Source organism: Cibotium barometz, chromosome 19 (genome assembly GCF_041138505.1).
Source record: "Cibotium barometz isolate CiBa-2024 chromosome 19, ASM4113850v1, whole genome shotgun sequence".
NCBI lineage: Eukaryota > Viridiplantae > Streptophyta > Polypodiopsida > Cyatheales > Cibotiaceae > Cibotium > Cibotium barometz.
In genome coordinates, this window is record NC_141064.1 from 15,790,269 (window position 1) to 15,862,357 (window position 72,089).

The following is a 72,089-nucleotide window of genomic DNA, read 5'->3' on the forward strand; positions in this document are numbered from 1 at the left end:
CAATCACTGAGACCACGACGTCATCAAGAAACCTTGTCGGACAGTCTTTCAACTGTTGAGCTTGCTATCTATAGATGAAGTTATGCATCATGAAGCTCTTGATTTTGTCTTTGAAAAAGGATTTGAAATCCAGACACCATTGTGAGATCTTTCCTCTTTTTCTTTACACCATTCTCGTTGACTCATTCTATGTCTTAAAACACCTTAATAGGTAGTATGAATGATGTATTGCTTGTCTCAATTGGACACAAAGCCATCTTTTTTCTGCCACAATGAGAACACGCTTCAAAAATACATTTTCTGTCATGAAACATAGAATCACCAGCTTTTTTGCAAAGCAAAGACTCCCAAATAGATGTGATGGCACTGTTCAGAGAATGAGCTGTTGCACAGGTAAAATTATCCACACTCTTGACACAAAGAGAGCAATTACACATGCATTTTCTATCATGAAGCCTTTGACACATATAATTGGAAGCATCCTTGAGAAACATTATTTGCACGTGAGCTATGCAGCAACAAGTATATCTATCTTTCAATTGTCGTATGAAATAGGACTTCAGTCCCTCAAAGCATCTCAACAAGAATCTGGACATGGAGATAGGTTTACTTATTTCTCTTGAATAGCTCCACCTACATGAAAGAGAAATTTTCAGTCATGAGAGAGCTTAAAGCATGAAACAACCATTACAATATGGAAAAACAAAACAAATGGCATTTGAGAAACAAATAGCTGATAACAACATAGAACACTTTTTTTCTCTTGAAAATCACATTTCAAATCTCAAATAGCTTACATCTTCTCACAAGCACTTTTCAAACACCGATACAAACACCAAATCAAAGCACTAGTCCACTTAGCTGATGTCTCCTAATCCTCTGCTGACAAGTGGATACCTGAGCACTCTTCAACCTTTTCAAACTATCCCAGCTGACTGCTCTAATGGTCCTCCCAGGTTAGCTCTGACCTCCCACTCCCCTTTAAACCCCTCAGCTAATCTTAGCTGACTACTAGAAGCTGACTACTAGGTGACCTGAAACCCTCCCACCTGACACACAATTGACTGGAATCCGAATCAGAATGCTGATGCTACCTTCCGTCCGAAAGGAGTTCTCAAGGTCCTTCTATAATCCTCCAGCATTAGCTAACCTCAAATCCACAATCCCAGGGCCTCATTGAACGCTTAACTGACACCCATTTGATTGAATTCGATGAAAACCGACTCAATAGTTGGAAACACAGTTGGCTGACTCAACTGCATCAATTGAATCAAAAACTTCCTCACACGTGTCCTCTGACACTTCCCAAACCTCAGGCTACACTAATCTCGTAGAGACATCACATTAAAAACTCTCTGTTGACAATAGCTAACCCCAAACTGGCTGAAACTGACCAAAAACTGACTTAGCTGATACCGATAGGCTGATCGCTGACTCAATTGGATCAGGTTAGAAAAGCCTCCAATAAAGTATTTTCGGAGTGCTTCTAGCACTTTTAACAGACAACAATAGCACAAAACACTTATGGGCTTCTCAAAAGTGCTTGATTTAAGATGAAAAGTGGTTCTCAAAAGTGCTTGATTTAAGATGAAAAGTGATTTTTGTAAGATGAAAACTGCTTCTCAAAAGTGCTTGTTTTTAGATGAAATATGTTTTTTTTTAAAAACCACTTATGTCTTCTAAAAAGCGCTTTGCAAATCTCAAAAAGTACTTGTGAACTGCTTTAACACTCATGTGCTTCTCAAAAGTGCTTTTCTCTGCAAGATAAAAATAGTAAAAACCACTTCTGACTTTTGAAAAGCACTTTTTCAATCTCAAAACCATTTATGACTTCTGAAAAGCATTTTTTAAATCTCAAAACCACTTCTAACTTTTGAAAACTACTTATGACTTTTGAAAAGCACTTTTATAATCTCAAAAAGTGTTTTTGGACTGCTTTTAGTAGATAACAATAACAAAAAACACTTGTGTGCTCCTCAAATGAACTTTTCTTTAACAGTTTTTCAATCTCAAAAGTACTTTTGGACTGCTATAAGTACATAACAATAGCAAAAAACACTTATGTGCTCCTCGAAAACTATTTGTTTTTTCATTGCTTTAAGTAGATAAACACACTAAAAAGACACTAACGTGCTTCTCAAAAGTTCTTGTGGATAGTCTAGATTGTAAGAACAACTACTATGTAAGTAATTTTGAGTAGTCTAGATTGTAATAAGAACAAGAGGTGCAGGGAGCACTAGAGCATTTTCCAAGCTCATAATAACACAGGTTTCAACAAGAAAAGGTTACATAACTTCTCTATGATGAAGCAACGTATAGGCATCATTCACAAGCCAACACATGTCGCAAAATGTTGGTGACAAATTAGCCATATTCCTATCAACTAATGGATCAAGTACTCCAAAGTACTTTTCCCATGGAAGCAACTGTGAGCACCTCTCTCTGCGCTCGTGTGTGATGCACACAATGATTGATTGTGCTGAAAGCAGCTGAAAGCAAAAAATATAAAAACAAAACACGGTAGAAAATAAAACATGGAGAAGAAACTAGATGAGGTTGAGGAAGGCAACAATTGTCATTCAACTGAGGGGTTATTCTATATTAAAAATGCGTCCTTGAATACCTCCAAATGAACACATTGGCAAGCATGTTGGCATGCATCAAGAACTGCTCTGCATCTTTCCTCACGTAGTACCACTTATCCTCGTCTCTAACTTGAGCGATATCATGAAGATTGAATTCCGATACAGGTTGACTGCTATCGTTGACATCAAATCCATACATCAAGGTATTATTCATGTCTATAATTGAAGTCTTATCTCCCTTGGTCATGCCTCCCTAAATCTCAACGGCGTCTCATGCTTTGGTGGTTGCCTATCAATCACTTCAACTTCAGCCTCTTTCACTTTTGGAACCTTTTCCCCTATACAAATATAAAGTATTGCAAATCATTAAGGACAAAAGCAACATAATTTTTTATGGTGCAGGTGAATGGCTGCATAGAGACACAATGAGACCATATTGAAATGACAAGTAAGAGTCCTATTGAATAGGGCCATGCAAGACACATTAAGCAAGAAACAAAATATTTCATTACATGATCTAGAAAGAGGCATATACAAAGGCTGGCAGCTTGATACAAAGAAGACAACCATGAGAGTAGGGATAGTGCAAACACAACAGAGCTTTTTACATGCCTGTGACTTCGGCAGGACGAGAATGAGATGCCATAAAATGAGTGGCATAGTACTTTTTTTTTATCGTGGAGTAAAAACTCCTGGTTGAGCAGCAGCATCGCATTTGCTGGAGTTGCGCACACTAGTATCTTCTTGGCCTTTCACATTGCCTTCTTTGTTGGTACACCCGGATCACTGCTATCATACACTCGCTTCTGACTCATTTTGAAATCCATGTGTCTCAGTTTGCAGTACAGCTCATCTGAATTTGTGGGAGATCCAAAACCTTTTCTGTGTTTTCCCCCTCTTTATCTACACCCTGTTTCGTGCCAGTGTCCTCCTACCCTTCACCTACCGCTTGCGTCATTTAAGCAAGATCCTTATGTGTAGCATCATCCTCTACCTGATGTAGAACGACATCCGCCACTTTAGCACCTTGTTGTGCATGTCCCATCTCCTCATTCTCCATTATATTACTCCCACCATCTAACTTAAACGTAGAACCCGGACCTCGTTTTGGAGTTGGTTGTCCCCGTAAATTCAAAGTGACACACTACTAACTTCTCTTCAATCAAGGCCTTTTCGTATCTTACCTACAAGAAGAACATCATTTACTAAAATCAATATTTTCAAAAACATCATCATTATCATGAAAAGACTAAGTACCAAGTAATACAAGACCACAAAGTAACCACTTGCTAAGCAGTTTAATACAACTTTTTAAAGATCTTAAGTGCTTTGGCCACTACAAAAGTGCTTTAGTTTCTACAAAACTGTTATGTGCTCGGCAAAAGTGCTTTCCAAGATCTTAAATAGTGAGAAACTTATAATTTTGTTACCTGTAATTCTTGAAAGTATCTTTGTTGCTAGATAATGTACGTGGATTCACACCACAGAAGGATAACCCTTTCTCGCATGCTTCAATCTACCCTTGCACGTGCCCTATTTGCACACTGTCCGGAGAAGGCGTTGCTCTTATTTCCTCAAGCTATCCAGCTCAACCATGAACATTTGTGCCGCAATCGAGGCTCCTTCTAGGCGCAATATGTTCTCTCTTGCTCTCATAATCAGCTTTTCGAAGGCGCTTTCTCCAGCGTAGTTGCTGTTGCTCTCTGGTGGATCATGTTTGCCTACTGAATTATCTCGGAAGTAGCCAATGCTTGAAGCGGTTCAATGCCCACACTATTATATGTTCATCTGGAGTTTCCCAAGCTGCAGGACATCGCTCATACACAAAGCACCTCCCAAACTTTGTTGGTAGCTCACCATTGTTGGGGGATGCCTGGTACACCTTCTGGTACAACCACCGACATTCTTCGACAAATTCTAAGGGCAGTATGTTCAGAAACAACTTTGTGTTCTTTTTGTGACCGACATTGAAGACTGTTAGCCAATCTTTGTCTTCAATATTGGGAAGCTATTGGGGGAGCTTGCCTAACAAGGTCGACCCGTATTCTAAATGCAGCTCCTCAACTGTGTAGCAAAATTTGGCCAAACGAGGATATTCATAATCCTTTCACGTCCTCTTACCAGTCCCTAAAGGAAAAACCAGAAGACATCAATCTAGAAGCCAAAAAAATTAAGACCTTTAACATGCATAAGTCAAAAAACATCAAAACTATAAACATGCATCACCATGACCTTGACGATTCAATGTTAACAAAGGAAATACCTGGTTTCGGGATCTATACAATAGAGGATTCAGGAATGTTCTTCTTGGTTGGAGTCCTCATATGGCGGTGCTATTGTGGGGGAACTGAGTTGAAGAAGCAATGCCGAAGATGAAGAAGGCGATTAAGGGTCTGAGAAAATTGAGGGAAGGAGTCGCTCCCACATGCAAATTCAAAGGTATCATGAAAAAGTGGCACAAAGTGAAACTTGGTATGGTTCCATGATTACATGAAACAACCAAAACGTGCGTAGTTATTAGCTTCTTTTTGGGTTTTTTGGTTTTCGATTTGGGGTTTTCAAGGATCCTAAAACACTTTTCTAGAACTACTAAAGTAGTGGAATTTTGGTACCACCCAACTATGCTTTCACCCCTATGTTCTAGGTGAGAAAAGAGAGAGAAGAGATAGCAGTGGAATCAAAGTTCAAACACAGCACACACTATAGCCCTAAAACTACTGATTTGTATTATTTACAAAAAAGAACTATTACAACTGAATTTCAAATACGAGAGATGGCTGAGAATGTAGACGACAGTTCACAGCTCAATGCTCTGATGACCAATTTCCCACTTCTGTATTTATATGCATTACCAGTGCTGGTCGGCCTATTTATGTTGCTGTCAACCTGCTGAGAGGACTGCCCATGGCCTGCATGACCTTGCCAGCTTTTAATAGCCGATTGCCATGTGGCACTTGCGCCCACCAAAAGCTTACCTAGCTGCGCAACTCCTGCAAACTGATGCCCAGCTTTGGGAGATGCGTCCTGAATACCCATAGGTGTGTCACACTGTAATACAAAGGTCCATACAGAAATATGGGGGAGTCCCTGTGTTGCAGCTTCATCTATAATCTTATGGACTCTCTCTCTCTATGTCCACTATCTGTGGAGGGCTCTCTGTGCTTGAAGAATCTTTCGGATCTAGAGTTGTCGCATGGAGGGTAGAAATGCCCAACATTTCAGCTCTCCAAGCCTTGAGGCTGTATAAACATTCTTCGGCACTTTTGTACAAGGGCCAATGCCAAAGCCCTTCATTCACGAAAAATGAGCCTTCAATCTCTGAGCAACTCCACGGTACTTCTCGGAACAAAACTTGCAAGTCCATTTTGTTGTGCCGCTCCCACCATATCTTGCATTCACAGCATCGAAGGTCACGTTGTCCCACAGAGGAGAGCTCTTCCTTGGCATGATGAGATTCGAGATAGAGAATAGGCTGCAGACAAGAACGAGAAGAGAGTGGGTGAAGGCCCAAGGGTGACAGCCTACAGGGTCACCTTCGCTTGGTCCCACGAGTGCAGATGCCAGAGGTCCACGTTCTCCAGAGTCAAGGCGGCGGGTTCTGAGCGCGGGTGTACTTTCAGATTCGCTTGTGGAAAACGATGCAGCCCGTACCATACGTTTTTTGTTTTTAGGTTTAAAAAAAACTTTGTTTGAAACCACGTTTCCTACGTATGAAACGTGTAGAAGTTTTTCACACGTTTCCTAAACGTTGGAAACGTGTTTCATTGCTACAGTGCTCCTTAAGAGTCTATCACAACTCTCGTATCGCCCATGTGTACTGCTTGGTCCGTCTGGTAATAGGTGATTGTAAAGTACCTGCCATCCAAGCCTTGGCCTGTAGGCTGTGTCTAAAGAGTAGTAACTCTCTATGTTTGCCTAGCTCCAGCATGTAGAGACCTAGGCAATGTTGATTTTGGAAATCCACGAGTCATCTAGATAACTCCACTACAATCCTAGGGAGTCTGCGTCTACCCAGGGTATAGATAAGGTATAGAAATGTCACTATCTGGAAAAGTGCATCCATTATCAGGGCGCTGCACCAAACTTTGCTAATATAATGGGGTGTGGTACGAAGGTTTTACTTTCAATCATGAGGAGACCATCATCACCTGTAGTCCCTCAATCCTCGTCAAGATCCTGCCCCCGAAAGGAAGCCCCATATATCACCAAGCATTTCTTCGCTTGCAGCAAAGGCCGGTTTGTTTGCGACCTCGATGTAAACCATGGCAGACGAAATCCAAAGCAGCCTGCATTTTTCAACGAAGCAGTTTTTCAGACTATGACATTGTCTTTTGACGCTAGTAAATTAAGCTTACCATTTTTTGCATTGATGACCTACTAAGGTTTAAATTTACCTCACTCATATTTGACAAAATAAAGCCATCACCTGATCTCCGCAAGCACCCAACGCTACTGCGCACGCGTTTTCCGGATCAATACTCGGAATTGCAGCTCTGGCTGCTTCACAAGCACCATCTCCTCAACCTTCTCTGCTACAAAGCTGCAACCAGACATCAGCAGCGCTCTATGCCTAAGCTCGGCCCACAACTGCATTCAGCTGCTCAGCGGCCTACTCACAGATCGCACTTTAATGCTTCTCCTGCAGAATGTTAGTGACCAGGGCCCACAAAATGGTGACCGCCACACACTGGGAACTCTCTTCTCAGCTGCACGTGACTAGCTCTCTACAGGCAGCTTGTCGGTGGTGAGAAGGTCGAAATTGCAACACATCCAGCTCCTTCCTGCAGAGCAACAGCAAGGCAGCATCCTGCAACAACGAACAGCAAAAAGGTTTTCAAACCTCAAAGGTTTTTATTTGTGTGGTGTAGAACACGGATGCCACAACAAGAACGTCACTGAGATTTGCTTCATAAACAAATTCATCGGCATAGGCATCATCGACATCCAGATTTTACTTTGCAAAAAGTGTAGCCGTAAACTTTGTAAGCAGCCAAGATGAGTTGCATATGGACCAAATTTTTAACTAAGTGTGATGCAAAAGAAAAGATGGAAATGCAAATGCAGGAAAGTTAGTTCTCCATCCAGGAGACAATGGACACCCATGTTGAGGTGTGATGCTGTTAAGTATCCCTAACCTCTTAGGTCCATTCCACCAACACTGTGGATGGTAGAACCTATAACCCCTGTACTCCACAACGTGCATGGGATGTTCTTGAAACTATGTATCAAGCAAAGAATGAGGCCAAAGTTGCACACATCAAAAAAGAACTTCAAAACCTGGAGATGCATGAAGGTGACAATATGGCCGATCATCTTATGAAGATCCAGGATCTTCGGGAGCAGTTGCCTAATACTGATGAAGTCAATCCTGAAAAGAAACTTGTATCAAGGACATTACAGTCACTCCCAGAGTCCTACTTAATGTCCACACTTCTCTTACTTTGTCTTTGAGGGGTAACCTAGAGCCTCTACAGTTTAAGGAGTTGGTGGGTTTGTTATTATACAAGGAGCAGACTAGGAAGAATTAATCTTCCATGGCCACTATCAATCTAAGGTTGATTTTGGACAACCATCAAGAAGAGTAAAGAGTAATGCAGATTAGCCCAAGAAGAAGGGCAGTGTCATTATTGCAAAAAACCAAGGCACTACATCAGTAGTGAGTGCAGTAAGAGATGGGCCAAGGAGAAGAAGAAAGAATCTGGTTTGGCACTGGACTCTTCTAATGCTCTTGCAGGCAAAGCTAATGATTCAACTAACTTTGTGCATGAAAATTGGGCTTTTTGGTTTGCAGCTATGAGATGCATCACAAGAGGATTTGTCTCTCAATGTTAACGGGAAACAGCTTATATGGTATTTTGATAGTGGAGCCTCCAGACATCACCTCCAAGAGGGATTTGTTTAATTCATTGAGGATTTCCCCAGAAGGCAAGAAGGTCACATGTGCAAATAGCTTCTTATCCTGTCAAAGACATTGGTGAGATCATACTCGCAGCTATAGATGGTTCAGACCTATGCATTTCAAATGTACTTTATGTGCCAAGGATAAAGAAGAATCGGCTGTCAGTCTGATCTTTTTCCAAAAGAGGTTATTGACAATTGATCTTTTTCCAAAAGAGGTTATGTGGTTAACTTTGAGGATGACAAATGCACAATGAGAGATAGAGAGAAAGACTATGTGATAGTCACTTCTCGGACTTTGTACCAAGGTCTGCATCACTTGACTCATTTGAGAAGAGAGCCCAAGATGCATGTTTGGCCACTACTTCTACTTCTGCCATGTAAGAGGCAAAGTTATGGCATACCAGATTTGGGCATGTGCATCATGGGAGTTTGTTGTTGCTACAAAGCCATAAAATGGTGCAAGATATGCCTCATGTGGAGCTGCCACATAGACATGTATGTGAAGGGTGCATTTTACGCATACTGCCAAGGAATGCCTTCCCAAAGGATGATCTATAAGGGCTGTCCGAAAATTACAGCTCATACACAGCAGTGTGTGTGGTCCCATGGGGACACCATCACTTGGAAAGCATCTTTATTTTGTGACCTTCATTGATGATTACTCCAAAGCAAAATCCGAGGTGTTTATGTGTTTTCAGCATTATGTAGCAAGAGCTGAAAATGAAACACGTTGCAGAGTGCAAACCCTCCAGTCAGATCGACAGGGGGAATACAAGTCATATGCATTCAAAGCATATTTGACAAAGAAAAGCATTAAACATCGATGCACAATGCCAGCATTATGTGTTTTCAACAATATGTAGCAAGAGCTGAAAATGAAACAGGTCGAAGAGTGCAAACCCTCCACTCAGATTGAGGGGGGGAATACATGTCAAATCAAAAGGGGAATACATAACACATGCATTCAAGCATATCTGCCAGAGAAAGGCATTAACCATCAATGCACAATGCCATATACACCACAGTAGAATGGTGTGGCATAGAAAAAGAAGAAGTCATTAATGGAGATGGCTAGATGTATAGTCAATGGTAAGGGTCTGCCTCTATTATGTGTGCACCACATGTTTTGAACAAGTGCCCTACCAAAGCTTTAAAGACCATTACTCCATTTGAGGCCTGGTATGACAGAAAGCCTAAGATTGACTACCTCAGGACTTTTGGTTGCCTTGCATATGCTCATAAGCCTCCATAGCTAAGAGGCAGGCAATTAAATGCATATTTGTGGGCTACAGCAGTGGTAGCAAGGGATACCGTCTCTACAATCCCTGCAGTCAAAGGACCTTTTGTAAGCCCAACGGGGCGTGCTGTGACAGATTCACAGAGAGAAGATAGAGTAGGGTTTAGAGAACTTTGCACAGGACACGCACTGAGCGGGGAACAGGCCCCGCCCCCTTTCAGGAATTTATTCAAGAACAATCCATAGGGTCGCAAGCCAGGATCGTCAGTTGGACGGGTCCAATTACGGCATCTGGAAGGTCATGATGGAGTCGGTGCTGGAGTCATATGACCTTGCCATCATCATCAGGGTTCCACGGCCGGAAGCAGAGGAAGGGCAGTTACTGTCGACGAGGAAGGACCGAGAGGCACAGGCACACATGTGGGATCGTGTCAACGCCAGGGTCCGGTCATTTATTTTCCTCAATTGCACACCACAAGTGATCAATCATGTGAAGCACATGACGCTGGCGAGAGGCATATGGGAGCACTTGGCTTCTTTGTATAACAGGGTATCACCTATGAAATGGATCTCCTTGGAAGTGCAGATGCGGATTATGAACCCTGCAAAGTCCTCGACGATGCGGTAACACATTAACAAGCTGCAGGCCCTTCAGCAGGAAGTCCTACAAGCTGGGAAAGAGATATCATCTGAAGACATGGCCATCACTTTGCTGTCCCACTTGCCTGCTCAGTATTCTGCTTTCTATTCCTCGTTGATTACGAGTGGCAGGCTCAGCACCATTACCTGGGAGGAGCTTGTGCCAATGGTCTTGGGTTCGGAGGCCTTAACTGGCCAACGGTCGAAAGGCCGGAATAACAACAAGGGCAAATGGAGGGCTTCACCGGAGAAGTCTTCTGGGAAGAAGCCTGATTTAGAATGAGAGAAGCTGAAGGCCGAAAGATCCTTTAATGATTGTGGTGAGAAAGGTCACTATTGGAGGAAGTGCCCTAAGCGGACAGAGAAGAGTGCTGATTCCTCAGCCTCAGCTGCAAAGACTCCGGCATTTGTGCACTTAGAGATGGTGGACTCCGACGATTCATCATCTTCGAGCGAGGAGGCAGTTGGGTTCACCGCAAAGGATACCCGGGAATGGATTCTTGACAGTGGTGCTTCCAGGCACATGACTTCTTTCTAGATCTGAAACGGCAATCAGGTCACATATTTATTGGCCACAACTCCACTATTCCGATACATAGTGAGGGCCGGATGGAGATTATTCCCGACGGCAAGGGGGGCAAGCATGCTTCCCGTGTTCTTTATGTCCCTGCTCTGGGTTTTCATCTTCTGTCAGTGCATGAAGTATGCAAGAATGGCTTTCGGGTGGAATTTGAGGAGCATTCAGTTGCTCTACGGGACCGTGAGACTGGCCAGGTTGTTTGGGAAGGCGGTGTGGAGAATGGTATCTACAAGCTCTCTGACAGGTTCTCAGGTCGGAGATTTGTGGCACTTTCGTGTTGGCCACTTAAATGTGGATGCATTGAGGCGAGCTTTTCGAGACCAGATAGTGGTTGGCTTGCCAGATGTTGGTAGTAGGCAAGGGCGTTGCAGTTCTTGCATACGTGGTAAGCAGCACAGGGAATCCTTTCCGAAGAAGGCATCCAGGAGGGCTTCGAAACCATTGGAGTTGATTCATACTGACTTGTGTGGACCTCAGCAAACACCATCTTTGGGAGGATCTCTCTACTTTATGCTGCTTGTTGATGATTGTACCAGATTCACGTGGGTCTACTTTCTTTCCCAGAAGGACCAGGCTTTTGCTCGGTTCAAGGATTGGCACGTGATGGTGGAGAAAGAGTCTGGATTTCAGGTCAAGACTCTCCGGGCTGATAAAGGAGGTGAATTCTCCTCGACTGTATTTCTCAGATTTTGTGCAGATCATGGCATCAAAAGGGAACTGGCCAATACTGGATCGCCTTCGGAGAATGGAGTTGTCGAACGCAAGAACAAAACTGTGGTGGAGATGGCGAGGACCATGCTGGAGCATCGTGATCTTCCTCGTCCACTTTGGGGAGAGGCTGTGGCAACGGCTGTCCATACCCTCAACCGATCTCCGACGACTTCAGTACCCCATATGACTCCATTTGAGGCATACTTTCAGGAAACCTGATGTGTCGCACTTCCGTGTCTTCAGTTGAACTATTGGAACTTGATGCCATCGAGAAGAACAACACTTAAGAGTTTGTACCGAGGCCGTCGAAGCGGTCAATCATTGGTGTCAAATGGGTCTTTAAGATCAAATATGCGTCTGATGGGTCGGTGGACAAACACAAAGCCAGACTTGTGGCTAAAGGTTATGCTCAGCGGCCATGCATCGACTACGAGGATACCTTTGCACCGACAGCGCGATTCGGACCGTTCTTGCCCTTGCTTCTTCTCAGAAGTGGCCCGTGTATCAAATGGATGTAAAATCTGCGTTCCTTAATGGTGACCTGCAGGAGGAGGTGTATGTTGAACAGCCTCCAGGCTTTATTGTTCCAGGATCTGAAGGGATGGTTTACAGGTTACGTAAGGCCTTGTATTGTCTTAAGCAGGTTCCCAGGGCTTGTGTCGTGCACAGTGTGTAACTACCGTGTGCTACACGCACGCAAGACTAGTTTCGAGGCTTGGGGAAGCTTGGAACTAGGCACGCTGATTGACGAGCTGAGTTAGGGAAATACTAACGGGCGGGCACCCAAGTATGGACGGGCGGGCGCCCAAGTGTGGACGCCCGATGACCGGCCAAGAGCCTATAAAAGGGTGGCCAAGGTTAGTTATTGTGATATAGAGAGTCTCGCGAGTTTGTGAGAGCTCTATGGTCTTGGAGCCTGGATCTAGTGCAGACGTGCACCTGCTTTATGCAGCCGAGGCCGGCAGTCTCGAGGCCCACGAGGGCAGCTTCGTGGCGGTATGGGACGTCGCAAGGAGGAGATTGGTCGGTACGTCAACCTAGTTAGCTCAGCTCGTGGTTCAGTGGGGACAGCCAAGACTGTGGGCTTGCCCACGGCTATCATGGTTGGGAGGTGAGTCAGGCCTGCACCCCCTTGCTTGTTTGTTTGTTCGTTTGTTTGCAAGATTCGAGTCTCGACGATCACGAGGGGATCCGTGGGGATTTGATAGTGGTATCAGAGCATACCTCGTGAACGAGCAAGTCGGTAGGTAGAGAAGAAGAGGTCGAAGAAAGGTATGTGTTGAAAAGCTTGCTATTTTTTCTGTGCATACTACAGTTTTCAGATTTAGTATGTGTTTTTTCTTCATCAAAGAGACCCATGTTGATGGGAGATGGTAGTTTAGTAAGGGTCATTGCTTTGCAAAGAAGAGAAGAGTTTGTTGGTGCAGTCGCATGAACTGCAGGGAGAGAATAAAAAAAAAGCACGTTTGCTTTTCGTTGAACGAGAGAGAGAGCGAGAGAAAGCGAGCGAGGCGCATGGTCGTGAAGAATTGCTGGTCGTGAGCATCTGTACGTTGGGCAAGTGTTGGCTTTTGGTGTCTATGCTAGCGGCCAGGCTTGCAGTCGGCCAAGTATGCGCAGGCGCCCAAGGCTGTGTAGCTAGGCGGCCTTGGCTTGCGTAGCTAGGCGGCCTTGGCTTGCGTAGCCAGGCGGCCAGGCTTGCGTGGCCAGCCCAGGCAACGCCTACGCTAGGCGGGCATGTACCCCGGCCAGGCCCGCAAGCCGGCGCCCAGTCCACGCACGGCAGGCGCCCAAGGCTACGCTGCCGTGCTGCCCAAGCCCACGTCGACTGGCGCAGGCGCACGCGCAGGCTGGTGCAAAGGTATTGGCGACGGCAGCAGTGACGACAGCAGCGACGGCCGGAAAGCAGGGTTGACGGCAGCACTCGACGTCAGCAGACAACGCCGGCTAATCCAGGAGGGATGAGAAAAAAAAAAGAAAAAACAAGGAAAGCACTCGTTTTTGGGCTTTCGTTTTTTTTACTTTTTTTAAAGGTAAAAAAAAAACCCCCATCCAAGGTTAAAGGTGTTTTTTTTTTTTAAAGAACCTAAATATATATATATATATATATATATGAAAAAAAAAACACAAAAGCAAAGCCTAGCTTTTGGAGATTTTTTGGCTTTCGGGGCTATCTTTAAAAACCCCTTAAATGGGCTTCTTGCCACACATCTCTCAAGTTTTCAAGCTCTCAAGCTCTCGAGTTCACTCGCACTCTTGTTGTGCAAAGATCGAATTTTCTCTCCACGTACCCTCTTCACGATGTCGACCCAAGAATCAGAGTTGGAGCCCCTTGTGGAACGCGAAGGCTTGCCGGCTATGGAAGGTACTGATTTTTGACGATTTTGTGTCAAAATCAGATTTCCAAGCGTTCAAAGTAGCTCTCGAAGCTACTTCGACGGAACGTCAGGCACAAATCGCAGCCCAGATGCAAGCTTTGTAGAACTATATTGCTCTATTGACCACTACCCTCTCTACTTTCTCGGGTATGGATACCTTGGCTTCAGCTTTAGGCCCCAACATTACTCTGGAACCGTTCGGGGGCGAGCAAAAGCAGCGCACCAAGGAGATCGTGGACACGTGGCTACACAAGTGGCAAGTTCACTTTCAGTTTCATCCATATGATGACGGAAAGAAGATACAGTTAGCAACAGGTTTCCTGTCCGGCAAAGCTTTGCTTTGGTGGAAGGAACTCAACCCTAAGCCAACGACTTGGGGCACAATTCGAAGACGTCTTCAAGAAAGAATTCCTCAAGAAAGAGGATGATTATGATGTTGTCTGGTTTTCAGCTTTGACCATGACCTCACAGCACCTCACTTATGAGGTCTACCTCCAGAAGTTTCGTGACTTGCAGATGAAAGCTACAAAGATGGATCCCACTACTCTTTTGGGGTTTTTCGTAACTGGTTTACTAGACTCGTACCGATTACAGGTTAAAAATAACAAATGTAAAACTTTGGACGAGGCCATTTGGCAGTTCACATAACTTTGTTAACTACAAACTTGTGCAAAAATTGAGTCTTGATACGACACTCAGCGACAATACCTATGAGGTACGCATACCTGCGGGAAGGTAAGTTTGGGATCGCAAGGTGGAGATGCTTCCAATCCAGATTCAGGACTACAAAGATACTCTGGAATGCTATGTTATGCATCTAGAAAATGTAGACTTGTTATTAGGGATTGAGTGGTTTAAGACTCTTGAAGTCCAGATAGATTGGTCTAGTCATATTTTTTCTTTTTAACATAGGGACACCAAGTATAGTATATTAGGTGATTGTATTCATCCCTCTCAAGGACCTCTTGTAAATACAATTGATTTTGGAAATATAATGGATTCTTCTTTGTATACCGCTTTCCATTGTGTATTGATTCCACTTTCTTCTTTTCTCATCCGTTCCATGGATGTGAATGAATTAAGTGTGTTTGAAAGCAAAGAATTACAGAAGATACTTGATTCATTTCAAGATGTATTTCCTAAGGAACTGCCATCGGGTTTACCACCTGAACGGGCAGTAGATCATCGTATTGACATGATCCCTGGTGCTCATCCTGTCAGTATTCCACCTTACAGGATGAGCCAAGCCGAGGAAGATCAGTTGGCTAAACAACTCGAAGATTATTTCAGGATGGGCCAGATCCATCCAAGTAAATCACCTTGGGGTGCACCTGTGTTGCTTAGGAGAAAGAAGGACAACACCTGGAGAATGTGTATAGATTATAAGAGATTGAACAAGCTGACCATTAAGAACCGTTATCATCTCCCTAGATTAGATGACCTGATTGACCGGTTCGCAGGAGCGAAATATTTCACGAAGATAGATTTACGTACTGGCTACCACCAGATACGTATTCATGAAAGGCATGTCGAACGAACCGCCTTTCGGACTAGGTATGGCCATTACGAGTTTCTCATATTACCTTTTGGGTTAACCAATGCTCTAGTCACTTTCCAGCAAATGATGAACGATCTTTTTCGTGAACATTTGGGGAAATTTATGGTGGTGTTCCTGGATGATATTTTGATATATAGTCGTACTCTTGAGGATCATGTCAGACACCTCACGATTGTCTTATCTATTTTAAGACACAATCGACTATATGCTAAATTAAGTAAATGTGAGTTCTTTATGACCGACATCATTTACTTGGGACACAAGATCACTAGAGATGGATTGAGCATTGACTATGACCGAGTTCAGAAGGTTCTGGACTGGCCTATACCACGAACAGTGAAACACTTCGTTCTTTTCTCGGTTTTGTAGTTTTTCTTTGGAAATCTGTGCGGGAGTACTCTCAGCTCACACTACCGATGACCGACTTATTGAAAGGTCGTGGACGCAAGTCAAATCAGCTTATCACTTGGAATAACGATTTGGATATGGCCTTCACACTTTTGAAAGATAAAGTCAAGGAAGCACCTATCTTAGCATTGCCTGATCCTAGTCGGCCTTATGTTTTTGAGATGCCAGTGACTATGCTATAGGGGCTACTTTATTTCAAGATGGTAGACCGGTTGCTTTTGAAAGTAAAAAGCTAGACAACTCTCAATCTCGTTGGCCAACCCTTGAGAAGGAACTTTATGCTGTGATTCATGCTCTCAAGGTTTGGAGACATTATTTATATGGCTCCAAGTTTGTGGTATTGACTAATGATTGGTATTGACTGATCATCAGTCAATCAAGTATGTGTGTGATGCGGATGATTTGAGAGGCAGGAAAGCTCATTGGGCAGAGTTAATGGAAGATTTTGATTTTGAGATCCAGATTTCTACTGACTTATTTCAGTCATTGAGAGGGCTTTGCGGGACTGATAGTTATTTTGGTCCATTTTGGCAGAAGATCCAGGACGGGAGTTCATTGATTGACCAAGACTCGATGACTGAGCAATCTACCATTCAGGCTGCAGGAGGCCAGTGGATGATTCGGAATGGTTTACTATTCCGTAATGACAAAATTTGTGTACCACAGATCCCGGACATTAGGTCCAAGATTCTTAAGGAGTGTCACGATGCCCCTTCTGCTGGACACCGTGGGGTACACAAGGCACTATCGTTAGTGAAACGCACTTTTTATTGGCCAAAGATGAAAGGGTATGTAGAAGATTATGTTCTCAAGTGTGAGATTTGTCAGGCAAATAAAGCTGCACGCTTTAGACAGGCTGGATTGTTGCATCCTTTGCAAATCCCAGGTAATAAATGGGAAAGTATTTCCATGGATTTTATTACCGGATTGCTAAGAACACATCAAGGCCACGATTCTATTTGGGTTGTGGTAGATCGGTTGACAAAAATGGCTAGATGTTTATCGACCCGGAAGACTATTACAGCTACGCAATTAGCACAGCAGTTTATCGAGCAATTGTTTAGACTGTACGGGTTGCAGGGCATAGTCAGTGATAGGGACTCTAAGTTTACGAGTGATTTTTGGAAACTTGTTTTTGAGAAGTTGGAAACAACTTTGAATTTGAGTTCCTCTGATCATCCTCAATCTGATGGCCAGACTGAAAGAGTGAATCAGATTTTGGAGGATATGCTTCGAGCATATGTATCCAAAAGACAGAGTTCATGGGAGGATTATCTTTCTATGTTAGAATTTGCATACAACACTACTAAGCATACGAGTACAGGGTTTAGTCCTTTCATGCTTATGTATGGTTTTCGACCTAGATCACCTGTTACAGTAGGATTCTCAGGACTTCAGCATGATCCAGCACGTAATTTTTTGCAAGATATGCAGGAAATGTTACAAGTTGCAAAGTAATCTATTAGAAGTGCTCAAGACTAAGACAGGTTTTATTCTAATAGACATCGTTCACCCAGAGAGTTCTCTGAAGGAACGATGGTGTATTTGAGAGTTCCGAAAGATTCCGAGACTTTACGGACAGGTCGATCTCCGAAATTATCCCCTAGATATTGTGGACCATTTCGTGTTACACGACGGATTGGTTCAGTTGCATACGAATTGGATTTGCCTTCTCATGTGAAAGTTCATTCTGTATTTCATGTCAGTAGACTTAAGGAAGTACTGGGTGGAGCACATCAGTTAGTTACTCCTCAAGAAATTATAGATGTCGAGGACATGACATTTGTTCCGCACGAACCTGGAAAGATTCTTGGATTTCGTGAAAGAAGATTGCGTAATACGTTTATCACGGAATACAAGATCAAGTGGAAGGATCGTGTTGAGGAGGACGCTACATGGGAGACATTGACTACTCTTCAGAGAGATTACCCTGGCTTTTTAGTGAGCTCAGGAGTGAGCTCTTAGAGGAAGGGGAGTATGTCATGTGCACAGTGTGTATCTACCGTGTGCTACATACACGCAAGACTAGTTTCGAGGCTTGGGGAAGCTTGGAACTAGGTAGGCTGATTGACAAGCTGAGTTAGGGAAATACTAACGGGCGGGCACCCAAGTATGGAGGGACGGGCGTCCAAGTGTGGACGTCCGATGACCGGCCAAGAGCCTATAAAAGGGTGGCCAAGGTTAGTTATTGTGATATAGAGAGTCTCGCGAGTTTGTGAGAGCTCTATGGTCTTGGAGCCTGGATCTAGTGCAGACGTGCACCTGCTTTATGCAGCCGAGGCCGGCAGCAGTCTCGAGGCCCGCGAGGGCAGCTTCGTGGCGGTATGGGACGTCGCGAGGAGGAGATTGGTCGGTACGTCAACCTAGTTAGCTCAGCTTGTGGCTCTGTGGGGACAGCCAAGACTGTGGGCTTGCCCACGGCTGTCATGGTTGGGAGGTGAGTCAGGCCTGCACCCCCTTGCTTGTTTGTTTGTTCGTTTGTTTGCAGGATTCGAGTCTCGACTCAAGATCGATCACGAGGGGATCCGTGGGGATTTGACAGCTTGGAATCAGAAGATTGATTCCTTCTTTATTCGGACTGGATTTCAGAGATCGGTTGCAGATCCGAACCTGTATCTCTTTCGGGAACGAGGCATGGTCACGCTTATCATCCTTTATGTGGATGATCTCATTCTCACTGGCGGTCATGTGGAGCACATTAGAGTGACGAAGGTTGCCTTGTCAAAGGAGTTTGAGATGATCGACTTAGGCTTACTCCACTTCTTGTTGGGATTGGAGATCTGGCAGACCCAGAGGGGGTTTTTTGTCTCTTAGCAGCGGTATGTTCATGAGTTGCTTGAGGCCTTTGGGATGGAGAACTGCAAGCCTATTACTTCGCCGATGGACCCGAACACAAAGTTAACTGTGAGCCAGTTGATGCCTCGCAGTACCGGAAGTTGGTTGGTTCATTGATCTGGTTGCTGAACACCAGATTGGACTTGAGCTCTCCGTGGGGCTGTTGAGGTCTTTTATGTAGACACCATTGAAGACTCATTGAGACGCAGGATTGCGGATCTTGCGGTATCTGCAGAGTATGAAGGATCTGGGACTCTTTTACACAGGAGGGGATGGAGTCAGGCTCCAAGGTTGGAGTGACTCAGATTGGGGAGGAGATCCAGACACGAGGAGATCTACTTCAGGATACAGTTTTACCCTCGGCTCAGGAGCAGTTTCTTGGAGCAGCAAGAGGCAGCCAACTATTGCCCTTTCTTTGACACAGGCAGAGTACCGGGCTGCTTGTGGTGCTGCTTGTGAGGTTGTATGGCTGCGGAGGCTGCTAGGCGAGATTGGGTTTCCACAGAAGGAGCCCACAGTCATCCAGTGCGATAACCAGAGTTGTATAGCTATTGCTCAGAACCCGATCTTCCATGCCTGGACCAAGCATATAGAGATACAGTATCACTTTGTACGTGAGAAGATCTTGGCTGGTGACATCTTGCTACTTCATTGTTCAACGGAGGACAATGTGGCGGACCTCTTCACGAAGTCTCTACCTCAGGCTACGCTCAGGCGGCACTCCAGCTCCCTTGGGTTGGTTTCACAGCCAGGAGCTGAGAGGGGGTGTTAGAAGTCATCTCCTGTCTACTTTTATACACCAGGGCCTTTGTTGTGGGTGTGCCCGCCCTTATGAGGTGTTTTATCATTTTTCCTCACTCCCCGTATTTTTTCCCAATTTTTTCCCATTTTTCAGTGGTGTGGAGGGATGCCAGAAGTTGGCAGAAGACTCTGGTGGCTGGCCGACTGCCCATTCTGCAGTCTTGTGGCTGGCCGACTGCCCAGACATCAGTCGTGGAGTATTTTACTGCTGGCCGACTGGATGTATGCAGTCGTGGACTTCTGTATTGCTGGCCGACTTGCTGTATGCAGTCATGGGCTTCTCCAGTGCTGGCCGACTGCTCACATGGGGCATATAAATAGGCCCCATGCCCCCACCACTTCATTCATTCAGTTTTTAGCGGGATCTTGTGTATAGAGAAGAGTTTACACACCTATCTCTCTGTGTTTCTTGTGCTGTCTATTTTCTGCATTCTACTTGCTCTTGTATACCCAAGTTTGGTTATCATTCCCGCTGCATATTCTGACACAAGCAGCATAAAATACAAAGAACCTCCCAGGGATGGGGTTTGCATAGGTCCACACAAGTCAGTGTGTACCAACTCCAAAGGTTTCAAAGTTCGCCTCGAAGCCTACTTCGGAAAATATTCCCTGTGTTGCTTACCATGAATGCAAGAACTACAACGTTCCTGCCTGCTGCCAACATCTCGCAAGCCAACCACCATCTGGTCCCGAAAAGCTCACCGCAACGCATCCACATTCAAGTGGCCAAACCGAAAGTGCCACAAGTCACCGATCTGAGTGCCTGTAAGAGAGGAGAGTGTTGAGAGTTCATAGATACCGTTCACTCCGCCTTCCCAAACAACCTGGCCTATTTCTTTGTCTCGTAGAGCAACAGAATGCTCCTCAAACTCCACCCGGAAGCTAGTCTTGCAAACCTCATGCACTAGATGAGAACCAAGTGCTGGGACGTAAAGAACACGAGAGGAATGCTTCTCCCCTTTGCCATCGGAAATGATCTCCATCTTGCCCCCAGACCATGTTAGGCTCCACAAGCCATACATGTTGTCATGTCAGGCTCCATATGCCACACAGAAGCAATGAGAAATTTTATGACACTTGACCTTTGAATTTTATGTCAAGCTCCATATGAACAGCAGAAAACAGAAGCAATGAGAAATTTTATGACACTTGACCTTTGAATTATTGGCCATCTTCACACTGAAAATAGATTTCTTTGTCACCTCCAGCCCAAGATCATACATGGCCTCTTCAGTTATAACACACACGTGGGCTCCTCCATCAATGTAAACTTTTTTGACTTTCCTGCCATGAACCCAAACATCCACAACAAGCAGTATATTAGAAACCTTACTCAACTAAACCACATTAGCCTCATGTGTTTGATCAGTTTTTCATGATTGATAAGATTTCCATGTTACAACAGTCCATCTGTTACATCAAGTGTCTTGGTGTGGTCAAAAACATGGAGCTGAATGTGCTTGGGCAGAAAGTGATGATTGATATGCATGTGATGCCAGCAGGGGTTGGGGCATATCCCATCATTTTGGGAAGACCATGGCTGATTGCCATGAAGTCTAGAAAAGATTGGTAGAGAGGTTTAATGGAAATAACCCCAAAACTACAAGCACTCCATAAGCACATTAAGCAACAAGATAACTCAAGAAGACACAAGATGTAGTACACAAGAGTTAAACAATGGTTACATGGAGCTAAGTGTGGCCTTCCAATTTATAGGGAGAGGTGGAAGAAGGCGCCTACTTCCATGACATCATCCATGATGTCTAGTGCCCCTTGATTGAGAGCATCTAAGGCCACCTCCAAGACCTCTTCAAATGGGGTGCCCACTTGACCCATGCCACCTAGACTCCTGTTTCTGACTAGCTTATCTAGTCTCTTTTACTCCTTGTAAAAGCACCTACCACAAAGGTTAAAGATAATCCTAAAGCTAAACCATTTATTCCAATACTCCCTCTTGGTTTAGCTCACCATGCAAGGTAAGCTCTCACCGAGTTCAAGCTCTTTGAAAACACAAAAAAACATAAAAATGTCCACTAGCTAAAATTATTTACAATGTTTATTTAGCCCTTTGCTAAAAAGCATAGTCTGAATCAATAATGACCGTGTTGGCCTCTTCCTTGCCCTTGTACTTAATCTCCTTCAGCTTTTCTTTATCAGCCTTTTTTTGAAAGCAGTTTTTGATCATATGACCTTTCTTCTTGCAGTAGAAGCGATGTTTCTTCTCTTCGTTGGACATCATGGCAGATTGTGTAACTGGTACCTTCACACTCGAGGACTCAATGCCATCAGTTGAAACTCCAAGTCGAGCTTCTTCCATGACCAAATGAGATGCTGCACTAACAAGGGTTAAATTTGGTTGGTTGGCAATAACACCAACCACATTATCAAACTTTGGGTGCATTGAAGAAAACAGCACAAAGACAGCCTCTTCCTCGGTAATGATTACCCCTGCCCCTTAAAGTTGATTCATAAGACTTCTTGTATTGCTTAGATGGGTTGCAACATTATCCTTGTCTCCCATGTCACGTCTATACAGTCTCTTTCTTAACCACAATCTTGAAGCAGCATAAGTTTGACTGAAGATACCTTTAAGCCTAGTCCATGCTTCATTAGCTGAAGCAGCACTTGCTACCTGTGGTATTTAAGTGTCATCTAATCCTTTGACAAGGAAAGCCAGAGCCTTCATGTCAAGTGCTTCCCAGAACTTTTGTGCCTGTGCATCCCTGGTTGGTTTCTTGTAATCACTCTTTGTTATGGTCCAATAGTACTTCTCTATCATGGCCATTTGCATTTTTATGGACCATGTGTGATACTTTGTACCATCAAATCTATCACTCTTTTCAAAGAAGTCCTTCCCTATCACAAAGATTTTGAAGAGCAAGATTAAGCAGAATCAAACAACTTTGGCTATTTAGAAACAACTGAAAGATTAATACAAGTCAAATGATAAAACCAATGTTTTAGAGTCCGTCACCACAGCCATTTGAGCTCCATATTAGAAGCTAAGAAATCTCCAAGTCCTTGAGCTAGGGCAGCCTCGTAGTACCAGGGCTTTCCTTTTGCTGCTTCCTTGTCTGATTCTCCCTTCTTAGTTGATTGCTCCCTTTTTGAATTTTGATTTTTAGGTTGTCTAACCCAAAGTGTATCAAATTGCCTTGTCCTTTTTCTGGCAGTTTGTTTTACTCTAGAAGTCTGCTCCCTTTTTCTGGATGTGACCTCCTCTGTGCTTTGAGCTGCAAAGTACTCTCTCTCGACCCGTGCTTGAGTACTTTGAAACTCAACTGACGAGTGTGAAGAAACTTCTACCACCCCTTGTACTCTTGATTCCTTGGTATCTGAAGAAATTTCTAGTAAGAACCTTTTACAAGTGATTTTCTCCTCTCACAATAATGAGTGTACACAAAACTTGCCCCAAATAGGACCCTCACAACAATATACTATGGTTGACCCACCCACCAAAAAATTCTTTTTGAATGGTGCACTAAGGCGTTTTTCCATTTAGTGGTTTAAAAAGGCATCACATGGATCTTTTCCATATTTGGACTTTCCTTTTGAGGGTTAGTCCAACTCACCCACTATTCAATTGCCCTCCTTCACGCTCCAGTTATGCCCACCGCCTTTATCAGTCGGCCCACACTCAGCGACTTGCAGATGGCTCCTTCACGCTCCAGTTATGCCCACCGCCTTTATCAGTCGGCCCACACCCGGCGACTTGCAGATGGTCACTTGATGCTACCTTAACAGTCGGATCACGCTCCAGTTATGCCCACCGCCTTCTCAGCTTCCTTTACAGCCGGTTTGATACAGCACAGCCACCTTTTCAACTGCCTTTACAGCCAGTTTGATGCAGCACAGCCACCTTGCTTACCCTTGCTTCCTCTAGGCAAAGTGGTTTAGCGTTTTGTTGGCCATGGGGAAGCGCTGCTCCTTGATAGTTGAGGTAGCGAACCAAAGCTGCCCCTCTCCCAACTAAAGCACCAGTTGGCCACCATGCTTAGCAGTGTTGGGCCACCGAGAAGGTAAGAACAGCACGACCAGAACACACCGTCAGCACACACATGCAGTCAGTTCGTGGAGCACCATTCAGCAGCAGCATTGCAGTGCTTACCAACACCTTTGTAGAACTGATTCATGGAACAGCACTCAGTACCAGCATCATGGAGCAGTAGACCTCCAGTGAACATTGTTGAATCAGTCTTTCTCTACTCTCTCTGCACGTCCAATTAGCATTGTAGAATCATTCTTCTCTACTCTCTCTCTCTCTTGAATGTAGAGAGTTTATCAGAATGATGCAGCAGTCCAGTAGAAGTGAATTTCTCTCTTTCCCTCTTGAATGCCTCACACAAAAACACTCAAAACAGGATGTCAAACACTTTCTCTCTCTCTCTCTCTCTCTCTCTCTCTCTCTCTCTCTCTCTCTAGAAGTTAGAGAATCTCTAATGCTTCACATAGAAACCTTATCCAACATGATGTTGACTCTTGCAAAAGAGATTATATGTAATATAATATTAGCACTATTCCCACTTTCTCTCAACAAGATATAGAGAATGCTTAATAGAAGATTACCAATAATGCTTCTAATTATACAAACCTCATAGGATTTAGAAAAGCATGATTAGAGAGACAAGAATCTTGATGAGGACTTGATCATTTTAATAGATCCACTATTCTCACTAAGATAAATCCTACTGAAAACATAAATTAGGAACTTAACAGAGTTAATTCCTACCCAAACATGCGTCACAAAGAGCTCAACCACAAGCTAGATATGCTCCACAAAGTACTTGACCAAGAGCTAGAACAAAACCTCACATAGAGAGAGTTCCCATGAAAGATGGCTTTGATACCATGATGGAAATAACCCCAAAACTACAAGCACTCCATAAGCACATTAAGCAACAAGATAACTCAAGAAGACACAAGATGTAGTCCACAAAGAACTAGGCACATAGCCCTTTTATTCAAGTGCTAATACAAGAGTTAAACAATGGTTACATGGAGCTAAGTGTGGCCTCCCAATTTATAGGGAGAGGTGGAAGAAGGCGCTTACTTCCATGACATCATCCATGATGTCTAGTGCCCCTTGAGAGCATCTAAGGCCACCTCCAAGACCTCTTCAAATAGGGTGCCCACTTGACCCATGCCACCTGGACTCCTATTTCTGACTAGCTTATCTAGTCCCTTTTACTCCTTGTAAAAGCACCCACCACAAAGGTTAAAGATAATCCTAAAGGTAAACCATTTATTCCAATAAGGTTGTATTGATTTGTTTGTTGACAGGCGTATAATAGGTATGATATGAAGACGGGCAAGATTTCAGAGAGACTCTTGTGGGTCATTTCTTGTGGTGTGCTCGGCATCAGAAATCTCGTGCCTCGACACTGACTCCGACTTGGATTTTTACATCGGCTTATTAGTTTGATTTTGTGTAAAACCTGCAAGTGGCTGTCCAGCACCTTTAGCCCGCCTTTCTCTTGCACCTTCTCTTCCCAAACAGTCCAAAACAGTCCACCAATCAGCAACCTAACGATCCCCCTCTTGCTCAGAAAAAACCTCCCAAGATCTATCACGAGCCTAGGGCTCTGATACCATGTCAGAATATGCAGCGGAAATGATAACTAAACTTGGGTATACAAGAGCAAGTAGAATGCAGAAAATAGACAGCATAAGAAACACATAGAGATAGGTGTGTAAACTCTTCTCTATACACAAGATCCCGCAGAAAACTGAATGAATGAAGTGGTGGGGGCATGGGGCCTATTTATATGCCCCATGTGAGCAGTCGGCCACCGACCCATCAGACGCATATTTGGTCTTAAAGACCCATTTGACACCAATGACCGACCGCTTTGACGGCCTCGACACCAACTCCCAAGTGTTGTTCTTCTCGATGGCATCAAGTTCCACCTGCATGGCTTTCCTCCAAGTATCCTTTACGGAAGTGGGCTCTTTATCCCGCATGATACGAGACATCAAAGCATAGTTCACCTGAAGAAGCTCCGCTGTATTGCTTTTATCTTGGACTCTATGTGATCTTCGAGGGCCGTCCTCTGTGGTCCACTCGGAGGGTAGCTTCGTGACACCCGACTCCCGAAGGGTGTCTAACAACCACCTAGGTACTCGAACAGATCGTGGAGCCTCCTGTGGTCACGGGGGCTCTACTCCAGCTGGGGACTCTACTCCAGCTGGGGGCTCAACCTCCTCTGCTGATGACTGAGGTTGATCAACTCGAATGATGGTCTGGGAATCATCATCAGACTCCTCGGGATCTCCAAGAAGTGGCGGCTCCTCGACAGTGGATACTGGAACATGCTCGTCAAAGACCACATCCCGGCTGACAACAATCTCGTTCCTGTCTGGATCATACAATTTGTATCCCTTGGAAAGAGAGTTATACCCCACAATTACAAGCTTGCGGGACTTGGAGTCAAGCTTCCCCCTCTGCTTCTTCGGAATATGTACATACGCGTCACTCCCAAAGACATGGAAGTGTGAGACATTAGGTTTCCTGCCAAAGTATGCCTCAAATGGAGTCATATGGGGTACTGAAGTCGTCGGAGATCGGTTGAGGGTATGGACAGCCGTTGCCACAGCCTCTCCCCAAAGTGGACGAGGAAGATCACGATGCTCCAGCATGGTCCTCGCCATCTCCACCACAGTTCTGTTCTTGCGTTCAACAACTCCATTCTCCGAAGGCGATCCTGTATTGGCCAGTTCCCTTTTGATGCCATGATCTGCACAAAATCTGAGAAATACAATCGAGGAGAATTCACCTCCTTTATCAGCCCTGAGAGTCTTGACCTGAGATCCAGACTCTTTCTCCACCATCACGTGCCAATCCTTGAACCGAGCAAAAGCTTGGTCCTTTTGGGAAAGAAAGTAGACCCACGTGAATCTGGTACAATCATCAACAAGCAGCATAAAGTAGAGAGATCCTCCCAAAGATGGTGTCTGCTGAGGTCCACACAAGTCGGTGTGAATCAACTCCAATGGTTTCGAAGCCCGCCTGGAAGCCTGCTTCGGAAAGGATTCCCTGTGCTGCTTACCACGTATGCAAGAACTGCAACGCTCTTGCCTACTACCAACATCTGGCAAGCCAACCACCATCTGGTCTCCAAAAGCTTGCCTCAATGCATCCACATTTAAGTGGCCAAAATGAAAGTGCCACAAATCTCCAACCTGAGAACCTGTCAATGAGGAGCGTGCAGAGAGCTTGTAGATACCATTCTCCACACCGCCTTCCCAAACAACCTGGCCAATCTCACGGTCCCTTAGAGCAACTGAATGCTCCTCAAATTCCACCCGAAACATGCACTGACAGAAGATGAAAACCCAGAGCAGGGACATAAAGAACACAGGAAGCATGCTTGCCCCCCTTGCCGTCGGGAATAATCTCCATCCGGTCCCCACTATATATCGGAATAGTGGAATTATCACCAATAAAGATGCGACCTAACTGCCGTTTCAGATCCCGGAAGAAGTCACGAGATGGAGTCATGTGCCTGGAAGCACCACTGTCAAGAATCCATTCCCGGGTATCCTTCGCGGTGAACCCAACTACCTCCTCGCTCGAAGATGATGAAGCATCGGAGTCCACCATCTCTAAGTGCACAAATGCCGGAGTCTTTGCAACTGAGGCTGAGCAATCAGCACTCTTCCCTGTCCGCTTAGGGCACTTCCTCCAATAGTGGCCTTTCTCGCCACAATCATTACAGGATCTTTCGGCCTTCAGCTTCTCTCGTTCTGAATCAGGCTTCTTCTCAGAAGACTTCTCTGGTGAAGTCTTCCCTTTGCCCTTGTTGTTATTCCGGCCTTTCGACCGTTGGCCAGTTAAGGCCTCCGAACCTCCGTTGTGAGGAGGGTTCGTGAAACGTTCCTCCTGGTCCAAGACCATTGGCACAAGCTCCTCCCAGGTAATGGTGCTGAGCCTGCCACTCGTAATCAACGAGGAATAGAAAGTAGAATACTGAGCAGGCAAGTGGGACAGCAAAGTGATGGCCATGTCTTCAGATGATATCTCTTTCCCAGCTTGTAGGACTTCCTGCCCTGCTGAAGGGCCTGCAACTTGTTAATGTGTTCCCGCATCGTCGAAGACTTTGCAGGGTTCATAACCCGCATCTGCACTTCCAAGGAGATCCGTTTCATGGGTGATACCCTGTTATACAAAGAAGCCAAGTGCTCCCATATGCCTCTCGCCAGCGTCATGTGCTTCACATGATTGATCACTTGTGGTGTGCAGTTGAGGAAAATAAATGACCGGACCCTGGCGTTGACACGATCCCACATGTGTGCCTGTGCCTCTCGGTCCTTCCTCGTCGACAGTAACTCCCCTTCCTCTGCTTCCGGCCGTGGAACCCCGATGATGATAAAATCAGCAAGGTCATATGACTCCAGCACCGACTCCATCATGACCTTCCAGATGCCATAATTGGACCCGTCCAACTGCCGATCCACTGGGAACGTGGGGAGAGTCGGAATCTTCACGTGCTTCTCAGCCATCTCTAGTAAATCTGCCATCGCGGGGAGTAACCTGAAAGGGTGGGTGCGTGGGAAAAAATCTGTAAAACCTGCAAGTGGCTGTCCAGCCCCTTTGGCCCGCCTTTCTCTTGCACCTTCTCTTCCCGTACAGTCCAAAACAGTCCACCAATCAGCAACCTAACGCTCCCCCTCTTGCTCAGAAAAACTCCCAAGATCTATCTCGAGCCTAGGGCTCTGATACCATGTCAGAATATGCAGCGAAAATGATAACCAAACTTGGGTAGACAAGAGCAAGTAGAATGCAGAAAATAGACAGCACAAGAAACACAGAGAGATAGGTGTGTAAACTCTTCTCTATACACAAGATCCCGCAAAAGATTGAATAAGGAAGTGGTGGGGGCATGGGGCCTATTTATATGCCCCTATGAGAGGGGTCGGCTAGCACTGAAGGGCCTCCACGACTGCATGAGCAGTCGGCCAGCAATGAAAAGCTCCATGACTGCATACATCCAGTCGGCCATCAGTCTAGAAGCCCACGAATGATGTGTGGGCAGTCGGCCAGCCACAGGACTGCAAGTGGAACAGTCGGCCAGCCCTCAAGTGCTCCTGCCAACCTCTGGCATCCCTCCCCACCACTGGAAAAAATAGGGAAAAATACAGGGAGTGAGGAAAAATGATAAAACACCTTATACAGGGTAGGCACACCCACAATAGAGGCCCTGGTGTATAAATATAGATAGGAGATGACTTCTAACAATATCAGATGGATGTGAAATCTGCGTTCCTTAATGGTGACTTGTAGGAGGAGGTGTATGTTGAGCAACCTCCAGGCTTTGAGGTTCCAGGATCAAAGGGGATGGTTTACAGGTTGCGAAAGGCCTTGTATGATCTTAAGCAGGCTCCCAGGGCTTGGAATCAGAAGATTGATTCCTTCTTTCTACGGACTGGATTTCAGAGATCAGTGTTGCAGATCCCAAATTGTATCTCTTTTGGGAACGCGGCATGGTCACGTTGATCATCCTTTATGTGGATGACCTCATTCTCACTGGCAGTCATGTGGAACACATTGCAGTGACGAAGGCTACCTTGTCAAAGGAGTTTGAGATGACCGACTTAGGCTTACTCCACTTCTTCTTGGGATTGGAGATCTGGCAGACCCAGATGGAGTTCTTTGTCCCTCAGCAGCGGTATGTCCATGAGTTGCTTGAGGCCTTTGGGATGGAGAATTGCAAGCCTATCACGTCACCGATGGACCTGAACACGAAGCTTACAGTGAATGATTCTTGTGAGCCGGTTAATGCCTCTCTATACCAGAAGCTGGTTGGTTCATTGATCTGGTTGCTGAACACCAGATTGAACTTGAGCTTTTCCTATGGGGCTGCTGAGCTCGTTCATGCAGACGCCTTTGAAGTCTCATTGGGACTTGCGATATCTGCAGGGTACAAAGGATCTTGGACTCTTCTACGACACTAGAGGTGAAACGAAGGACCGAATCCGACTCCAAGGCTGGAGTGACTCAAATTGGGGAGGAGATCCAGACACAAGGAGATCTACATCAAGCTACAGTTTTACCCTCGGCTCAGGAGCTGTTTCACGGAGCAGCAAGAGGCAGCCAACTATTGCCTTGCCGTCTACAGAGGCAAAGTATCGGGCTGCTTGTGGTGTTGCTTGCGAGGTTGTGTGGTTGCGGAAGTTGTTTGGCGAGATTGGGTTTCCACAGAACGAGACCATGGTCATCCAATACGATAACCAGAGCTGTATCGCTATTGCTCGGAACCCGGTCTTCCATGCCCAGACCAAGCACATAGAGATACAATATCACTTTGTTCGTGAGAAGATCTTGGCTGGTGACATCTTGCTTCTTTATTGTTCGACGGAGGACAATGAGGCGGACCTCTTCGCGAAGTCTCTACCTCAGGCTATGCTCCAGTAGCTCCAGCTCACTGGGGTTGGTTCCACATCCAGGAGCTGAGAGGAGGTGTTAGCAGTCATCTCCTATCTGTACAATACACTACAGCCTCTGTTGTGGGTGTGCCCGCCCGTTTTTGGTGTTTCCCCATATTTCCTCACTCTCCATGTATTTTCCCCATTTTTCTGAGATGTGGCTGGGCTGTCGACTGTCTCCTTTTGCTGGCCGACTGAGTGTTGCTACCCAACTTGTCTTCAGCAGACCTGGCCGACTGCAAGCACCTGGCCGACCAGGATTTTGCAAGTCGTGAGCATTATAGGTGCTAGTCGTGAGCATGTGCTGCTATCGGCCTGTTTTAGACTGGCCGACCGGCAGCCTGGGGCCATATAAAATGGCCCCTTGCCCCCCACACTCTCAGTCGTAGCTCCGGGATTTTCTTATGTGTATAGAGGAGAGTTACACAGCTTCTCTCTCTCTTTTTCATCTGCGTTTTGCTCTCTACAACAGTTGTCTTCATTTCTGCTGTGCATTCTGACAGTTGTAAGATAAAATCAAGTGAAGGGAGCATAATATTAAAATGGGCAACACATATTCATCACCATAGACTAGATGGTAGGGAGGGAACCCTATTGCATTCTTTTCTGACACTCTGTATGCCCACAAAAGCATGGAGTAGGCATAGGTGTAGATCACCATCCTAAGGCAATGGCTACACAGGGCATGGAGTAGACATGGGTGTAGGTCACCATCCCAAGGCAATAGCCAAGAAGGCCATGAAAGCTCCAAGAAAGGTGTATCATATGATGAAATGTAAAGGTGATAAAAGGTACAATAGCCTAGACCAAGGTCACTTATATAGTGCCTGACCATTTCACACTCACTAATCAATATGCCCATGGCCCAAATCTATGCTCAAGGGACCCAAGGTCCATGTGCCTAGGCCTATACCCATACATGTGCATGTGCATATATAATTGCTTCATTACAGCCACCACCCTCCGTCCAATCAAAGAGAGAAAGTTGATAGCATGGTGTAACTAGACAGTGGATTGTGTACATGCACAGAAAGTGTATGCCACCTCTCTAAAGACAACGAATGCTACTTAGATGGATATGTTTCACACCAAGGGGGCCTCTTGTAATCCAATTCAAGTGGTGCTAGCATTGCCCCAAGCCATCCTTCAAGCACACACTCACTACTCCCCTTACAAGCTCATCTTTTCAATAAGTAGAGAGGGAAAAGGGAAAAGATTAAAGAATGAAGAAACTAGCAATGTGGAGAAAACATTGTTTCTAAGGAGGAGAAAGAGAGTTGTGTTCCTTACAGCATTGTTGGCTTACACATTGCAGTCAAGAAACGAGGTAGGACAAGCCCTAGGGCCTAGTAGTATTTTAGTGGCGTAGATAGAAATAACCATTACAAGCTAGAAAGTAGATCAACCGCCTCACATCAGTTTTGGCATCATGTCTCTGGCCTCAGAATACGCTAGCAAGTCACAGGGTTTCCTTTTTGTGAATGGAGAGAATGGCTTGGACTGAAACATACAAGTCATCAGGTAAGCCCTAGGCACTGAACAGGCAAGACAATCAGAGGAAAAAAAGTTAGCATGTGTGGAAACATGACACTTCTGCATAAATCTCAAGCTAAAAAAGTGGTTGGGTGGTTAAAATGTAGAAGAGGTTGAGAATAGTGGGCAAGACAACAGTGTTAAAGGAATACAAGAGTACCATAGACATGCCATGAAGACCATCACAATAGAAGCAATGTAAGAGCTACAACGCAATGTCTGTATTACCTCTTTATTTTGCAAGCCCTGCTTTAGCTCTCTCTCATGTTTAACAGTAAATTTGGAGTCGGCCAATGCTCTATCTGCAGGAATGCAAAATTGGAACGTTAGGTTTGTTTTAAAAAACTTTTAGACCATTTCGTTGTGTTTGAATTAAAATGCTTCAAAAGCAATTTACTTCTCATTATGTTTCTAGTTCTTCAAAAAATACAAAAAAAAACAAACTCAACCTTGTAATAGCAATGTAATAGGTCATGCAACTTTAAAATAGATCTTACAAGTGTACTTTTCCTTGTAAAGAATGCATGCTGACCGTACCCTTTGATACGGTCTCCCTCTCTTTTTACCTCTTTTCTTGGGTGCAATCTTTACCGTGACAATCTCCATGAGAGATGATTGTCCATAACCATAAAACCATACTTTCAAGGTACACGTCCTCTCTCACTATGCCGATGTGGTATATTTCTTGCGACCATCTCGAAGCATCACAGCTGCACATGGTACATGTCCTCCCACCATCACATGAAAATTCAGACTGTTTAGCTTTGAATAAATGCCATTCCTTTGAGGGTGGCTTTTGTCTCCCACAACAAATGTATGCATCTTTTTGTCGATCTCAATAGAGGCCTGCCCTGGCTTTTTCCATGCCTGTGTGCAGTTTCTCATTTTGCATATCTTTTCTGCAGCATCCCACATCCCTGCATCAGCATAGATATCCCACATGAGCACATAGGCAGAAGCATGTCCACAATTTAGTGCCACAATGCGATCAAAACACCTTCTTCCCATAGCAACACGACCATGTGCTCTGCATTGAGAGAGCAATGTCATCCACCCCACAAAAGAGGATTCAGCAGGTGAAAGCTCCATCAAGGATTCTGCCTCACCAAGGCGTCCAACCCGGCCAAGTAGATCAACCAAACAATTGTAGTGCTCACCTGTTGGTACGAGGCCAAACTCTTTCGTTATTGCTTCAAAAAGCTGCTTGCCCTCTTTGACTAGGCCCATTTGAGCACATGTAGAGAGAAGAGAGACAAACACTACATCATCCGGCTTCAAGCCTTGATGTTGCATATTTTCAAAAAACTGCAGAGCTGCTTTATAATTGCCATGCAGAGAGTATCCTCCAATCATGGCACTCCATGTCACAAGATTTTGTTTTGGCAAGTGATCAAATACATTGGTTGCATCATTGAGGCTCCCACACTTGGCGTAAAAATCAATCAACGTGCTTCCAAGGCAAGCATCTGACTCAAGCCCATTTTCAACTATCAGGCCATGGATTAACTGGCCCTGATCTAAAGCTACTATGCCAGTGCATGCTTTCAAGATAAAAACATATGTGAACAGATCTGATTTCACACCCTCTAGTTGCATCTTCTGGAAGAGATGAAGAGCCTCCTCACTACAACCATGCTGAGCATACCCAGTTACCATTGCACTCCATGTAATCTCATCACGTTTAATAACCCTGTCAAACACCCTCCGTGCATCATCCAAGCTTCCCAATGCAGTATACATGTCAATAAGAGAGCTCCCAATATAAGAATTCTGCTCTAGACCACTGTCAATGATAAGAGTATGAATCTGCTTGCCGCTATCAAAAGCTGCCATGCCAGTGCATGCCTTCAAGATGCAGACAAACGTGACTTCATTTGGCTTAAAGCCATCATGTCTCATTTTTTGAAAAAGTTGGAGTGCTTTCTCTCCATCCCCATGTTGAGCATACCCTGTAACCAATGCATTCCATATTCCTATGTGTCGACTTGGTTGTTTGTCTAACACGCAGCATGCATCCGTGAGTCTCCCACACTTAGCATACATATTGGTAAGAGCACTTCCAATGATTATACCGGACTCAAACCCCTCCTCAATTACTTGGGCATGGATCAGTTTTCCTTGATCCAAAAATTCTATGCTAGCGCAGGCTTTCAGGATGCTGACAAAGGTTACATGGCTTGGTTTTAATCTCTCTTGTTGCATGCTATGGAAGAAACAAAGGGCCATCTCACTAAGCCCGTGTTGTGTATACCCTGTAATCATTGCATTCCAGCTCACCAGATCCCGCTTCTGTAAGCCATGGAACACTTTAAGAGCCCCTTTAAGATCCCCACACTTAGCATACATATCAATGAGGGCATTACCCACAAACACATCCGACTCCGCGCCGGTTCCATGAATCTGAACATGAATCAGCTTGCCTTGTGTCGAGGATGCAGTCATGGCACACGCATGAAGGATAGCAACAAAGACATACTCATCTGGCTGCACGTTTGCCTGTTGCATTTGATAGAGCATTTTGATAGCCCTCTCACTTTTTCCATGCTGATTAAGTGTCGAAATGATGGCCGTCCAGTTGAAAACATTGGGCTCTATCAGCTTGCTGAAAACAAGATCGGATTCTGAAAGGCTTTCCGAAAAAGCAAACAATCGGATGAAATAGCTGCCGAGAAAGGTATTCGACTGCAACCCTGCCTCCGTGATGAGTGCATACAGTTTCCTGCCTGCTACCAGATCTTTAGTATCGATATATCTCTTTAGGAAGCCATGGGCTGTTTGGATGGAGAGAGGAGCTCCGTGCTGATTCATAATACCAAAAGCCTTAAGTAATTCTTTGATATGCCAATGCTGCTCATGCTGCTCCCTGCATGGCGTCGGTGAAAGCCCAACAGTGAACCCATCAAATCGTGTACGAAGGTGGCAACAGTTTTTTGCCTATCATTCCATCCTCTCCACAGCTGGTTCAACAAGCTGTTTTTCCCAACTATCCTGCATAATCCAGCATCATGGTTTGTATCACGGGAATGATTTACCAAGTTTATGGTGTTAAATTTACCTAGCAAAAAGTGCCCAGTAGGAAGATTTTTTAAACCACTTTTCCTTAATGAAAGGATGGTTAGGAGAACAAGGAGGTGCACACGCAATGCCCGAGTATTTTTGAAGAAGATGACTCTCCTCTGTACTCGAAGTTATCGAACACACTCAAATCTTGGTAAGCAACCCATTCTTGTGACTATGTGACACACCATGTTTCAGGAGGGATCTATGGTTGGAAAGAGGCGTCGCAATCGCAGCAATTTTGGACCATTTATTTGATGTCGGAAGTGAACTAGGGGAAGCAACCTTAGGGGTGAACTAGGGGGGAGGGGGAATGAAATTTTTCCTCTAGTTCACTCTTAGTTCATTTTTTTGTCGGATAATTTTCATCTTAGTTTACCCTTAGTTGACTTAACCCTAGTTCACCCTGAGTTCACCTTAGTTGACTTAACTCTAGTTCACCCTGAGTTCACCTTAGAATCCGATGATGCAGATTCAATACCGATCACGACACCTCTATCTAACCATAGATCCCTCTTGAAACATGGTGTGTCACATAGTCATGAGGCCAACCCATGCCTCGCCGCCTCCCCACAATAAAATCTCACAATAACAACAAAACCACCAAAAAACAAAAACACCAAAACCAAACAACAAAACCACCTTGGAAAACCCCATAAAAATAGGGGAGAAAATTGATTAGGGCAGTGCTAATAAATGAGGGTGCAATTTACCCTCATGAAATTTGAATAAGGGTGAAATTTTACCTATACAAGAATCTAAATGAGGGGGAAATTTACATATATAAAATTTAAATGAAGGTGAAATGTTGCAAAGGTATATATTATATTATGTGCTCACAAAATTATTATGAGAGTGAAATGTACCTCTACAAAATTTGTATAGTGGATAATAAAAACGAGGTCGAAATTTTTCAAACATAAATACAAGACAACTTTATGATTCCCATGTGTTGCACCTTGATGAGGATCCCTAGAGGCTTCTATATTGCTTGATTTCACTGGGTTTTTTGACTAATTCTTATGACATAGGATGGTGGCTATCATGTCTATAATTCTCCAACATTAAGTTTTTTGGCATAAAGAGTTTGGCATCAAGTTTTTGGCTTGGAGAGTTTGGCATGCAAATTTATGGAGCTAAGATTATTTAACATGAACTTGTTTTACATCCCAAAACCCTTTCAGTGGTATAAAGGGTCCCTAGAGTCTTTGGCATGAAGATTTTTTCCGTCTAAAGTCATGGTGGTGGTCAGGTTGACGATAGGCAAAATGATGATGATGCACTTTGTCTTACCTCTTTTGCAACCTTTACCAAGGCCATTAGTTACAATTTTTCCATCAAAGGAGCATGCACGAAGCTATGAGCCCACCTATTGCAAAAACACTAGCCACATCATGTAGGCTTCTCTTGGGACCCTTTCGTTAGGTCTCTATGTGTGGTGTCTTAGGTAACTAGACCACTATCTCCAATGCCTCCAAGCATTGCATCTCCATTGTAAGGACCATCACAATCAATATTAACAGTTGCTCGCCAGTGTAACGTCCACACTCCCACTCATTCTAACAATGACTGCAGCAGCAGAAAGCTAATGACCTTACCTTCTTGATGCAGTCCCATGGTAGCTAGCAATCCCTTGAAAGTGCATGCCACCCATTGTTCTAGTGCATTGAAAGCCCTAAATTTTTTCATTAGCATGAGGTAACTTAAATAAAAAGATGTGGTTATCAAATAAGGAAGGCAACATACTCGTTACATGTGATTATATGTACAACCTATGTGACTCAATGGTAAGAGATGAGGAGGTCCCCCAACGTCGACATCAAAGGAGGAGAAATTGACCACCCTCACCACCCCTACTCTAGAACCTAATCATAGAGATGCCTCTATGATTAGAAATCGACCACCCTCACCACCCCTAGAGATGCCTCTATTGTGCATACTAGAGAGAGAAAGAAGATTAGGTAGACCAGTTTGTAAGAGAGAATGCTCTTTAGTCCACGACAAAAGCACGGCTCTTGTGTGTTCACGAACCAGCGCAAGAAGTTGTGCACGAAGCTCTACGCTCAACCCCGTCCCTACAGACCTACGGCCTCTGCCCCTCCTCTTCGCGTCACAACGCCTCCCCCCCATCTTCCTCTGGCCCCGCGTCCCCCCCCCCCAGTTTTCGCCACCCTCCTCCCCCCCTTCCCTGCGCAGTTGTGCTTCTCTCCCATGCCCGCATGTTTGCCCCCTTATGCGCCTTTGTCTGTCCCCCATTTGTGCCCCTTCTGCGCCCTCTATCCGCTCCCCTCCTTCGTCATCCATCTGCCCCCCTTCTGTGCCCCTCCCCCCCAGCCCTTGCTCCCGCTTGCCAGCCCCCCACCCTTTTTGTTCTCCCCCCCCCCCTTCTTTAAGGGGTTTCTGCCCCTTTGAGCTTGGCCCTCCCCTTCCTCTCTGTCTTTTTCCCATACCCTCTTTTTCTCCTGTTCCTTGCAAGTTTGTTTCAGGTCTTCAGGTGTTTTATTCAACAAGTCTCGGCTTTTTCTGGTCTTTTCCTCATCATGAGACCGTCATTTCTTGCTTGTCTTTTTTCGATATATGGACCTTCAGATCCTCTCGCCACATGACTATTGCAACACTAGCGGCCTCCACCCTGGTTTGCAAGATTGTCAGCATCCGCCCCGCACGTCAAAGATCTTCTTCAGGCTAGCCTCCCAGATGCACCTACAAAGATCGCGGACATTCATCCTTTGGGGCGTGGCTACTACTAGGTTGCGTTCAACTCGCCAATGGCGTCTAATCTTGTCATGCAGCTGAGCCCCGTTGCATTGCGTACGGCCTAGGTCTTCTTTACACGGTGGCAGCATGGCTTCAACCTGGCATCTTGAAAAGATGCAAGGGAGAAGAGAGCTTGAGCTCTTGCAAGCACATACACACTCACACAAACCCTAGAAAAGAACACATAAGGTGAGAGGCTGAAAATTCTTCTTCTTCTGCACACAACAAAAGAGGTCTACAAAAGAGATAAAGTGACTAACACGCATAATAGAGTATATACAAATGGGCCATAATGTGAACACGCTAAGTGGAGTGGGTAGGTATGGACTAGTCGGTGTAGTCCAGCTGTAGAATCTCTGGTGAAGATATGTCAATGCCAGCTCTACCAAACCCGCCAGTGATGTAAATGTCAAACAGTCATGCAGGCGCCTCGTGAGTGTCATGATGCTCATATTAAGCTTGACATCTCAACACTCCCTCTCAAGCTCAACTCCAAGCATATCTCAAAATCTGCAAAGCTTCTTAGATCCCAAGGCCTTCATGAAGATGTTAGCGACCTAATCTTGTGTCGTGACGTAGGCCAAATGTATACTGCTAAGATTGTCACAATATATGATAACCTTTCTCTCCACATGCAACCCCAAATCAGTAAGTATCTTGCGTAACCAAGCTACCTCACACACGGCCACCGCAGCTCCTTTGTACTTAACACGGCAACTATGGGCTACTTCTTGATGCTCCATGTCAGCAGCACTCCCCAATGAAAACATAAATCCACTGGTGGTAGATGTCCTATCTGAGATGTTACCTGTCCAATCTGCATCTGTGTACCCATATAGCTTCAATGGTGCACTTGATACATAATCAATAGTGGCCCTCAAATACCAAAGTGTGCATCGCACACTATCAAGATGCGGTTTGCATACAACCTACATAAATTGGCTCTCTAAGCCAACAGTGTAACTCAAATCTGGCCTGCTAATCGTGATATAGATCAAACTCCCCACAATCTTCCTATACATAGTGGGATCCTCCAACACATAACCTGTATCCGCACTAAGCTTGCCATTTTGATCTAATGGCACCGTATTGACTTACAATCAACCATCCCATACTTAGACAACATGTCCAATACATACTATCCCTATGATAACCAAATACCCTCAGGTGTGCGAATGACCTCAATTCCCAAAAAGTAACATAGATCTCCTAAATTCTTCATCTTAAACTTCCTTTAAGAAGACTTTTCACATGCTCAATCTCATCCAAGTTGTCACCCCCAACAATAAGATCATCTACATATATGGTGATGATCACAATACCCTTATCACTCTTGCGCACATACAAAGAGTGATCTGCATCTGCCATATGAAAACCAATAGTGACAAGATATTAAGCAATCTTATCATGCCATGCTCATGGAGCTTGCTTCAGCCCATACAAAGCCTGACAAAGCTTACATACATACTCCGGGTGGCTTATATCCTCAAACCCGAGTGGTTGATCCACATACACTTCTTCTTGCAAGTCACCATGCAAGAATGCATTTTTTACATCCATTTGATGTAAAAACTAGCCATTTTTTACATCCATTTTTTACATCCATTTGATGTAAAAACCAGCCTTTAGTTGCAGCATAGCTCTCACAATTGCCATCTTTGCAACCGGGTCAAATGTCTCCTCATAATCAATCCCATGTGTCTGCGCATATCCTTTGGCCTCCAATCTAGCCTTGTACCTGCTTATACTACCATCACTGTTATGTTTCACCTTATACACCCACTTACAACCGATAGCTTTCTTGCCTTCAGAGGCAATGGCACCAAATCCCAAGTCTCATTTCCATACAATGCATCCATCTCCTCATCCATAGCTTTTTCCCAACACACATTTTCAATAGCAAAACATGTGGGTTCTACAACCTGCACAACTTTTGCCATATAAGCATAGTGATGTGCCACATAACCATCATAAGTCAACCTTTGCACAAGGTTTTTGACTCTTCTAGATCTTCGTAACTTTGCATTCATTTTTTCCATAGCCTTTTTCACACCAGATGTCCTCATTTTGCTGGAATCCCAAGCTCCTCTCATCAAGGCTCATCTCTGAGCATTTAGTCCTACCACGTTGTGTGACATATATAAATAAGCTCCTTAATTAATGACCTTACACAATGTTCGTTTAAACAACCCTTAACAATGATACAAGAATGCTAGCAAACAAGGGATTTAAAAAATAAAAAAATATAATGTTCAACTCTATCCATAGCTAGATCCATGCTCTCTTATTCCTTTACTTTATTTTGTCGAGATGATCTAGAATTTAGCCTTCCAGCCTCTATAGATTGGGCAATCCCTACGGGACCATACACCTCGTCATTGGTAGTAGCTAGCGAGGACTCAAGTTGGCCTGTCGCCCTATCAGGCATCATTGCTTGATCCTCCCGCTCCTCGGAGGGATGTCTGCATGCTAGGATGGGCTTATTCACCGCACTAGCTTGGGCCCTCAGAACTAGGCAGCATTTATAACACTCGTATAAACTAGCGAGTATCATCTTCCCAATGGTAGGAGGGATACCTTGGGCCGACTTCGGGCCTCGCTAACGTCACTGCCCAACTACACAAGCACAAAAATGGGATTAGCATCAAGGCGGGGAGAAGATGTACCTGTACTTTAACTTAATCAAGATAATAATGTAATTTCTTAGCTAAACCATGGGATATGAGAAACAACATCATCTTCTCGAGAAAGCAACAATTTCAAAATGAATTTTGGTATTTCAAAGCAAAGAAAAGTAGCAGCTTCTTTCTTGCTTAATTAATACTAGCATTAAAAGTTTAAAAATAAATGATTATTAAGCTAACCTGGCCATTAGTTCCTTGTGGGATTCCCAAGGGGAGAGTTAGGGCCGCATATAGGGCATTCCCTCTAGGGTCATTATGCACGCTTCCTGAGGTGGTATTTTGGTGTCTTTGAGGAGGATCCATTCTTTCCACCTTTTCATAGCCCACGCTATTGTGAACTCAATGCTTCATTTGGATCACGAATCGGAGTTTGTTTGCTCACTTTAGGAGCATAAAACTCTTATGTGTGTGAACCACCTCTAAGAGTCAAAGTGTACTTACTAGAGTGGAGGGGAAGGTGTCCTTAAACTGGAATTTGGGGCAAAATCCTACACTTAGAGGTAGAGAAGGGGAGTTTCTCCCTTAAGTCTATTCACACGCTAGGGGGAGGGGGGGAAGTAGCTAAGGACACCCACTCCTCAAAACAAGGGTGAGATTGTTGAAAATCGCGTGCATATTCTAAATTTGGACTCAAAATTTTAAGATTCCAAGTGAAAATAGCTCAATTATTAAAATTGATGATTTTTACACTAAAAAAGGACCATAAATTCAACTATCAAATAGACATATATTATTATTGAAGATGGGCATGTTACAAGAAGGAAGAAGAATCTTGTAGCTAACATAGCCAAAGAAGATCATGATTGAACACCTAACTTGCACCCTATGCAGGGGCATTATGAATCTTTTACAATTAGAGACTGTAAGTTAATGTTTAATAATGCCATAGAAAACCAACAAAAGTGAGGTAGAAGGAGTATATGATAGCCCGGCTAAAATAAAAGAAGGAGACTTGGCTTGGGAAGACCCTAAAGTAGTATTTATGGTCATACCCAAAAAGAATGGAAATTTGATTAAATGGAGGCCATATTCAAAACATGTTCTCGAATGTGTAGCTAGCAAAGAAGCATACAACTTCTTAGATGGATACTTAGGATATAATCAAATTTCCATTTCTACTAAGGATAAATCTAAGACCGTCTTTGTTAAAAACCATGATGTATTCGCTTCTAGAGTTATGCCATTTGGTCTCACAAATGCACTAGCCACATTCTAATAACTTATGAATACTACTAATTATTTTTAATAGAAGATTCTTTAGATGATTTATGCATTCATTCATTCATGGAAGGAGAATTTATCTTGTTTACATAAGGTATTTGAACGATACAAACTTGATCGCATATCCTTAACCCTTTCAAGTATCAATTTTGGGTAAAACATGGAGTCAACTTAGGGCATATAATGTCCAAAAATGGGATCTCCATGGATGAGAGCAAGATAAAAATTATCTTAGAATTACCCCCACACCTACAAGGGAGTCCAAACGTTTATGGGGCATGTAGGTTACTACACAGATGGTTTATACTCTTCTATGTGGATATTTCTCGGTATGTTGTACAACATGCCTATGATACATTAAAGAAATCTCTCACTAGCTCTCTAATTTTGTGAGTTCCAAGCTGCCTATGATACGTTAAAGAAAGCTCTCACTAGCTCTCTAATCTTGTGAGTGCCAAGCTGGGATATTATATTCCATGTTCTTATAAATGCTTTCAACTTTTCTACTTGATACATCTTAGCTCAGTCGAGGGAACAAAACTAGATTACCCTAGAATTTTTGCTAGTCGAAAATTGTGTGAGGCTAAGATAAACTATACCACCACAGAACTTGATCTTTTCTCCAATGGTGGGTGAAGAGTACTTGGCCTGGACAAGGCCTGACACTCACCTCTAAGGCATGCGATGAAGACGTATTGGCATTTCCTATTAGTACCTAACAAGTTTGTTTTCTATATTGACCATTAAACCTTATTATACCTTGTTAATAAACCAAGTCCCATAGGGAGAATCACTAGGTGCTTGTTGATCCTTCTTGAATTTTATTTTACAATGGTTGTGAGATCTGAAAAAAATATCATGGTGGCTGATAATCTATCTCATGTACCTAATGGTGGTGAAGCACCAATTGGAGGAGATGATGATCTACCTGATGCTATACTATTAAAGGTTAAAGCTATACCATATTGAAGTGAGAAGATCGTTAACTTTCTAGCTAATGGTTTTCTAGAATTAAATTAGTTAAGGCAAGATCTAGCAAGGAAATTGATAAAAGAAGTAGGGCCTTACTAATTATTTGTTGGAACCCTTTATAAAGAGATAACGATGACATACTAAGACGTTGCCCTAGGGAGGATGAATACTTATAACAAGCACACCAAAAGGGGTAGCTAGTGGACACTTTGTAGCAAACATTACTACAAGAAAGATGATTCAATATGGGTAGTAGTGGCCCATACTTTTTAATGATTGTGTATTATTTATCAGAGGATGTGACGAGTGTCAAAATGATGTGCCAAACCACAGAAAAAGAACATGATGCCTTTTTACCCTGTCAAATTTTTAGAGCCCTTTATGAAATGCGGCATTGATTTTGTGGGATCCATCAGTCCGGTTGCACGTATCACCCAGGCAAAAGACCACATGATGTCATAAAATGGGCTGAAGCAAGAGCTTCAAGGATGGCAGATGCTATGGCCACAACTAAGTTTCTTTATGAGAACATTATTACACGTTTTGGCTATCCTTTTGAAATGGTAAGTGACCAAGGAGAGCACTTTATAAATAATGTTATTAAACATCTTACCATAATGTTCATGATTGAACATCACAAATCTATGCCATACTACCCACAAGAAAATGGTCAAGCTGAGAGAAACAACAAAGTCCTTATTTCTATACTTACTAAAACTATTGAGGTTTAATGCAAATAATTGTGAATTTAAGCTCACCGCCGCAACTTTATAGGCTTATCACGCCTCTTACAAAGCTACAATTTTTTGCACACCTTTTAAGATGGTATATGGAGCTCAGGCAGTAATGCCTTAGTAATTCATGATACCTAGATTAAGGGTAGAAATAGCCGAGATACTTAAAGGTAATATTTTGGCAGATTGATTGTTCATTCTTGGACATCTTGAGAAAGAAAGGCAGATTACTATGCAAAACATGTTAACTAAAAAAGGATCACTAGAAAAAATGGTTCGACGGTAATCTCAAGGATGAAAATACTAAAACTAGAGAACTTATACTTATGTACAGGGTCCATACCAAGAAAAAGAAACTCTTTATGTACAGGGTCCATACCAAGAAAAAGAAACTCAAATATACACAGAAAGGACCATTTAGAGTTTGTGAAATAATGCCCCAAGGTACCATGCATGTTGAAACTCTAGATAGAGTTGAAACAATAGGTTTCCTTATTGGGAGTAAGTTCAAAAAGTACTATGTCCCTCTCACCGAAGAACCTTATGAGCTACACATGATAATGAAGCATTTCTAAGAAAAAAGCTAAGTTAAAAAATATCTATGCTCGATAAGAAGCAAAAGAGCAAGAAATCGAATAGCAAAAACAATGAGAAGCTAGCCTTTGACTTACACAAGCCTTTATCAGAGAGCTTGAAGGAGGGACAAATGATCAAATAGCACCTTTTCAAACACCCATAGAGTTTACTAGCCCTTATAGTAAAGTGTTCTACAATTCATTTCTTAATACTCAAGCTAGTGCCAATTTACTCTCTTGCATCAAGAACACTAAAGTAACCATTAATACTTGGTTAGAGGTGGATAAAATATGCCAACTGCACTATTGAACTGGTTAGTGGAGTGCATCTCTTTGGGGGAATTCCCAACCCCCCCCACTGCACAGCCCTCTACACATAACTCACAGTGTCTCTTACTCTCATCTCAAGAATCACAAGGAGGAGACCTCACCATAATCTGAACATAAAGAAACCTCTTCCATCTCATCATCCATTGATCAACCAACTCCTAGTTCTTTTGAGACATGGCTCGGACTAGTTCTTGCTCAACTATTGATTTGCTAACTATCAGATGAAGATAGTTTTTGTATGTGTTTGAAGAAGACATGCTGCTTGTAGCAATGAATTCTGTGAGGTTCGAAGTCGTGCTAAAGATAAAGCTTTGGAGAGTTATGGCTGAGGTCTACCTGTGAGGGATCTTTGGAGAGTTATGGCTGAGGTCTACCTGTGAGGGATCTTTGGAGAGTTATAGCTAGGGTCTACTTGTGAGGGATCCTTGAGATTTTTGGTGTTTTCTTCTTATGTTTGTGCCCACATCTCAGGGTTGTTGAGACACTAATGTGTTTTTGTCTATATGATGAAGTTTGAGAGTTTGGATTGTGTTAGTTGTGAATGGATGCAAAGTATTTATGTTTTGATGTTTCTATTGAGGTAAATGACTTTCTTTGATTGATTCCATGGAGATAGAACATCGGTGTGTGTCCATCTGAAGTCTGGGGAGCTGGTGCTAAGTCAATGTTGACTCAGTCAGCATCAATTGAGAAGATACAGAGTCAGACAAGGTCAACTAAGCATCATATATGATCACCTAAAAGTGTAGAGGGCTTGGTTTGGGATTGTCTGGGTTGAGGGAAGTGATTGTGAGTCATGTCTAACAGTCAGAGGATTGTCATTAGTCAGCACAGTTGTCAACTTATCATCTAAGTGGTCGTTTAGAGTCAACTACATTCAACTTACTATCCATAGGGTTGGATGCTTGTTAGGTTTGAGTGTTTGGAGATTCTAAGAGTGTTACAGGAAACAAAACAGAGCAAGTTTGATACAATTGAATCAACTAAGTTAGTTTGGTCAGAACAATCAGATTGGAGTCAGCCGCCGCTGTGTTGCCATTGGTTGAGAGTGCATAGTGTTGGGCCTTGCTAGGATAGAGTTTTTTGAGAGTCAGGGAGTGTCAGAGGACACATAAGTGAAATTTTATGATTCAATTGAGGCATTTGAGTCAACCAAGTCTATTTTAGACATCTGAACCCGTTTTAGACGGATTCAGCTAGGTAGGTGTCAACAAAAGGTCAGTAGAGCATCAACAAAGAGTTCAGTGAGGTGCTAGGTTGTGGATCTAAGGCTATTTGATGATGCTGGAGGATAATAGGAGAGCTTGAAGGACTCATTTCGGACTTGGGTCAGCATCAGCCAATCTGATTCGGTTTACAACCAGCTATGTGTCAGCAGAGATGGGGAGGATTTAGGTCAGTTGGTTATCAGAGGAGGTCATTTGGGCTATATAGATGAATGATCAGAGGTGTTGGAGGTCAGTTTGACTTGGGAGGACAACTAGAGGAGTTAGCTTGGTAAGATTAAGTTGTGTATTAGTGTTCAATTTTGTTAACCAGCTGAAGGGCTAAGGATAGGAGTAGAGTTGATAGGTGCCCTTGGAGCTGGGATCTTGTTGAGATATTAAGCTCAACTAGTGCTACGATGGACATTGATGACCCATCTAGGTCATAGATTCCGCACTTATGTCACTGACACGGGATTATGGTTGATATGCCGCCAATGGATGACAGGCTATGTGACAACCACTTTGGAGTACTAGAGTTACGGCATAGTTATAGCGCCAGATCATATAGTCGGGTTCACACTATAGACTGATCATTTTTGTATGTTGCTGCTATAGGAGATTAATTTCCCTCTATGTATGTGCTCTTATCTTTTTGTTATATGATTGTAGAGAAGAGAAGAATATAGAAGAAAATTTAGCCATCCATCTCTCTTGTGTCTTGCACTCCCTCGTGTGCACGCGCGCGCGCACGTGTGTGTGTGTGTGTGTGTGTTTGCTTATAAGAAACTCAAGCTCTCTTTCTCCCCCACATTCTCTTTTTGGTAGCAGAGCTCTAGTTCATGTGAGAGCTAAGAAGGCAAGCAAGAGGCAAGAACAAGCAAGGAAGCAAGCGGTACATGAGTAAGAGCATCACCATCTCTTTCCCTTCTTGGTTTAGGTATAACACCCCTGGGTAACTTTGGGAGCTACACATCTCCGATTGAGGAGCTGTCTTTGTAGGCTTGGAGGTGCTTGTGTGGTACATAGTGCGAAAATTATGTTTCGGGTGCGTCTCAGTCTCCATTCTGTCATTGCAAGGTTTGACAGTTTCGAGAAGTTTTGGTTGAGAATTGCCTCTAGTCGAAATTTGGTTATTGCAGTGCAGTAGTGCATTTTAGGAGTGCAGATAATGTTTGCACATGTATTGTTGACATCAATGGGTGTATGTACATGTACTTTGGTCAAATCTGGTGACCTACAAGTTGTGCTGAAGTACTGCCTACAGTAGTCATAAAAGATATTATTGTGTTACAGGTTGCATACAGAAATTGTCTGTTGTAGCTTTTTTTGATTGTTGCAGAAAAACATGTCTGAGGGAATTAATCAGATTGTCAGTGAGCAGCCGGACAAAAATAACGTCCATGCCTGGAAGTTTAGAATAACCAATTTCCTTATGGTGGATAAAGGATTTTGGGACTATGTCAAAGGAGACAATGAGGAGCCTCCTGAGTTGTCTGAAGAGAATGCCACTCCAGTAGACATTAATGCATTCAAGGATTGGAATTAGGGTGCAAGGAAAGTCATGTATTGGCTTTTAATTAGTGTCACAAACACGATGATAGGACACATATACAGGATGTCAACAGTCAAGCAGTTGCATGGAAAAACTTGGTGCAGATGTTCCTTCTATAGTGCCATCTGCCTCACCCTCTTTTGGTCCCCTTGTCGTAGGTCTTTAGGTACTTTGTGCAAAGTTCTGGGTTGATATTGCGGGGGAGTATCTGTGCCATCCTTCCGAGACCGACTTTATCTAGTTTTGCTTTAACTTCAACCACTTCCAATATTTGTAGACATTCCAAGCTATGATACCGGAGGACTACCTTTCCATGGGCTATATGAGCTTCCTTTGTTGCTGACCAACACAAAGGCAAGAAAATTGTAGCTAACGCAAGAGCTACATACTGTGGAGAAGAAAAACATGTCTATCAATGAGTATGCTTTAAAGATCAAGGGCATTGTTGAATCCCTTGGGTCCATCAATGTATCAGTGGAAGATAATGATTTAGTGAGTGTCTATTTGAGTGGGCTTGGCAAAGAGTACAAGCCTTTCAAGACCTCCATTGCAATCAGGGAGAATTTCCAACTTTCGAGACTTGGTGTCTAGGCTGATAATAGAAGAAAAGTCACTAGATGAGGACTCTTCTTCAAAAAGTAAGAACACATTGGAACAGACCTTTTACTCTACTTCAAGTAGAGGTAGAGGTAGAGGTCGTGGTCGAGGCCAAGGTGGTGGCCGACAAGGAAATCATAATTCTCAACAATAATAGTATAATGATTTGCAACAACAGCAATCATACACAGGTGGAAGAGGATAGTCTAGAGGAAGGGGGAGCCGAATAGGCTGAGGTGGTTGGCAAAGAAATCAAAATAATGCAAATGGCATAGAGTACTGTCATTGTAGAAAACTAGGGCACATGGCAAAGGATTGCTATAAAAAGCAGAATAACATTAAAAGTGAAAAGTTGCAAGCAAGGCAACTATGCATCATCTAGTAAATAGGGAGGTGATGACATAAGTGAGCAGTTGTTTGTGATGAAGCACATGCTCAGTTCCATGACACATGTGTCAAGATCTCAAGATACATGGTATGTGGATTCTGGCGCCTCTAACCATATGACCAGTCATGCTGAGTGGTTTAGAGACATGCTGAAAATGGAAAAACCAGGTTATGTAGAAACAGGTGATGATATTGTGCATCCCATTATGCATGTTGGTGAAGTGTCATTGTCTATACAAGATGGAAAAATGAAGTACTTGGAAGATGTACTTCATGTCCCAAATATTACAAAGAACCTGGTTTCTATTGGAGATATTGTTGAGCAGCAGGGTCTGCAAGTGAGGTTTAATCCTCAAGGATGTTTTGTGGAAGACTTCAATAATCAGTGTCGCTTGGTTGCAAAGGGTAACAGAAATGGTAGGATGTTTACTTTAGATGTGAACATGCTTGAAGTAAAGGCAGCTATGTTTGTGCATGTAACAAGTGTCATTGCAGATATTGACATATGGCACAAGCACATTGGTCATGTGAATGTATAGCGACTAAAGTCTATGCATATTATTGCAAGTTTGCCAAAGTTTAAGGTTGATGGTATGCATAAAGTATCTGAAGTATGCCAGCTTGGTAAGTAGGCCAAACATGCTTTCCCACATGAAAAGCATGTCAATGCAAGGCCATTAGATGTCATACATTCAGATGTATGAGGACCGGCGAAGACTATACTAATTGAAGGTTGTAGGTATTATGTTACATTCATTGATGACCACACTAGGAAAGTGTGGGTTTACTTCATGGAGAAAAGTGAGGTGTTTGCTCAATTTCAAATATTTAAATCCTTGGTCGAGAAAAAAAAAGGCATGCAAATAAAATGCCTAAGATTAGATGGTGGGGGAGAATATTTCTCCAATGAGTTCAATGATTTCGTAAGGAAGCAGGGAATCAAGAGACAATTTACATGCAAGTACACTTCACACAAAATGGTGTTGCAGAAAGAAAAACAGGCACATTGCAGAGAAGTGGCACGTGCCTTGATGGTTGAAAAGAATACGCCACATTATTTTTTTGGTAGAAGTAGTAGCAACTGTTGTGTACATTATGAACAGGACACCCACTGCAGTTGTTCATGGTATGATGCCTAAACAGGAGTTTACAAGCATAATACCAAATGTGTCTCACTTGAAAGTTTTGAGTGTATTGCATATGTGCATGCTCCTAATAATGTGAGAACAAAGTTGGATATCCAAAGGCAAAGAAATGCATCTTTATTGGTTATGCTATGGAGCAAAAAGGTTATAAATGTTACAACCCTACCACTCGTGAGATGCGAGTAAGCAGAGATGTTGTCTTTGACAAGATGAGTAGCTGGTATGCACCCATTGTGAAGGCAACAGAAGATGGAGATGTAAGAAGTGCTAGTGCTACTTTAGTGCTACACCACATGTAGAGCAGCAATCGCAGGTGCTTAGTGGACTTAAAGAGTCCTCTAGTAGTGGATCCAATGCTCATCCAATGTTAGCCCATGGTTAAGGATAGATGTAGATGTAGGTCACGAAGGTTAAGGATAGATGTAGGTACACATGTATCATGCAGAAGGAAGGAAAAGGTAGATCAATATTTTGTGCCTGATCTGTCAACAGGTCTCTCATATGTGGATAGTGACTCTAGCAGCTCTGACTAGAGCCTTGATGAGGACCTTGGAATTCTATCTATGGTTACTGCTAGTGTAAGGACAATGAGAGCTGTTTTGAGGACACCTGGCAGTGATCCAGGTGTGTACGCAGGTCTATGAGGGTTAGGTATCCAATTGACAGGTTGAGATATGATGGATAGATAGCCCATCATAATGCTTACAGGGTTAAAGCAATATAGAAATTAGAGCCCACTTTTTTGATTAGGAACTTTGAAATAAGAAATGGGAAGATAGCCCATCATAATGCTTACAGGGTTAAAGCAATATAGAAATTAGAGCCCACTTTTTTGATTAGGAACTTTGAAATAAGAAATGGGAAGATGCCATGAATGAGGAGATGGCATCATTGGATACAAATGCAACATGAGAGTTAGTGCCTTAGCCTAAGAAAAAGAAGGAAATTGGATGTAAGTGGGTGTATAAAGTCAAGCATAATGCTGATGGTTTAGTGAGTAGGTATAAGGCAAGATTGGCGGCCAAAGGCTATGCGTAGACTTATGGCATTGACTACGAAGAGACATTAGCCTGATTGCAAGAATCGCAACCATGAGAGCTGTCATTGCTATGGCTATAGCAAAGGGTTGGTCTTTACATCAGATGGATGTAAAGAATTCCTTCTTGCATGGTGATTTATAAGAAGAAGTTTACATGATGCAACCAACCAGGTTGTTATGAGAGTGATGCACACCCAGATTTTGTGTGCAAGTTACGCAAAGCCTTCTATAGCTTGAAGCAGGCACCTAGAGCATGGTCAAACAAGATCGGGGAGTATCTTGTTACCATTGGATTTCAAATATCCAATGCAAATTTTTCACTTTATGTGAAAAAGACAAATAGAGGGATCATGCTATTAGTCATCTATGTGGATGACTTGATTATTATTGGTGATAGTGATGTTGGCATACATGATGTCAAAAGGCTTTTGAAGCAAAAGTTTGAGATCAAGGATTGGGGTGAGCTGCAATATTTTTTGGGCATAGGAGTGGTGAGATCACCTCATGGAATTTTATTATTGCAGAGGCAATATGGCTTTGACATGTTGTCCAAGTATGGTATGATAGGCTATAAGCCTATTGCCATTGGAGCATAACACAAAGCTTTCCATAGATACAGGTGAGCTTTTAGAGGATCCCACTACATTAAGGCACATAGTGGGTAGCTTGATCTACATAACCATTACTAGGCCAGACTTGAGTTATGTTGTTGGACTTATGAGTCAGTTTATGCAGACCCCTAGGAAGCCACACTTGGATGTGGCTAGATGGATTCTTAGGTACATAAAGTCCACAATTGATTATGGACTCTTCTGTGAGGCTAGTATAGAGATACAACTACATGGGTACACAGATGCTCATTGGGCTGGTAGTGTTGCAAACAGGAAATCTACCAGTGGTTTTATGTTCTCATTTAGGAGCGTTACTATGAGTTGGAGCAGTAAGAAGCGCCATCAACTACCTTGTCGAGTACAGAGGGGTAGAGTACAGGGGTGCTCATATGGCAGCTTGGGAGATAGCTTAGTTTCAGAAGCTACTTGGTGATATGGGTGAGCCCGTGGATAGGGAAATTGTCATTTATTGAGACTACATGAGTAGCATAAAATTGGCCAGTAACCCAGTATACCATTGTAGAATGAAGCACATTGAGGTGCATTATCACTTTGTGAGGGAGAAGGTTCTAGCAAGTGATGTAGATTTGGTATATATCAGCATAGAGAATCAGGTGGCTGACATATTCACAAAGGCATTGGACACAGAGAAGCTCTACAGGTTTAGGAGCTTACTTGAAGTGCAGTGTGTGGAGTTGAGCTCGAGGAGGGGGGTGTTGAGATATCAAGCTCAACTAGTGCTACGATAGACATTGATGACCCACCTAGGTGATAAATTCCGCTCTTATGTCACTGACACGGTTGGTGCGGTTATGGTTGATATGCTGTGAGTGGATGACAAGCTATGTGACAACCACTTTGGAGTACTAGAGTTATGGCCCCGGCTCATATAGTTGGGTTCACACTATAGACTGACCATTTTTGTAAGTTGTTGTACAAGAGTACAACAACTTACAAAAAGTTGTTGTTGTACGAGAGAATTAGAGTTATGGCATAGATATAGCACCGGCTCATATAGTTGGGTTCACACTATAGACCGACCATTTTTGTAAGTTGTTGTACGAGAGTACTTTCCCTTTATGTATGTACTCTTCTCTTTGTGTTATATGATTGTAGAGAAAAGAAGAAGATAGAAGAAAATTCAGCCATCCATGTGTCTTTTGTCTTAGACTCTCTTTCGTGTGTGTGTGTGTGTGTGTTTGCTTTCCAAGGAACTCAAGCTCTCTCTCTCCCCCACATTCTCTTTAGATCTTAGTGTCCCCCAATTATGATCCCTTTATGTTTTCTTCTTGGGTGCCTGCTTGTGATGTTATAGAGGCCATCACCCAACAACCTCACATGCTTTGGTGCCCCCACTGCTGAGGATCAGAAGGTTCTTGTTTAGGGATCTAATCAACAAGTTGAAACCCAATTGCGGATCAACTCAGGACCAATGTCTAGATTTGGATATGATGTGTTTAGAGGTCAGAAGGGTGAGGATGTCACTCAGTTTCTGAGGAGGATTGAATTGGTGGCTTTGAGTAATAACAGGGATGGTGATGCTGTTAGAATACTAAATGTATGAATGAGCTTGATCTCATACTCAATGGATGAGCTATGGTGGATGGAAATGAGCCATATCATAAAGCTAGTAATTAAGCACTAGTTAAGCATGATTAGGGAGACTTAATCACAGCATAATAACAACATGAATGGGGCAATAGAATTCGTGTTTTTCTCATTAGGAGGGCCACCATTTTATAGCCAAAGAGTACATGTTTGAATGACATCATTGCTTACATCTCACCAAGAGCATCCAAGGCCATCTCCCCCCATATGGCTCCCTAGAATATAGCCTCCATGGAATCTTTTGAAACTCGCCTACTTCAAGTGGGGTTTGACCCTTACATTCACCTAGATTCTCTTCACATTACATGGTCCTTTTACATTTTATTGAGTGCTTTAACCTTAGACCATGACATTGATCATAAATTCCAACATATTCCAATACCCTCCCTTGATCATGGCATGGTATATTGCCCTCCCTTGATCCAAACATTACATGAAATAAAAAGCTTAACTCATAAGGAGTATAGCTCTACAGTACATAAAAGAAATTAGCATCGCTCATAGGGAGCATAGCTTCTACATTGCGAAAAGAAAATGACATGAAAAACATTCCTACATGAAAACATTCCTCTCCCATACCCCATCATCATCATAGCATCATCATCATCATATCCATGGGCATCATCATCATCATTTGTTGGTCATGGAGACCCAACTCCCCATCAATCCCCCCTTGAGGGCTACATGGCCTACTGAGAGATATTGTGAGCATCATAGAAACACATAACCTACATCATCGGTGGTTAGAGGTGTCCATACATAAACATTTGGGTAAGAGAGGGCATAAACATTGTTGGCTTTAGAAAGCCCATTCTGCATCTACCTCTGCATCAAAGGAAGTAGTAACATTGTTGCATGCTTGGATTGCTTCTGCGGAATCATTCGAAGTGCTTACCATATTTGCCTGGTTGGTGTAACATTTGTCGGCGAGGTGACCTGGCTTTCCACATTTGGTGCATATTCGCTTTGGCTTGTCTTTGTGGTAGCAATTCTTGGCAAGGTGTCCTGTCCTTCCACAATGTGTACATTGGAGTGATTTGCCGGTTTGCTTTTGAACAAGGTATGCCTGGTTTGAGACAAGATCAATGACTCTACCTTTCAGCTTCTTCTCTTCTTCCAAGAGAACACTCTCTATTCCCTCCAAAGTGGGATCCTGCATATACTTTAAGGTCGGCATGAGTGTATCATACTCGGATGGCATTGACTTTAGGAGGATGGCTATGGCATCACTCTCCTTGACTGGTTCATTGATGGCTTCGAGCTGGGCCATCAAGCTCTTCATGGTGTTGATGTGAGATGCAAGTGTCTCATCAATCTTGTACTCTCGACTGTAAAAGTCTACTTTGAGACTGATTTTGCTGTGGAGGCCTTGAGCACCAAAAGATTTATCCAGTGAATTCCACGCAATTTGTGAAGATGTTCTATTACCAATGTAATGTATATAACTATCTTCAACTCCAAGGGCAATGAGAGCTAATGCTTTCTCATCCTTGGTTTGCCAAGAGATTTCTCCTTCTCGTGTGGCAGGTTTAGGTATAGTGCCATTGACTATGCCCCAAACTCCTTCTTTCATTAGTAAAAATCTCATTTTGACTTGCCAAGTGTGGAAGTCATGACCATTGAATTTCTTGATGAAAGAGGATGATATGTAAGTTGACTCCATGATTGGAACTGAACAATGCAATAGATTAAAAGCTAGAATACCCCTTCACCATATATATGCATGAAATTACTCAAGAATTCCCCAAACCCATAAGCCTTTGCATAGTGATAATAACGGGGCCTAGACTTGATCCTAGGTTTTCTAGTTTTGCTTTTGGGTTTCAATGATTTTTTCACATATGATTCATTTGAGGATTCTGCATCACTTTCCGTCATGATAATGTTGAAGAGGATTTTAAATTGTGATGTTTATTATTACATCATCACAATACCATATGATAGTGAAGTACAAAATCATATTGGATTAGCTCAAACCTTATCCATTCATATGAAGGTTGTCCCTAAAATAGAGTTGACTTTGAGTGTTTCATTGAAGTTCTTCCCAAATGATTCACTTAAAATGCTTTGAACACAATGAATAGCAGTGATTTGCTAAGCTATTGAGCTCAACACCATCCAAAACAAGTGAGTAAATCACTGATATGAGCCTCAACACTCCAGACACTTTGAAACTGATGAATGACTTGAAGCAGCAGCTACAGTGCATCAATGCTCATGAAATTCAATATGTATAAGCTTCATATCATTGCTAAAGTGCTCACCAAAGGAATTAGTAAACCATGGACCATGTCTCATGCTGTAGCCGTTTTTTTTTGCAAAAAAAAGGCACCGATTCGCAGGCGTAATGGCGACGCGATGCTGGCGATTGAACTCTCGGGCAGCTACACGCTGAAAGCGCCGCCTCTTAGCTTTCTTTTGCACCAAAAAGTTTGTGAAATGGTTGAGTATTCAGCCCGCAATCAGCAAAAGACCAGGGTTATGTAGTTGAAGCTTCAATGGAAAGCTTCATTTTGATGAAAATGAAGACCATGGTTTAATGCCTTGTAGATGATGATGATAACTAGGCCTAGGGATGAAATGTTGCTCTGATACCATGTTAGAATACTAAATGTATGAATGAGCTTGATCTCATACTCAATGGATGAGCTATGGTGGATGGAAATGAGCCATATCATAAAGCTAGTAATTAAGCACTAGTTAAGCATGATTAGGGAGACTTAATCACAGCATAATAACAACATGAATGGGGCAATAGAATTCGTGTTTTTCTCATTAGGAGGGCCACCATTTTATAGCCAAAGAGTACATGTTTGAATGACATCATTGCTTACATCTCACCAAGAGCATCCAAGGCCATCTCCCCCCCACATGGCTCCCTAGAATATAGCCTCCATGGAATCTTCTGAAACTCGCCTACTTCAAGTGGGGTTTGACCCTTACATTCACCTGGATTCTCTTCACATTACATGGTCCTTTTACATTTTATTGAGTGCTTTAACCTTAGACCATGACATTGATCATAAATTCCAACATATTCCAATAGATGCCTATAAGTTGAGAATGGCAGATTTATTGTTGAAGATGTAGCTAGGGAGTGATTTAAGTATGAGGCCATGGATGCTAATAGAGGAAGCTAGGTGAGGTTGCGAGAAACCCTAAGGAAAAATTATAGAAAGGTAGATACCCCTGAGGACTTGTGGAGAGAGCTTTGTAGGTTGAATCAAGGAGAGAAGGATGAAATGTTAGCTTTTCTTGGCAGGTTTAAAGCTGTTTGGAGAAAGATTTGAAAGCTGTTTAGCTTTTCTTGGCAGGTTTGAAGCTGTTTGGACAAAGATTCTTAAAGCTTTGGGAGAGAATCAGGTGCCACCCAATTTTGTGAAAAAAGACAGGTTCATTGGTGTGTTTCATGAGAGCATCAGGGTGAGAGTGGAGCTGAAAGATCCTGACACATATGATAAGGCAGTGAGGCTAGTAACTGAGTAGTGGAAGAGACTGAGGAAGCGAGAGCTGGCAAGGAAGGAAAGAGAGGCAAACAATGTTGTGGTTCCTATGGATGTGCATTTGAAGAGAGGAATCAACGTGGAGATTTCAAGAGTTATGGAACCAGGTAAGGGGCAAAAATGGTCTGCAATCATCAAGAGGTATAGAAGCTGATTGATCAGGTAGGGAATCTGAATATTGTTGTATTGGGGATTCTTGGGGCTGATTGGAATCAAGAGAAACCTCTGAGTGGCTAGATGCGATGGCTTGCAAGTTGCAAAGTGTTTGGAGAAGATGCAGAGTTTGGATGATATAAAGTGTAAGTACGATGATGTTTACGAAGCTGCTATTTTGTAGGGAGAAGTGCTGTAGAAAAACGCATGGTTCTATGCTTAAAAATAATCATCTTGTTTATGTGAATGTTTTTAGAGGTGGCTCGGACGAACAAACCTACGATGGCAAGATTATGCTTGATAAAGGAGATGTATTTGATGATGGTACAAATGTTTTACAGGGACAAATGATAGGTGAGTATTCTGAACAAATGCTTGATGAGGCCTGTGATCCAAGAGGTCTATGGGCTTATGAAAGCTTAATTAGAGTGCATAGAGTTGAGAAGAGTTCTGAGTTGGATGAAGAGCACAAATTTGACAAGGATGGGATTGGAGGGAAGGACAATAAGTATACATGGATGATGCAACCATCTGATAGGGGCAGGACTCTGATGCAGTTTGAAGATTGTTTGTAGGTTTTTGATCTAGGTGCGTGGATAAATTCAAATGAATGGCTTTGGAGAAGGGTGTTTTACCCTTTTAATCCAAGAGGGTGTTAACATGCTAGATGATGATGTTGTTATTGTCAATGGAGCTGTATAGAGTGGTTTGTGGAAGAGAGGAACTTGAAGCACAAAGGGGATAATGAAACACTTTAAGTGTTTCACCCAAGGGGCCTAAGATAAGGGCATCCATGTTTGCGTATGGAATAGGTGTCATTGCAGATATTGACATATGGCACAAGCGCATTGGTCATGTGAATGTACAGCGAGACTAAAGTCTATGTAGGCCCAAAATATTGTTGCAAGTTTGCCAAAGTTTAAGGTTGACAGTGTGCATAAGGTATGTGAAGCACGCTAGCTTGGTAAGTGGGCCAAACATGCTTTCCCACATGCATGCTTTCCCACATGAAAAGCATGTCATTGCAAGGCCATTGGATGTCATACATTCACATGTATGGGGACCGACCAAGATTGCAACAATTGCAGGTTGCAGGTACTATGTTACATTCATTGATGAGTGACCACACTAGGAAAGTGTGGGTTTATTTCATGAAGGAGAAAAGTGAGGTGTTTGCTCACTTTTAGAGATGTAAAGCCTTGGTCGAGAAGGAAAAAGGCATGTAAATAAAATGCCTAAGATCAGATCGTGGGGGAGAATATTTCTCTAATGAGTTCAGCGACGATTTCCTGAGAAAGCAGGGAATCAAGAGGCAGTTTACGTGCAGGTACACTCCGGAATAGAATGGTGTTGCTGCAGAAAAGAAAAACAGGCACATACGTGCCTCGATGGTTGAAAAGAATATGTCACATTACTTTTGGGCAGAAGCAGTAGCAACTGTTGTGTACATTATGAAAAGGACACTCACTACAGTAGCTGTTCGTGGTATGACTCTTGAACAGAAGTTTACATGCATAAGACTGGATGTGTCTCACTTGAAAGTGTTTGGGTGTATTGCATACGTACATGTTCCTGATGAAGTGAGAACAAAGTTGGATCCAAAGGTAGAGAAATGCATCATCATTGGTTATTCTATGGAGAAAAAAGGTTATAGATGCTATAACCCTACCACTCGTGAGATGCGAGTAAGCAGAGATGTTGTCTTTGATGAGATGAGTAGCTGGTATGCACCACTAGTGAAGGCAACAGAAGAGAGAGATGTAAGAAGTGCTGTTGTTGCACCACATGTAGAGTAGCAATCATAAGTGCTGAGTGGACCTGGGGAGTCCTCGAGTAGTGGATCCAATGTTAAACAAGTTGAGGAATGATGTAGGTACACATGTATCACGGAAAGGGAAGGAAAAGGTAGATCAACCTTTTGTGCTTGATCTGTCATCAGCATGTCACTAATATGTGGACGGTGACTCTAGTGGCTCTGAGCAGAGCCTTGATGAGGAGTTTGGCATTCCGTTTGTGGTTACTATTGGTGTAAGGAGAACTATGGCTATTTTGAGGACACCTGGCAGTGATCCAAGTGTACGCAGGTCTACAAGGATTAGATACCCTATTGACAGGTTGAGATATGATGGATATACAACCCATCATTATGCTTACATGGTAAAATCAATACAGAAGGTTGAGCCCACTTACTTTGAGCAGGCAATTGGAAATAAGAAATGGGAAGATGCCATGGATGAGGAGATGGCATCATTGGATACAAATGCAACATGGGAGTTAGTGCCTTTGCTTAAGGAAAAGAAGGCAATTGGATGTAAGTGGGTGTATAAGTCAAGCACAATGCTGATGGTTCAGTGAGGAGGTACAAGGCAAGATTGGTTTTGCCAAGGGCTATGCGGCGCAAACTTATGGCATAGACTATGAGGAGACATTTAGCCCGGTTGCAAGAATGGCAACTGTGAGAGCTATCATTGCTCTATGGCTGTAGTGAAGGGTTGGTCTTTACATCAAATGGATGTAAAGAATGCTTTCTTGCATGGTGATTTGCAAAAAGAAGTGTACATGATGCAACCAAGTTATGAGAGTAATGCACATCCAAATTTTGTGTGTAGGTTACACAAATCCTTGTATGGCTTGAAGTAGGTACCCAGAGCATGGTCAAACAAGATTGGGGAGTATCTTGTTACCATTGGATTTCAGATATCCAATGTAGATTTTTTACTATATATGAAAAAGAGAGATAGAGGGATCATGCTATTAGTCATCTATGTATATGACTTGATTGTCACTGGTGACAGTGATGTGGACATACATGATGTCATGAGACAAGAAAAAGTTTGAGATGAAGGATTTGGGTGAGCTGCGTGTTGAGATATCGAGCTCAACTAGTGCTACAGTTGACATTGATGACCGCCTGGGTGATAGCTTCCACATCTACACCACTAGCACGGTTGGTGAGATTATAAGTGATATGCGACCAGTGGGATGACAGGCTATGTGATAGCCATTTTGTATAGCGCTAGCTCATTTAGTTAGGTTCACATTATGGACTGACCATTGTATGTTGTAGTAGTTGAGTACTAACCCATATAGAGTATACTCTTATCTTTATGCTATGTTGGTTGAGTAGAGAAGAAGAAAATTCAGCTATCCATCTCTCTTGTGTGTGTGTGTTTGCTTGCTAGGGTTTGAAGCTCTCCCTCTCCCCCACATTCTTTTTATGGTATTAGAGCCTAGTCCGTGTGTGAGTGCTAAGGAGGCAAGCAAGAGAAAAGAACAAGCAAGGAAGGAAGCAGTACCACACGAGTAAGGGCACCAGCATCTCTTTCCCTTCTTAGTTTAGGTACAACACCCCCTTAGTAGCTCTGGGAGCTACACATCTCCGATTGGAGCTATTTTCATGGGAGCGGAGCAACAGGGTAGGTATACTGTCCTATTCGACTCTATGAGACAATATTCTCTTAGCAACCAGATTTGCATTTCGGGTGCATTACGGGCCCCGTATCGTCACTGTAGGGTATTTTGAAAGTTTTCTAGAAGTTCTGGTGGTAGAGAACTTTGTGCTCGAAATTGTTGCAGTGCAGCAGTGCATTTTGGAAGTGCAAACAGGGTTTGCACATGTATTGTTGATACTAGGTTATGTACATGTACTCTCGTCACATTTGGTGACACATAGGCTGTGCTTAAGTACCGCTGTTGTGTAGCAGTTATTACAGGAGATACTACTGTATTACAGGTTGCATATAGAAGTTGTCTATGTGTAAGTTATTTAATTGTTGCAGGAAAACATATGTGACGAAATTAATCAGATTGTTAGAGTGAGAAGCTAGATAAGAATAACTTCCATGACTAGAAGTTTAGAATGACCAATTTCCTAATGGGTAAAGAATTTTGGGATTATGTAGGAGGAGACAATGAGGAGCCTCCAAAGTTATCTGAGGAGAATGCCACTCCTACTACAGATATAAAGGCATTTAAGAATTGGAATCAGGGTGCAAGAAAACTCATGTACTGGCTTTCAATTAGTGTCACAGACACTATGAAAGGACACATATAGGATGCAAACACTCCAACAGTTGCATGGCAGAATCTGGTTTAGATGTTCCAGACTAACACAAAGGCAAGGAAATTGCAATTAAAGCAAGAGTTGCATACTATGGATAAGAAAAGCATGTCCATCAATGAATATGCCTTAAAGATCAAGGGCATTATTGAATCCCTTGGGTCTATCAATGTATCAGTGGAGGATGATGATTTGGTGAGTGTCTGACTGAATGGGCTTGGCAAAGAGTACAAGCCATTCAAGACCTCCATTGCAGTTAGGGAGAATATTCCCAATGTTTGGGACTTTATATCTATGCTGATCATAGAAGAAAAGGCTTTAGGTGAGGAGTCTTCTTCACAAAGCAAGAACACATCGGAACACGCCTTCTACTCTAATTCAGGTAGACGCAAAGGTAGAGGCCGTGGTCGAGGCCAAGGTGGTGGCAGACAAGGAAATCAGAATTTTGGATACAAGTATTATAAATTAACATGGGATGAATGCAACAGAATAGTTTTACTTGTCATCGATGAATGCCAAGTGGTCTAGGGTCACAAGTTGGAAAGGGTAATCTTGACATTGCTGAATAGTGCACTTATGGTAAAAAGACATCTAAAGATGAAATTGTGACACCATTGGATCCAAACTGACTCTCTGTCTTTCAAGATGACCTAGTGCCTTGCAGTAACAACAACTGAAAAGTTGGACCTAGAGAACCCCCATGACCTCATCCATAAGGGTGAGCCTATGGTATGCGTGTAGTGCATTGATTGGTTCTATCTATTGCATTGAGACTTTGGACTAAGTTTGCTCTATCCAGCACTACACATGATTGACTCTCTTATTGTACCGGCAAGCCTCCATAACATGAGTGGTGGTTTGGAAAATAGCATAGTAGAGAACAAGTGGATATTCTTCCTTGGTGTGACCTTTCTTGGAACACTTCATACACCAGACATCGGATCGCATCCCAGATCTAGCTCCTCCTGGATTACGAATCTGACTCTGCATTCGAGTCATCATCCCAAGTTTCTTCCTCTTGCTCATCCTTTGAATAATCCTCTTGAGAGTTTGTTTTCCCCTTCTTCAAAGTGGAACTCTTCCCTAAACTGCTTTTTGATCTTCGTACAGCTTCCACCATCCCATAAAATCCATTTACCGCCGTAAGATCCATAGATGACACCGCAAGTTTCAAGTTCTTTTGCAAGCCCTAGACAAACAATTAGTCCTCAGTTGGCCAATCAACAAGATCAACCGACTCCATAGAATTTGGAATTTGGCTGCATAATCTTCCACTGGCACAAGCTCTTCTATTTCAGACAATGCAAGTACTCCAAGATGTGTGAAGAGGTCTTATCCTTTTGGAACCAATGTAGAAAGGGGTCATGCAAGGCTGCATAAGTTGGAAATGCATTGGGACCATACATTAGGGAAAAAGGGAGCTCATTTTGGGGCTCTGTAAGAAATTCACTATTTTTTGATTTATTTCTCTCCTAAAAGATCTCAAAAATAATAAAATATGGAAACGTGGCTCAAAACTGTCAGTAAGGACTACTGAACTATCAGTTCAGAAAAGAATAAGATAATCTTTTGTCTAACTAACACGATTTTGCATTAAATATCTCCTTAATTTTTTTTGTTTCTCGAAGATTCCGCATCTCTTTTGATGACGTGTGCAGGCCTCTCATAAAGAATCCATCACTAAACTTAATGATTGTATGGATACCACCACACTTCCACAATTCATGTTACAAAAAGACTATGAGATTGACAAGCCAACTTTGCAACCTCAGAAGCACAGAAAATGGCCGATACTAGTGAGTTACAATCTCAGAAGAAGCGATTATACCATCTTCACATCGACTTAGAAGAACAATATGCTCCAGCACAAAAAAGGCGAAAGGATAGGGTGCTGAATGCTCAACAACAGGAAAATATGAGAAGAGAAGGGCTTCAACATATTGACTTATGGTGTGATTGAAGTATATATCCAAAATGTCTAGTAAAAAACTCTACACCTCCATTTGTCAATCCAACCACATTACTGAGGTTTGCGGGCGATGGACAAAATGGACTTCTTGGTTATATTTCAGCATAGTCTGCATTTGCAGAAACATATAAAACAATGTACCTACAAGAAAAGGGGGCCAGGATTCAAGAGATAGCTATTCGTGTAAAATTGGAGCACCAGTTGTTGCAGAATGAAATTGAGGAGCATTCAAAGAGTAAAAAAGAGTTGACAAGATCAAGAAGGAAAAGAATCGTGCTTGGAGACAGACAACGAAACAGGAAGATTAAAAGCATTGCAAATTTGAAGGCTGGTACTGGTGGATGCAAGCAAAGAATTCAAGAAGCAAGGTTAGTTTGTAATTTTTTATTTTTTATACTCAAAAATGCTCTCAAATGACTATATCTATTTTGTCCATTAACGCAAAACAGGATTGGAAGTGTTGAATAATATAGGCATATTGTGTTGTTACTATAGGAAACTATTGGAGCCTGCAAAAGAAAATATGGATCCCAACCTTCTTCCAGTTAAACAAATGAAAGGATTGCTTTCTTGTGGTGTAGCAAAAGGTTTGATTGAAGAAAAAAATACAAAATAATCAAACACAATGTTGTAGAGGACTTTATATCCAATAATCAAGTTGATGGTACTACAATCCAAGAGACTCTTGATGTTAGTGGAGTTAGCAGGAAGGGATATAGTTCGATTTTCCATGCGATATCCTCAACTTTGAGAGATCAAAGGATTAAAAGAGTTTTACTACCAAATCCAGCAACAGTGTGGAAGATAAGAGGTCATTTGAATGAAAGTATAGATGAGTTTATTGGACCATATATCCATATTGAAGAAATATTTCATGGTGCTAAAGGAACCACTGTGTATGACCCTTGGAACAATATATTTGTAGATCTATAACAACTTCAAAGAAGAATGGTCGAGTTTTATGGAATAACATTTGAAGAGTGTAAAGGCATTTTGAAATTTGTTATCAAACTGGATGAGTGTGAGGTTGTAAAGGAAAAGAAAATGGAAAGGATTACTATCACATTGATGAATGGAGCACTTGATATATCATTGACTGAAGCGAGTTCGAAGTATTTTAGTGTGCAGTCGGAGAAACACATATGGTGGTTGGGCTCGTTCCAGGTATGATCATTTTTTATTTCGTACTTGATTTTAGTTAATGTTTTCAAATCTTTTATAGTAAGACTTTTTTTTGTATAATCACAGGTAAAGACAGAAGACCATGAAACACTAGATTGGGTGTTTCACCACACGGAAATACCAAGAATAATTAAAAAACAAGTGCAAGGAGAGAATCTCCATGTTGCAGGAAAAGGTGATTTTCAAGTAGAGTGGCACATGGTGGGGGATCTTAAAACACTTAAGTGCATGTATAACGTTAGTAAAGGAGGTAACTCAAAGTCTCCTTGTCTTTACTGCAAAGAATCAGCTCAAGTAATGGATTCCAAATGGTGGAAGAGAGCACCTAATAGAGATAAAGTTGACCCTGACTTCAAGGCCATTCTTGACATTCCACTATGTAATGTTCACATATGCACATTGCATGCTCTATGTCGAATTATTGAGAAATTGGTATTTTTGTATATTGGATTTGCTTGGAAACTCCGTCCTCCCGAAAGAAATAGAAAGGATGCTCTTCATGCATTGGAAAAAGTTTTATCCGATATAGGTCTGCATTCATATCACAAAGGATTTTAAAAAGTCTACCAATGGCAAGGAGGTACCAATCAAGCCCTCTATTGGTGGTGTTAAGGCAAGAAGATTCTTGTCTCAACCCAAACACAGTAGTAAGCAAGGAAGGCAAGGTAGAACAGTTTCAAGGATTAGTTATGGATTGTGGAAGCAAGTCCATAATGCCATGAAAGATCATGAGGCAGATGGGGAAGCACGAAATGTGAAGGCAGAGGTGTGGAGGTCTCTTGATCAACTCTTCATGTTCTGTGACAATGTAACATGGACAAAGAGTGATTACAAGAACTTTGAAGAGGCAATTAAACATTTTGGGAAGTCAATGAAAGACGCGTGGACAGCCTGCAATATAACTCACTACATGGTAAAGTGATGTCTTCTTCTTTTACTTAAGTGTGATCCTCTTTTCTTTTATAACTTACTATGCATTCTTCTGTCTCTGTGAAAACAGCATATCATATACAACCACCTTCCCTATTTTGTCAAAAAGTATGGATGCCCAACAATTTGGTCTGCCCAAGGCATGGAGAAGTCTCACTACATGGCACGTAATGCATTCTTCAAACACACACAACACTATGGAGGGAGTCAAAAGGCAAATAGTCTGAAGGAAGTCTTCCAATGGTTTTACCGAGGTATTCTACAAAGGCTACATGCTAAAAGAAAAGTTGCTAGTTCCAAAGTCAAGCTTGCTTTTATTCTAGCCCAAAAGCAAAGACGAAGACAAACTTTGGACAATTCAATGGCAGCAGAGAGACATAGACAATGGAGGGATTCGAAGATATTTAGAAACCATAAATGGACAAGTAAACATGAATAGCAGTTTGTAACTTATTGGTGTTATGTCCACATGTTTTCAAACTCAATCAATAGATTTTTATTCTGTGGAACAAGTGACTCTTGGTGTTATACCTATATGTTTTGAGACTCCATCAAAAGTATTTCTTTTGTGAAACATGTGATCTATATTAACAAGCATCAATACATCCATGAGCTACACACAAAAAATTTCAATCAATACTACTTAATTATGCTAGACACACTATTGATCCTTACCAATAAGGTACTGAGTGTCAAATGCTTTTAGAAGCTACTGAGTGTGGGAAGAGTACTGAAGTGTCGTACGGTGATGGGATAAATGCAAAAGGGTACTGATCGTCCGTACGGACAAGGAACTGATGAGGATCAAAGACTTTGTACAAATTAGTTCAACTTCAACATAATGTTTGTGCTATATTTGTGCTATATTTGATGACTAAATCCTATTACTCCCAAGGCCTGCGAGTCGGAACTCTCTTTTTGAACTTGATTGGACTCTTTTTCTTCCTTGTTGGCTTGATGTCGACTTTCTGTTTATCAATGCTTGCCTCTATTGCTTGTCTGAGAGGGGTATCCTTGTCTTCAGCTATCTCCACGTGTTCTTCTTCTTGGATTGTGTGGCCTGATACAATCATGGGTGGCTCTCGAAACCTTATGAGCTTGTGTTTTCCATAGCCCTCTAGACATTTGGGCTCCTTAACACCACATGCTAATGCATAAGAAGTGTAAGACAAAAAGTAAGAGGCCCTAGAGGCCTGCTTATTCACATAATCCCCAAATATATCTATGGCGGACAACCTCTCTATTAAAATGATCTTTTCCTTTTGCCATGGAAGATCATGTCCACCTAAAACCCTAGACAAACATTTAAAGAAGTAAACAATGGCTTCTCCATTGTTGCTCAACTGCCTATGGTAAATCAAGATCTTAGCACTGCCTAGATCATGAATATAATGAGCTAGGCTTGACATTTTGCCAAACCCAGCCGGCCTGCTTCCACTTGTTTTCTCTGGAGGAATGTGTCATCCTCAATTTGTAGCTACCATGTATCAAAAGATTGGAGTGAGACAATAATACATAACTACAAAACATTTAAACACAAGATAAAGTATTTGATTTGAAGTAATAATATCATACCTTCTCATTTTCATCAGCAACAAGAAGTTCATCTTTCCAAAGATTTATTCCTCTCCCCCCTCCAGTCCAGCCTCTTCTTTAAGCTTTTCCTTATGAAGTGCTGAGAGATTCATAGCTTCCTGGGTGAGCTGGAAGGCAGCTTCATCTGGCTCTTGGAAATTTTCAGCCTCTTTGAAACAAATAGTAAGGGCCTCTGCAGGATCAAAAGTTGTTTCCAAAGCTAGCAGTGAATGGTCATCCTCTATGCCAACCTCCTTGTCAAGCCTTGAAGCCTGGGCAATAAGGGAAATGGCATAGTCCTCCCTCAAATTGAACATACACTCTATATCATGGAGGAAAACATAATCTTTACCACCAATCAAGACACCTGGAAGCATGGGCACTGCACAGTTGCTGCTCTGAACATCAAAATCTTCAACTGGCTGTGCTGCCCTAAGAGTTTCAGTCCTCAGTTGAACAAGGTCAAGAGCAGCCACTTGCAACCCCTCATTCTCGAGGTTGATATCTTCTTCCTGCTCTGCCATATCTGTTGCCACAGGAATATCCTCTTTTACCTCCGCTGATATATCTTCTTCTTCAGCCTCCTGCCCTTGCTCTTCTAGAGATTGCTGTTGTTGGAAGACAATGTACATAAGGAATGCCATGTTTTCCTCAAGCACTCTACACTTTCTGGTGTGCAAGTTACAGCTGAATTTATATTCCTTAGGCAGGCTGTCAAACCTTCTATTCACATGGTACCTCAGCTTGTCAATGGAGACAATATGATTTAAATGCACAAAAAACCTTTCACCTTCCACAATCCTTCCTGCCTCTGTCAGTTGTTTGAAGGTATCCCAATGGTCTGAAAGAAAATCTCTATGATGCTCCAAAACAGAGCTCATAGTGAACTCCATGTTGAAAATACTGTGGTATATGTGGAAGTTCCTCTGAGCCTTGCACTTGTGAAGAAAGTCAAATAGGAGCAAATCTGGAGATTTGTCCTCTTCTGGTTCCCTTTCTTTTGAAAGGGAAGACTCACCTTTCTGCTCTAGTCTCTTGCTTTTGCTTGAACAAAAATTTATATACCATGAATTCTATATGCTGACATATGCAATCAGGTAATGTATAGGATATCACCAAACAACTCTCTTCATGAGCACACATGAATCACCTGGTGATTGCTGTGGTCTGAGTATAGCAGCAGAAAAGTCCAGCTTCCTCTTGAAAGGAGGGGCCTGAGAATCAACTGTTCCAAAGCAAAAACTTCTCTCATCATCAAGAAAGAAATCCCCAGGGACATAGAAAGCAAAACAATGAGGAAACAGTGAAAACCAAAAGGGACACAAGAATTTGCAACAAAACGCGATGCAGAACCATTTGAAAAATGTCAAGTGCTCTCCTCGCATTTTGTTGCAAATTCTACATTTCTATTGACATCCATCTCCAATCAAATGCTAGGGACATCTCACAATGTTCTGGACAGTAAATGGCACCAGGAGGAATTCCCCAGGGCGAAAGAGAGCAAAACAAAGAGGAAGAAATAAAAACTGAAACTAATATCAGAATTTGTAGGAAAACGCGATTTGGAGCATTTGGAAAATGTAAACCACTCTCCTCGCATTTTGTTGCAAAATTCTAAGTCCTGTTCATATCCATCTCTAATCAAATCCTAGTTTGATCTACCAGATTCCTAGGCACAGAGAATCAAGAATTTTATAGGTGGAAGAAATATATATCAGAAAACATTGGAAAGTGTATAGATCTCTGACCTTTATTTTCCTCTTCCATACTGTTGGAGTTGCCCTGGTGATTCTCTTGCTCTCTTCCAAACTTGAGCTGCAGCACAGGTAACCTGGAGATCTGGCAGTGGTAGTAGTCTTCAGAAAGGTTGCAGAGTGGATGGAGTGTGTTGGGTAGGAAGTGATCAGAGTGGGAAGGAAAAGGATGATGGGAGGGTGCTGGCAGGGATGGAAGACGGGGAGGGAAGAGTGTTAATGGATCTGATTATGAAATCATGATTGGCACAATTTCCAAGGCAAAAAGTGACTTTCACACGTGTCAAATTTCAAATTCCAAAAGATCTCTGTGGGACCCACACGTGTTAAAAAACGACTATATTTCACACGTGTGGTATTTAATAGCTCCTTTATTTGTATTTTGCAATAATCTACTCTCCTAACTCAGTTCTCTTGCATCTCTACCTCCCTACTCTACACCATCAGCATCCAAACCAGCAGCAGAGGTTCATCCCCAGCACAGGATTCTCATCATGAGCACAACACACCTACAGATAGCTTCCAGGTCAGTAAGACAATCTATTTTCTTCTCTTCTTGTTTAATAGTATATTAGGGTAAGGTACTAATTGATGTGATGTAGGTTAGATATTATGATAAATATTATATGCATTTCTCAGATTTTTTCCAGTGCATGTAGAAGCAGGAAGACTTTTTATTTGGGCTTGTTGAGTGAGAGCTTGATCATTTCCTGCTTTCTATAGGCTCAATCCATGTTGCACCAAGCTGTATACACACTGAAATGACTAAAGGCAGCATCAAGAATTTGCAGTAAAACGCGAGGAGAGGGCTTTAGAAATCTCAAACAGCCCAAATCGCATTTTGTTGCAAATTTGAAAATGCTTCTTCATCCACCCCTTTCGTTGTGATTTTGTATCTTTCTAGGCTATTCAAGGCTGCATACTCCTTGCATAAACTCAATACATATCGTTTATAGTTGAAGAGACAGAGAATTCATTGTAGGAATGCAATAGCATGTTGTTTCAAGTATTTGCAGAAAAACACGATGATGAGTTGTTAGAAATTTCAAATTATCATAATCGCGTTTTGTTACAAATTGTTCAATTTTGCTTTATCCAATTTGTCATCACCTTCTTTTATCATTCCATGTTCTCCTTGGTTGTAATCTTTTTCCATTGCTTTGTATGCAGCTTTTCAGAGCGATGGCAAGAACCAAGGCAACTGCAAGGAGGTCTGGCAAGGGGCCAGCGCTTGCAGTAGCAGCTGGGGCTAATATCAAGGAATCTAGTGTGCCTCCAAAGGGAAGAATTGCACATGGCAGGAAGGGGAAGCCAATGAGCATGCTGCAGCAAAAGTCCAAGAGGTTAAAACATTCTGCAGGTGTGCTAAAGGAGATCAGGAAACAACAAAAAGCTATAGGCTTTGCAATCCCCAAGGCACCTTTTCAGAGGCTAGTGAGAGAAATTTGTGATAGCTGGCACCTTGGTTTCAGGTGGAACAGGACTGCCATTCTTTCCTTACAGGAAATGGCAGAGGATTACTTGGAGAAGTACTTTGAAGATGCAATGCTTGTAGCAGTCCATGCTCACAGGGTAACTCTGATGGCCAAGGACTTCAACACATTGTCCAGAGTGAGATGGAGGTATGACAAGCTGGTCCATCCTGGGGAATGGCAGGACATAAAAATGAGAGACATATTATTAATTCCACCTACAAGGAAATTGAAGGCAGACAAGGTGAAGGTTGTTGAAGTGACCCACTCAAAGAGAACCAGAGGGAAAGCTGCTTATGAGGAGTCATTGAAGCATCAAATAGAAGAATCCAAATCTGCTATAGATGTGGAGACTGTACAGATGGAGCTGCAGATACAGAGAAGGTTGCAGGAGCTGGGCCCTAACATAGTTGTCCATATTGAAGATGATTTTTCAGAGAATAATTTTGACTTGACAAAAGCATGCTTGGCAGCATTGGCTCATAAGAATGAGTATTGCTCAGATACTATCATTCTTGCAATGCTCTAGTATGTGTCTTTTATTTTACATTTGTTTGCAAAACAATCCTTATTGTACCTCCTCCCTTACACCTTACCCTAATTATTGTTTTGTCCAATGTAGCATGATGAGAAGCCGGCTGAACCATGCTGTACAGCATACAATTCATATTATTGATCCTGCAATTTCCTTCAAGTTAAGAGATCTAAAGGAAACTCCCATGGATATTTCCAATTGGTTCAGACACTGTGATTTTGATCATGTTGATATTTTGCTACTTCCATACCATAACAAGTATGTGGGTGGCTGCTTCTTTTGGGATTTTTCTTCAAGATTGAGTACTCTTGTAGCCTTTGATTTCTTAATGCTTTTTTCTTTATGCAGTGACCACTGGAGCTTTGCTTCTATTGACATCCAGCAGAAGCAATGCTTTTTATTCAACTCTCTTAGAAACACACACAGAGAGGTGAAATTGTAAGTGGTTTGTGTGCTATTTTTAACTTTAAACTTCATTATTTGGATTTAATGCACACTAACTGAATTATATGTATTGTAGTTGTATTAGAAGACTTCTAGATGCATTGGATCACTATCCTCCTAATGTCAATCTTTTGGATTCAATAGAGCCAATAGATTTAGAGGTAGAAAGTTGTTCCCTCTACTGATGTCTATTTCATGCTATGCCTTCGAACTTATTGAATAATTTTATTTTGTTCAGATATTAACAGTTTCTAACATATCTTTTCAACTATCTAGACACCACAACAAGATGATTCAAGTAGCTGTGGGGCTGGAGAGTGCTCATTAGTGCCAAATATATACTTTCAAGCTATTTTGAGATAGGATAGCCAGAGCTTGTAAGAAAAAATAATTTTCATGTAGCTTCAAAAAATTTGATATTGGTACAAAGTGTTCTAAATCATCATATCTCATTGCAGATGAGAGAAGATAGCTTCAGCTCGAACTATGTGTATAGTTTCAGAGCTGATATAATTTGAAAGTTTTTGAAGTATGCCTCCCCCAAACCTATTGTACCAGCTACTGTCAAGTTGGGTGAGAGCTCTAAAGGCCCAGAAGGTGTCATACACCTTGATGACACAGATGATGCAGATGTGGTGCCACAGGAACAAGGACCTAGTGCTGATGAGGAGAAGCCACAAGAACAAGGACCTGCTCTGCTGCTGATGTTAATGAGGAGATGATGGAACAGCAGCAAACAGATGCTCCAGGGGCAGTAGAGGAGACAATGGAGCAGCACCAAGAGACTGTACACGACAGGATGGAGCAGCAGAAAATAGATTCTCCAAATAAAGATGATACGGTGAGCTTGGACCATGTAGAGCAGCCTCTAGATCAGCTTGTAGATAAATAGAAAATTGTTGTCAAGAATATGTTCTACATATATAATTAAACACTTCTGTACAGAATTTTACTTTATTGAATATAATACCTTTGTTTATGGAGTCTGTGTTATCTCAATTTTTAAATTTTCAATGTCTTTGCATTTTATTGAACTCTCTCTTCTTTTGAGCACCTGCAAAAAAGCAATATGAAACAATAGGGTAAAGTAAACTAATAGCAGTGCTTAATGAGACTACAAATAGAATGTCATTGCGCAATTGAGCTAGGGAGCAACATTGTCTTAATGAGATATTGACTAGCACATCACCATTCTCAACAACATCAATATCAAGAAGTTTATTTTGTGCACCAAAAGAATCTTCATCTTGATCCATTGGGACTAGTTTTGTACCTAGCATTCGACTGCGCTTATAATAAAAAGAAAAAATGAAATTTTGTGATGCAACCATGTACTTCAGTTGCATAGAAGGTTGGACAACCTCACAAAACACTGAACTACATGTCTTTTTATCCCAACCTTTATCCAAAAATTGTGGCATGCATGCTAGACTTGTTGCTTTAACTGTGAACATTGTTTTTGAAACCTTCACTGGAAAGGTATCAAACAAGTCTACGAAAACTGTGAGAGGCATGCATAAAGAAATTTTTATTATCCTTGTGGCAATATTAGGCCTCAGAGCTTTCTGTACTTCTTTGAAAAGCTTGGCCCTATATGCCTCTATAACACTAAAATGTGGGAGAGGCCAATCCATTGAATTCCATGCTGGAAGGTCTTGTTTTCTTAACACACCATGTGTGTTTGCATTGTCCAGCAACTGATAAAAATGATCAGTAAAAAATATACCGGATTGAGCTAGCTCTGTTGCACATCGACCTTGGTATTGTTGTTCTCCTATCGATCCATGCAAAACATCTATAAATCCCAGAATACAATCGATGTTTTGCCATGTCTCATATGATGAAGGGTATAAATCTGAAATAAAATAACACAAGAATGTCAATAAGCAAAGAAAGAAAGCTTTATCTTAAAAATCCATACACCTCATAAAGAACAAAATCACAATAGAAAAATATACAATTAGGCCTGTGTTGCGGAAGATCATTTGGATAGTCTCGCAACACAAGTTCTTTATGCATGTACACATGCTGAATCAAAACTTCTTTCACCGATATCTTCCCTCTGGTGATTTTAAAATCTCGTACTCTTCCCTTCCATGATGCCAAGAAAATGTTTTTTGTCTGGGGTCTCTTTCTTTTGCTTGGTTGCATGAGCACCCATGCTCCTTTGGAAACACTAAACCTTTCCCAAGTTCCTTCCGTTTTGACTGTACTTGAATTCTCTACCGAAGAAATAGAAGAAGCAGGTCGACGGGGTAAGGATGTGTGGTATAATTCTGCCTTCATAGCATTATCATCCACAGAGCGTCTTCCACAAGAACGGCCATAGTTTTTATTCACCATGGAGACCTTGTGAATCTGTAACCACAGCAAAGTAATGTAAACAACATAACAAAGTGAAGTTTCAAGAAAGAGAAAGTGGGCAGACAGACAGTTGACAAGAAACA

The 72,089-nt window shown here is 42.5% G+C and overlaps 1 protein-coding gene across 8 annotated transcripts; it reads right to left on the reverse strand.

Moving 5' to 3' along the window:
- Positions 1-3,072: 3,072 nt before the first annotated feature.
- Positions 3,073-34,836, reverse strand: LOC147628265 (pentatricopeptide repeat-containing protein At1g11290, chloroplastic-like). Of its 8 annotated transcripts, none has more exons than XM_086813327.1 (6): positions 32,155-34,836; positions 31,817-31,890; positions 7,012-7,392; positions 4,849-6,871; positions 4,016-4,712; positions 3,073-3,769 (listed from the first exon to the last, which is right to left on the reverse strand). In XM_086813327.1, exon 1 carries the CDS (start codon positions 34,394-34,396, stop codon positions 32,252-32,254), a length of 2,145 nt encoding a protein of 714 aa, XP_086669453.1. In that variant the 5' UTR covers positions 34,397-34,836; the 3' UTR covers positions 3,073-3,769; positions 4,016-4,712; positions 4,849-6,871; positions 7,012-7,392; positions 31,817-31,890; positions 32,155-32,251. The 8 variants fall into 8 exon arrangements, with proteins under 8 accessions (XP_086669453.1, XP_086669454.1, XP_086669452.1 ...); XM_086813328.1 differs by having other exon boundaries at positions 6,734-6,871; positions 32,180-34,738; XM_086813326.1 differs by having other exon boundaries at positions 32,180-34,738.
- Between the last annotated feature and the right edge of the window lie 37,253 nt (positions 34,837-72,089).

Excerpts from the sequence above, each read along its gene's own strand:
- LOC147628265 (XM_086813327.1), bottom strand. The coding sequence starts at position 34,396 with ATGAATCAGCACGGAGCTCCTCTCTCCATCCAAACAGCCCATGGCTTC.